The sequence below is a fragment of the Opisthocomus hoazin genome, chromosome 2, assembly GCF_030867145.1.
Source record: "Opisthocomus hoazin isolate bOpiHoa1 chromosome 2, bOpiHoa1.hap1, whole genome shotgun sequence".
NCBI classification, from domain to species: domain Eukaryota; kingdom Metazoa; phylum Chordata; class Aves; order Opisthocomiformes; family Opisthocomidae; genus Opisthocomus; species Opisthocomus hoazin.
In genome coordinates, this window is record NC_134415.1 from 91,463,504 (window position 1) to 91,535,055 (window position 71,552).

The 71,552-nt window shown below is 44.8% G+C and overlaps 1 protein-coding gene across 3 annotated transcripts; it reads left to right on the forward strand.

The window, feature by feature from the left end:
• Positions 1-9,790: 9,790 nt before the first annotated feature.
• Positions 9,791-42,137, forward strand: TBX18 (T-box transcription factor 18). 3 transcript variants are annotated; one of them, XM_075410551.1, is made up of 8 exons: positions 9,791-10,198; positions 10,483-10,666; positions 12,248-12,349; positions 15,275-15,446; positions 22,012-22,179; positions 23,367-23,431; positions 27,090-27,184; positions 42,057-42,137. In XM_075410551.1, exons 1-8 carry the CDS (start codon positions 9,919-9,921, stop codon positions 42,089-42,091), a joined length of 1,101 nt encoding a protein of 366 aa, XP_075266666.1. In that variant the 5' UTR covers positions 9,791-9,918; the 3' UTR covers positions 42,092-42,137. The 3 variants fall into 3 exon arrangements, with proteins under 3 accessions (XP_075266666.1, XP_075266658.1, XP_075266650.1); XM_075410543.1 differs by lacking the exon at positions 42,057-42,137 and adding an exon at positions 31,796-33,402; XM_075410535.1 differs by lacking the exon at positions 42,057-42,137 and adding an exon at positions 29,743-31,872.
• Positions 42,138-71,552: the final 29,415 nt, after the last annotated feature.

The window sequence follows — 71,552 nt, forward strand, 5'->3', positions numbered from 1 at the left end:
TCGCCGTTAGCTACGCCCAAGGCTACCACCTCCTCGCAGAAGGTCCTGGGGGCAGCTGGAGCTGGCAGAGCCTGGCAGCCGGGGCACAAGGTGCAGAGCTGGCACAGAGATATAGCACAGGACGGTCCCAACCCTGCCTGTGTCCTCTGGGGTAGGAGCCACACTGTGTGCACACTCGGGGAGGTTTACTGCATCCTGTGCCTCTGCTGCCAAGCTCTTGCTCGCTGTGCTCTCCTGCCTCTACAGCCCTGCCTCCTCAGACCAGCTTAGATTACACATTTTCCACGGACTAGAGGAGCACCCATATCCTACAGCTGAAGAGCAAAAACTGAAGAATTGCCTGGGTCCAAAGAAAATTGCATTCCCAAAAAAGACAAAATGTGATTGATTTCAGAGTCTGGAATCCCTTCGGTCGACGCCTTCCAAAAGCAACCCTAGCCTGGCATCCAAAATCTACTGAGGGAGAGAAAACAAGCAAAATCTTTCCTGCTTCTGAGGACACAGCATACTTGCTTCAGTGCCCATTAAATGAGATAGTAAGTTTTTCTCCTCTTTGCCAGGTTAAACTCCAGATATTCCCTCCCGTTCTCTTGTACTGTCTTCCAGAGCACAAATAAAGCACCATCTGGCCCTTCATTAACTCTATTTGATTTCCTTTGATCTCATGTAAACGATGAGAAAAAGATCTAAGACTCCCTTCTCCTCTTTAGACATGTGCATAACTCACATCAGTGTCAATGGGAGTTAAACATGCCTATGGAGAGGAAGAAATAGAAACCGCTGTGTGTTTCACTGCAGCATCTTTGCATTTGCAAAATGGAAACAAAACGGTCCAAAACCTAATTCCCAGATCACATTCCTCCAAGTCTGAAAGTGGACCTTAGAGAGGATGTAGAAATACCAGGATGCTGTGACAGGACACAGTAGGGTAGTTGATGTTCTTATTCATAAAGCAAACCATCTCGGTTGTCACGAATTCAAGTGTCTGCAGCTCAAAGGAAGAGAAAATGAATGAAAATTATAATGTGTTTGGAAGTTTTCCACAATTTACTGTATCTTCTCTCTACATACAAGACAAAAATTGCCACAAATTAATGCCTGAGGTCACAGAGCCTTCCAAAGCCCCCTGTTTATTTGCCCCCCCTCCCTTTCCCAGACAGCACCATCATTCCCCAGCTGAAGGGAGCCAGTTCAGCACGGTCTTCTCTCACTGCTGGTCAAGCATGTAAGAACAAAAGATGCTTTCTCTGGTTTGCATTGCCCAAAGAAGCAATGGGACCGGAGCTGACCAGTTAACACCCCACGCTGCCTAAGGCACGTGGGGAAGTTTGTGCCCATACAACATCGCTGGGGGCGAAGGCTGGGGATGCCTGCACCCCCCAGGAGAACCACAGCCACCCAGGCAGTCCTGGTCAGGCAGGGTGGCAGGGACGCTTCGTACCCACTCACGTCCCCTGGGGTGGGGTGCTTGGGGCAGCTGCTAAGGGAGGCCTTTCCTCTGCCCCGCACCGCACCCAGGGCTGAAGCTCCCACTTTGCCCTGCTGCCAGAGGGTCTCGCAGCCCCCGTCCCACTCCTCAACATCCCTGGCTACCCCTTCAGTGAGCTTTTTCACGGATCAAGCCGTGGGTTAGGGGTATGTGAGCGCGGTGAGAACTGACAAGCCCACCCGAGAGCTCATCGCTCTAAACACACGGCCCCTGCCACCCAGCTGAAGTCCCACAGATGTCCTAAATATGTATTTATTGGTATATACGCATTTACACGTGTCTCTAAACTCTGTTCCTGCAGCCCGTCCCGCCCGGGCGTTCCCAGCTCGGACACTGACCGCGCAGCCCAGGCACTGCCGGACCAGGGAGGCCGAAAAACCTGGGAGAGGGGCTGGGGAGCGGGGTCCTTCAGCTGGCTGGGAGAGGGGCTGGGGAGCGGGGTCCTTCAGCCGTCCGACGGCACCGCTGCGGGGAAGCCGCTCCAGCCGTCCGCCGGTGCCCGGCGGAGGCCAGGGGGGAGTCGGGGGCGGGGGCCGGGGGCCGGGCCCTCCCCGACGGTCCGTTTCGTTTAATGCAGGCTCTGATCTCCAAGCGATGATCAATAACCATCCTTCAGCCTTTGAACACCAGGGGGCTGAGAGGACTTTTCAAGACAAATTCCTCGGGCGATGATGTATACTTCGCACTTACCGTGCACTTTCCACTGAGAAAAGAGAGAGAAAAGGAAAAAAAAAAAAAAAGGAAGAAAAAAGAGAGGGGGGGGGGGGAGAGGGGGAAAAAAAGATAATTGCATTTATCTACAGAAACCAACGAGTGAAAAAATCCCGAGCGCAAGGTGTGCCTATATTCAACGGGAAGGCTTTAATCGACACACGCGTGTGCGTGCGTGTACGTTTATACATACATGCAGATCTATATTATTGTGTATGTGTGTATGTCAATGCACACGCGCGTTTGTTGGTGTTTAAGCAGGCGGCGAGGGGCTTCACACACGCAGACCTGAGAGAAGAGGGGCTTTGAAGCCCCTCTTTGAGACACGTAGCTGGAGTCTCCAGCAAGCGCCTCGCCCCGCTCCCCGGGTAATTACAAGCAGAGCGCTCGCACAGTTTTTAATAACTGTCTCCCTTTCAGCACATCGAAAAAGCAATATATTTAAAAGATATATTATGCAAGCAACACTTGATAGGGAGCTCGGGGGAAATGATCTCCTGGATGTTACTCCGAAAGCGTTCCGGTCTGGCTGATTGCAGAGGAATTTCATTTTGACGAGCCAAATCCCTGCTTTCAGGTGACGGGGGGCATCGGACCGCGCTCAGCGGCGTGGGGAGCCGGCAGGCGTGGGCTGCGCGGCAGAGCAGCCTGCGCGATGGCTCCCTCGATAAACCGCTGCCCGGACGGAGCTCGGCTTTCCCCTCGACAAACGCCTTTCTACCCCGAAAGCCCGTCGTCCCCCCGAAGGCTTCCCCGCAGACCCGCTCGCCCTCCGCCGGCGTGGGGTGGTGGTGGGGGGCTGTCTCGTCCGGGCATCGGGGCTCGACGGCCCCGTTCTCACGCGGATTCCCCCCAAAAGCGGGCAGGCGGAGCCGGGGTAGCGCGGCTGCGGGGACGGCGGGGAGCACCGGGGACTGGTCCGCAAACCCGGGCGTGAGGTTGCGGAGGGGAAGCCTCGGGGCTCCCAGCCCCGCAGCAGCTGCTGGGGTGAAAACCAGGCGGGAAAGGTGCGCGTCGGGCGGCGAGACACTCCGATTCCCCCCGCGTCTGAACACAGGAACGGCCTTGCAAGACGTTCAGACAACTTTGTAAAACGCCGTCGGCTCACACGTTCGCACCGAGCAGAGCAGTAAAAGGCTACGAGTGTAGGGTCTGGATTTTATGTTTTCCTGTCCCCTGGGGTCTGGTTTTAGACGGAGGGAATTGTTTTTTTTATTTTAGGGATTTTTGTTGTTGTTGCTGTTCTTTTTCTGCGTGGGGCAAGGTTAACCTTTCGAGCCGACAAATACAGGTGCTCCCAGGAATTTCTCCCCCTCCACCCCCGCACGCATCTGGGCGAGAACGGCAGAGCCGCCTTCTGCTGGGCAGCGAGACGGGGATCACGACGCCGAAAGCTAAAACAAAGGGCTCTGGCGTTTCCCACCGAGCAGCACCGGGCTGGTCACGGCGGGGAAAAAAAGCCGAGTCCTCAGCAAAGTGAGAGAAGAGGGAAGAAAGCCAGCTTCAGGCGGAGGGGCAGGGACTTTCGTTCGGAAATCGATCTGCGCTTCGGATAGCGCAGGGAAAGTTGACTCTTCCCTGCGCGTCTGTCCGATTATTTAGGGTTATTTATAGCTGACGGGGAAGTATCACCTTTTCCTTCCCCTCCCTGGAAACGGGAAAAGCGCTGGTAGTTCCCGCCTTAGGGGATGGGGGGGGGGGGGCGGGGGTCCCTCCCGCCCCTGCCCGGCCTGGCCGCGGGGTCCCGAGCCCCCCCGCAAAGCCTTGCACAGCCCGTCAGGTCGGGGCCGAGTTTCGGGGGGCCTCGGCGAGGCGCGGGAGGCCCGGTCCGGCCGTCAGACCGGCGCGAAGGTTCCCGGGAAGCCTTCGCTGCCGGCGGGGAGCGCAAGGGCAGCTGCCGAGGCATCCGGCGGGCTGGTTTGCGGCCGTAAAGTCCTCAAGTAACCTCGCGTTTCGGGAAAAAAAAAATAAATAAAATAAATAAATAAATGAAAAGACATGGTTCAGTACTAAAACTTCTTTGACATGGTTCAGTAATAAAACAATCGAAAAAGCTAAACCTCTCCCATCCGGGCGCTCCAAGCAGGGAGTTTGTAATTAGCTGCAAAATCCCCCCTGTGCATTAACGACCTAATTTGTGAGGTATAAATTCACTGTCTCTGCTTTCTTCTTTTCTTTTTTTCTTTCTTTTTCTTTTTTATTTCCCCCGGACCGCCGTGGAAACGTCCGTATTCATTTGTTTGTAATATACCAAAACGGTGACCGGGACACTTTGCTGCGCGGTATTCACCGAACGGAAAATACTCGCCTGGGTGCCCTTGGCTTTGTAAATAACTGCTTTGCCAATAGATGGCATAGTGTCCTTTCCAGTGTGAGGAAGCTCCGGTTCCCCGTTTATTTACCTTGCTTGTTTGTTTCGCTAGCAGCAATTTTTTTTTTTTTTTTTTTTTTTTGAACGCATAAACGTCTCTTCGCATTTCCTTCCCCGGAGTACAGAAAACATAGGTATCTTTAAAAAGGTATATTGCAAAAATTAAAATTACAGATGTAATACATACTGTGAAACCTATAAAAATGCGTTTACAATGGTTACTTAAAAAAGAAATTTATAACTTTCATATGTACCTTACTCGTGCAATATGCAACTGCCATATGTTTCCCAGTTCCATAATTCAGTTTTTCCTGGACAGCTGGAGCAGGTAGTACTTTTTAAAGTACATTTAATGTAATATGAGAACTAGCTCTGACTAAAGACCGAGGGTTACCATAAAAAGACACAAGCCTAGCTTAAAAAATGTTGTTTAGCTACACATCATCTCTTACAACGCTACGATATAAATTTTCCCGTAGCCCCCCGTTACGATAAAACGGGGGTATACCAATAGCGTACCTTTTTACTGCTGAAATCCCAGCCTCGCAAACATAAATATTTCCAATTAGTGACCCTACCTTAAACTATAGTGATTTAAGGCTACCTAAGTTAATTTAATTCCATACACGTTTTCATATTTTTTCCTGAGACGGTCGTGAAAATACGAGTTAAATTTATAGGAAAGCAATAAAAGAAAAGGAAAGCTGGAGGTTTCTTCAACCCTCATTTAGAGTTTGCAAACGTTTATTTTGTGACCGGAGTAATGAAAAGGCTGTTTCTGAAAACCGTTTGTCTGAAACGAACAATAAATGTAAGTGGGAGCGTCGGGTTAGACACCGGAGATTTCCTTAGAAACGGTTCGCGCCCGCGGCTGCCCAACTCCAAACCAAGGTAGTAACTTCAGCGCCGTAAAACGCCATCGCCAGAATATTTACAGTTTTAACACGGGGTGCCCTTTAAACCGTGTTTTCGATTCCTGGCTGCAGCCCCTCAGCGTTCTCACCCTCCTGGAAAGCCGGCCGGCCGGCTGCGCGCTAAGCTCCGTGCCCTGAGCTTACTTCTGCCCCGCAGCAGAGCAGAGAGATTATTTATTTTTTTCCCCGCAGTTTTCAAACGAGACCCGAGGCTGCAGGGGCGGGGGGGGGGGTTGGGGGGTGTAGAGGCGCCCGGGCCGAGGGGCTGGGTGCGGGGCGCGGGGGAAGGCCGGGAGCGCCGCGCCGGGACCGGGCCGGGCGGCTGCGGCCGGACCGGGCGGTCGGCGGGCACAGGGGACCGCTCCCGAACCGTTCGCCCCCTCCGGGCGCGGTGCTGAGACGGGAACGGAGCGCTCCATGCCTCGCCCGGAGAACCCCGCTCTCAGCCCGCTGACGGCGGCTGTTCGGCGGGTTGGGGCTCAGCTTCGGGGCGACGGGCTGCGGCCGCAGCTCCGGTCCGCTGGGGTCTCAGGTGTGGGGGAAGGCGGCTCCGCTCCCTCCCGGCCCGGCCGCGGAGCTGAGCCAGTCGGGGCGGGCGCACGGGGCGCGGTGTCCGGGACAGGCCCCAGGGACGAGCACCGGGGGGGCTGAGCCCAGGGTCGCCGGGGCTCCGAGGCCCGGTCCGCTCTGCTCGGACACCGGAGGAGACCCCCGCCGCCGCTCCTGACCGCCGCCCCTGCCCGATGCCAGCTCCTCCTCCGCCGGGCTGAAGCCCCCGGGAGCGGCAAGAGCAGCCCGGCCGGAGGGGCCCCGGCGGAGCGGGGCGGGTGGGCTGAGGGGGGGCTTTCCCGCCTCTTTTAATTTTAAGCCAAGCTTAACCTTCTGTCAAGCCTGCTTTGAAGGTGACCTGTGTCTCGGGCAGAGCCTCCCCATGTAGCCTGACAGGAGGAAAACTGGAAGGTGCGAACGGGCCCCCGACCGCCCCGGCCCGGCAGCCGACCCGCAGCCACGGAGAGCGAGGGGCGGGGGGGGGGAGGCGCGGTCGGGGTGCGCAGGGACAGGGGCTGCGTGCCGTTCTCTCACCGGCACCCGGAATGTTTCTCCGGTTGGTAGCGTCTGACTGACTAGACCCCGTCAGCTACCTGCTGTCGGTTTTATACTCCACGTCTCCTCAGGGTGAAGCGATTAGGCTCACTGGGGGTAAAAAGCCGATAATGACATAAATGTGTTTTCCTTAGTGACCGCTCCTATGGTCCCCCCGCCGGGAAGCTACAGAAAATCTTGCCTTTAAAGAGAAAAGGACCCTGTGGATATTTTGCTCTCTGATGGCACTCGGCTGTAATGTTCGTAAAGACTTAGGGAAATCACGCTGTGAATGGCAAATCGCGGCCATAACCATCGCCTAAATGTCACTCGAGATTTTCGAAGGGAGCGGAGGAAAATATCTTTCTGGCTGAAAACAGTTTAAGCATCTTTTTTATTATTATTTTTGTCTTTTTTCCCAGGAAGTCTAAATATGCGATTCTCCTACATCAAATAAGCAGCGTTTCACCCAGCCGCCTAAAAAGCCAGACTGCAATTCAAAGTCCGGAAATAAAAGTAACCCCAGAAAGGTGTTTTGAATATATGTATTATTCCATTAGCAGATCGCTATATACAGGGATTCTTCTCTCTTTCATCATCCCATAAAAAAATTAATCGGACAGACATATGGATCACAGGTTGGTCGATAAATTTAAATCTACCCGGTTATTTAAAAAAAAAAAAAAAGCCAAGAAATAGAAACAATATGCCAGATATCACCCTGCAGAAAGAAAGGGAAAAAAAAATAACGAAGAACAACAAACGCCCACCCTTGCCGGAAAAAAAAGAAAATAACCCGGGACCGGCAACTCCGTGCCCAGAGGCTTCCCCGGGACCCCCGTGGCACCCCCGCCGCCCCGGCGGCAGCTCCCTCCCCGCGGCGGAGAGACCGGCGGCGGGGGTGGGGGGTACCTGGCCCCCCGGTAGGTCCCGGCGGCAGCTCGGGGCCGACCCCGCTCCCCCCGCCATCGTCCCGCTCCGCCAGCAGCGCGGCCCCGGCCCGGAGCCCCCCGCGCCCCCCGCCGGGCCCCTCCTCCACCCGCCATCCTCCGCGCCCCCCCCCCCCCCCGTGGGGTCGGTACCTGCTCCCGCGGGCCCCGCCGGGGCCGTCGCTGCGGTGGGGCGGGCGGCGGCGGCGGGAGCGCGGAGCGGGGCCGCGGAAGCTGCCGTCGGAGGCGGGGGGGGGGGGGGCTGCCGCGGTGCCCCCGGGCAGACCGCGTCCGGCTCCTTCCCTGCTCTCCCTACCGGTCCCATCCCCAGCGCGACGGCGCCTGAGCTCCTGCGAGATCCTCCGGCTGAGCGCGCTTCGACCGCGCTCGCACATCTGATTCCCGTCAGACGCGATCGCGGCTGGGGCAGGCAGAGCGGGCAGACTTTCGACCACGGAGCAGTTAATACGTCCCAGATTGAACGTGAAGATAAACCAGCTCCGCGGCACTCTGCGTCGGTGACAGGCGCTCGGCATTTTCTGCTCGCCCATCGGTTCAGAGCGACAGCCACCGCGGGAGAATGTGTGTTTTTTCGTAGTGATTAATTTTTCTCAGGACAAATTGCCATCTCTTCCAGTGTGGAGAGACTTAGCGCTCCTGTGGCGGTTTCGTGTTTTTTTTCTCCCCCACCCCTCCAATCAATTACCTCTCTGTCACATACCTATATTTTCACGTCCGGAAAGCACTTGTACAATTTTAACGCTGACAACCTTATTTGAAGGGATAATTTATCTCTAGGGCATCTTAATTAACCAGCCCCTTCCTCAGACTCCTTGACGGAGCGTCTATTGAAATCAGGGACAAATTTGCGTTTTAGGGATGGGTAAAATGCGATAGTGGAAAGCGGTTACGTCCCCTAAATGGCAGCTATTTCCTTTTTAGATTAGGATCAGAAACCTCAGCTGTGCCGCTCGACGGCCCGAACAGGACCTCCGAGACCGTAACACGGCGGAACAACTCTACGAATTTCTCTCTCTCTCTTGTGCCCCAAACAGCGAGGTGAAGCCGAGCTCCTGTTCCCCGAAACGGCGGGATTTGCCCCATAATTTTTTTACAGAAGGGGGATTACTATTATCTTTCCTTCAAAGTAGCATGTCACCCCTTTTTAGTTCTGCGGAGAAAAAAAAAAAAAAGGAGGAAAAAATATCACTGGACAAGAGCGAAAAAAAAAAAGCCACAACAAAGATCTCAATAGCTTTTTGCTTTCCCTTGGCATGTAAAGAAAATAATATCTGGCCCCAAAGCTTTAACAGTTTTGCTCACTGAGAGGTAGAAAAGGATTTTCCCCATAACTATTCCATGCACCTGAACAGGATTGTTATTAAAGTCGCTGCGGCTGGATGCGTCGGTGCTCGTACGAGATTCGGTTTAACTCCCGGTTTACTGGAGCTCCGGCGCCCGGCGGGCTGGGTGGGACGGGGGCCAGGGGCGCTGCGCCCACCGCCCCTCAGCCGCCGGCGTTCGGGCACCAGCGCGGCGAAGCTCCGCGGCGCGCAGCCGGGTAACGCCGACAACCGCTAATCCCCGGCAGCGAGAAAGGGCACGGCGTCATTTTTTTTAAAAGCCCGAACGGTTTTCTCGAGCGAAACGCAGCGCCCCGGCAGGCCCCCCCCCCCTCCCCCCGCCCCCCGCCCTTTCCCTCTGCGTTTCGGCGGGGGAGTTGGCGGTCCCGGCCAGCCCGGTCCCCGCGGGGGGAGATGCGAAGAGCCGTGTGTGTGTGTGTCATTAACGTTTATTGCGGGGTGCATCCGCCGCGGGGCTGCTTGGGCCTGGGCGCGGCGGGGACGGGGCCGGTGTCCTCCCCCCCCTCTTCGAGCCGCCGCGGCGGGGGCCCCCGGGCAGGGCGGCGGGGCCGGGGGCGGGGATAGGGGCGTAGCCAGGGCGGTGCGGATTGGTCGGCGGGCCGCCTGTCGGGCGCAGGCCCCGCCCCGCGGCCCCGCCCTGCCCCCACCGCCGCAGTGACACTAATGAGCGGGTCCTTCCCACCGGTCTCCTGCCTGGAAGTGCTGACAGATCAAGGCAACAAATTTCAATTACAAGCCCTAATTTGTGTCCGCAGAGCGTTTGTTACCCATGTCAGTCCTGCCTGGCCCGTCAGACGGGGCAGAACGTGGAGGAGGAGGAGGAGGAGGAGGAGGGGGAGAGAAGGAGCGCGTCTGCAAAAAGGAATAGATTTTTTTTTTTCTATTTAAAAAAAAAAATCACCCCCCCCCAAAAAAAAAAAAAAAAACAACTTGGCTGATAACTCGGATTTAAAAAGAAAGGCGAGGAAAAGCCCCAGCCCCTTGCCTGCGCGGTCGGGAGGACGGGAGGGCGAGGGTGCCGGTGCCGCCTGGATGCGCGGTCTGTAGGGGGGCGGGCATGGCCGACAAGCGGCGGTCCTCGCCCGGCACCACCATGAGCCTGAAGGCTCACGCCTTCTCCGTGGAGGCACTCATCGGGGCCGAGAAGCAGCAGCAGCAGCAGCAGCAGCAGCCGCCGCCGCGGCAGCCGAAGCGGCGGAAGCTGGGCGGAGAGGACGAGGCGGCGGAGGACGAAGCGGGCAGCGGCCGCTGCTCCAAGGGCTCCCCCGCCGCCGCCACCGCCGCCGGCCGGACCTGCGGCGAGATGGAGCTGGGCTGCGCCGCCCGCGCCCCCGCCGGTGAGTGCCCGCGCCCGCCGCCGCCGCTCCCCCGCCTCGGCTCCCCTCCCTTCCCAGCCCCGGCGGCCCGCGTTCCGCGGCGGGGAGCCGAGCGCGGCGCCCCGCCGCCCGGACGTCCCAGCGCGGCCCAGCGGCGTTCGGGTCGCCCCAACCCCCCAACACCCCCGTCCCGTCCCGGCACGCAAGGCCGCGGCCCAGGCCCGGCTCAGCGGGGCCCGCCCGGGGCTGAGGGAGCCCCCCCCCCCCCTCCCCGGCCCCGCTCGCTTCCTCCGCTCTCCCCGCAGGCGGCTGTGAGGAGGGCTTCCTGGCGGCCTCCCCGCCCGCCTCCCCCGGCGGCTCCCCCAAGGGCTCTCGGCCGGGCTCGCCGCCTCCCACGCCGCAGTCGCCGCGGGTGGATCTGCAGGGAGCCGAGCTCTGGAAGCGCTTCCACGAGATCGGCACCGAGATGATCATCACCAAGGCAGGAAGGTAACGGGGGAACGAGGGGCTCGGGGGGACCGGGGAGGGCGCGGGGGCGGCGGGAACTTCCAGGCGGGCAAGAAAAGTGGGGGAAAAACCGCAAGCGCCCCAGATTTCCGAGGCAGGCTGGCAGACGGGGGGTGCCGGGTTTCCCCCTGGCTGGGGCGAGGGCCGGGAGCGTCCGTGCGCTGCCGAGGGGAAGCTTTTCCCCCTTCCCGGTTGGATACACATGGCGAAAACCTGGGCAGCGCGAAAGCATCCGAACTTATTAGAAATTACCAAAACGTCTTTTATTGAATCCATATGCTGCCTTTCCGCGTTTTCGGAGGGGCTTCGTTAACGGTTGAAAGGCAGCCTTGGAGCTGCAGCACAAAGCCACGTTTGTCCGGAGAGGGTCCGGCCGGGGATTTTCTGTTTTATCTTACAGGTGCACCGAAATAACGGCGAAAACTAGTTAACCGCAGTCAGGTTTACCCTCCCCAATAACGGGAGATAGGATTTTTCTTTCCAGTAACGACTTTTAGTTGATTTTATATATATATATAGAGAGAGAGAGATTCGTTGTTGTTGTTAGAACAGCAGCAAACACTGGATAAACTGGAATGGATTTCAGGTTTATAAAATACAGAAAAGTACCTTTCGTCAGCTTGCAGGCGGCTCGTCACTAGGACTTTTCTCTCTTTTCTTTTTTTTTAATTTTTCCCTTCAAGAATGAACTTTCTTGCCAAACGCGAGCCAAGAAACGCATTTTTACGTCAAAACCACCGCATCTGTTAATTACTTATTTAATTACATCTAATTTTATTAATTACTTCCCTTTTTTTCCTCCGCAGAAAGTTCTAAATCGTGATTTTTTTTTTTTTTTTTAAATAAATTACGTCCTGGATTCGTCTCTGCTTTCAATAAAGAAGTTTTACTACACCTTTCAAAGGCAGAGCGGCTCTTGCGCTTCACCTTCGGCGGGCCGCAGGCGGGAAGCCCCTTCCCTATTAATCAAGACCAGATTGTTGGGTCACCCCGTGGCACCTCGGCTTTCCCAGCCGGGCGTCCCGGCGGGGGGGGGGGTGGGGTGTCCGGGCCGCCCCGCCGCGGGTTCCGCTGCCCCGCTCGCTGCCGCCAGAGCCGGTAACGCCGCCCGCTGCCGTCGGGTTGGAAGCCGCGGCGGCGGGTCCGCACCCCCGCCGGCGTAAGGGTCCTCCGGGGTGGAGGTGGTTGGTCGCACAGCCCCGGGGACGCGCTTCCAGCCGGTGATCTCCAACGGGGCTTGAAACGCGTGTGCTGCCGAAGTCGAGCCTCGGGACCCCCGAGTGATTTACTGTCTAACAATAAAGCTGAAATGATGTGGTAATAGCTGTGCTCCCAGAGCGTATCCCCGAACATACGGAGCATTGTTCGAGTTCAGCGCGCTTTCGAAATCTGTTTTGACATGTCGAACGGGCCGTTTCATGGCTCTGTAACGGTAATCGTCCGAAAGGACTCCGCAGGCTAAAAGGAAGAACGAGAAAAATCCCACCAACCGGTTACTTTTCCTAAATGACCATCCCCGAGTCTGTTTCGTATTAAAAATGACCTCTCTCTTCCCATGTTCAGGCGGATGTTTCCCGCAATGAGAGTGAAGATCTCAGGTTTAGACCCACACCAGCAGTATTATATCGCCATGGATATTGTGCCAGTGGATAACAAAAGATACAGGTATGGTGACTTTAAGGCAAAAGATCATACGATGCGAGCCACAGGGAGCTTGGCTACGGGAAGAAAACATTAACACTATATAAATTAGCAGAAGGTCGTGTTTAACTCTCCTTCAGGTTCCTGCATTCATCCCGGTGCATTTTAAAAAAAAATCATAACTGTGCCAAATACGCAAAACCAACTGAAATTCTTGTTGAAGCTCTTTGTATGTTTGCCTCATGTTACGTCTGTGCTGTGGGCAGATGCTCAGGCTTTGGCTTTCAGAGAGTGCGGTTCTGGTGCGGTCAGGAAATGTTATCGTATTTTGTTCCTCATCACGTCGGTGGGAATTATTTCCTATTAACAAATAAATATGAGAATGCAAATTTTTCTAGTGCTAAATGGCGTTAACATTAATAGCATTAATAGTACTGATATCTGATTTAGTGGCATATAAGCTTTCTTGGTCATGCTTCAAATTGATTATATCATTTAATTTAAAAGCTGTTTATCACTCGGATATTTGGCTGCTTGGATTCACAACGGGTAATGTTTCTCATTACCGTTTTTTAAAGAATTGACGGCCTTATAGTCTGAAGAGTGACGTGAGGAACAAAGGTAGTCGTTCTTCGAACACTGAAGAGTAGGAGTTCGGCGCTGAAACTCTCACTGCGGCGAGGGCAGTCGTGTTTCGAGGGAGCTGGCTGGGCTCTGCTGGAGCCAGTGGTCCTTGTGGAAGCGTGTGCAGGATCGGGCCCGCAGCAGCTGCTGGTGCGAGGTGTAGGTGTTTTGTAGGTCTCGCTGGACAGATGCGATCCCCTGCTCCGCGGTGGCCGGGAGGACCCTGGCCAAGCAGTTCAGCGTGGGCAGCATCAGGTCCCCACCAACTGCTGGTTTGATTGTTTCAACCCTATACTTAGCGTAATGCAGGGAAAACCGCCGCAGATTCAGTTGTGGAACTGGGAACATTTCAGACCCAGACGAAAAAGTTTGGCTCTGCAGGAATGCTGCCTGGTTTCCTAAGCAAACACTGCCCTGTGTTTTTTTGCGTGCCCCTACCTCATCGACTGCGATTTTGTCCTGTTCTCGTGCGGTGGGCAAGGCATTCCTTGGGACGATTTGAGATTTTGTGTTTTTCAACAAGGTGCAGATGCTGGTGCTGAGGATGTCTGGTACATACAGCTAGGAGAGGCTTTTCTGGCTGTAACGTAGAGAAAAATTGCTTTTTTTCTCTGCACCAGTCCACTGCAGCTCAAAAGAAAGCCCTTTTCTTGCTTTGTGGTGCATATGTGCTGCATTTACTTAGCTTATAATTCCTAGAAGGTCTGATCAATTCCTTAATTCATAGAAAAAGCGAGGTAATTATTCCCAAATTAATAAAGATTTCTGTATTAAAAACTAAAAGAAATTATTTCGAATATGAGTTGTTTAAACCTCATTGTATTTAAAATAAATACAGTCCTACTGAGCTGCAGTGCCTGCCAGTGTGATACATGCTGCCCAGCTAACTGAAGTAACCTAACGAAAATTGTGTGAGGGGCAGTATTTTCTCAGTTGGCAAAGTTAAATTTCTGTAACTACGTATTACGAAAACATGCTGAATCTTCCCGCTAAATATTAACGTTTTAAGTGTTTGACTTGACGCTGCTTTTCATTCTTTGCTGTGCGGTCTGTGATTATATTGACTGCTATTTTAACTTTGACTGCTGATGTGGCTTTACAGACTGTCTCGCAGATCTTTACTTTTGGAAGAAACAGCAGCAGTCACGTGGAGCCTACGCTTCAGCTGTCAGAGCAGACAGCAAAACTAAATGGAAATGAAGAAACTAACATCTAGGTCTAGATTTCTAGCAAAATTGGACCTTGTAAATACGTGAAACCTTAAGCTGTTGCTCAGAATATTTCATCTGTATTTATGACTTTATTTACTTTTGTAGGGGAAGCGTGTGTTCAGTATAGAGCAACAAATACTCAATAGATGAAAACTGTTACAACTGTTGACTGTATGATCTGGGGTTGAGAATTTGTCTCCAGGAGAGAGTTTCACCACCCTTCTAGATCTTAATTTTCCAGTTTGATACATATTGTATGGAGCGATGCATGTATTGGATCAGTTTGTTTTAATTTCCATTTATGCTGTTTGTCCCTTTCTAATAAGGAATTGAACTGTACAAACAAATGTTTTGATAAAGGCTTTCTTGTCTTTATTAAATACAGCTGAATTACTGGAATTTTACTGTACTTGAACAAAATACCTTGAAGCTTTTAATTAGTGCTTTTTAAATTGCCCTTTGAAGCGTCAGCCTCTAAAACAAGTTCTCTACCAAAGCAGACATTATTTTTGTTAGAAAATGACTTTGTCAGCATTGGCCTATCAAATGAAATATGGGCTGTGTTTTTTTTCTTTTTTAAGCCTTTCTGCGATACTATTCAAGAAAATCAACAAGATCTTGCAGAAACAACAAGAACATAGTTTGACATAGTTTCATTATTTTTCCCAGTCATAAAGTTCTTTCCTTTCAATAGCTTTATTTATAGACTCTTGTATTAGGCTCAACCTGTTAAATCTTCCAAATATGGACTTAATACTGTATTTGATAAATGAAGGACTAGATTCTTCCTTGTTTGCTGATGCCTGTTCAGAGCGGAGCTGTAGCAATCAGTGGGCTGACAGAAGCTTAAAGCTCAGTGTGGAGCCTAGTGTTAGGGCTATTACTGATTTTAAGAAGACCAAGGTCAGATGAGAGCATGGCGTTTAACCTTACTTTTGCAGATACCAGAACTATGTTTTGAAACTAAAAAAAACCCCTTTTATTTAGTCTCCTTTCATGTTTTGTTGATTGGTGGGTTCTTGCTGTGTGTATGGGCCCTGATTTAGTCATACTGAGTGGGTCTGATAAATTATTTCGTGTTTTGTGGTTACAGGTATTTGCTTTCTTTTTATAGGTATGTTTATCATAGCTCGAAGTGGATGGTGGCTGGTAATGCTGACTCCCCAGTACCGCCTCGTGTTTATATTCACCCCGATTCACCCGCCTCCGGGGAGACGTGGATGAGACAAGTCATCAGCTTCGACAAACTGAAGCTTACCAATAATGAGCTGGACGATCAAGGGCACGTGAGTACTTGCTCTTCTGCAGAATTATATGTAGGCACGTTGCTCAGCCCTGAAAGGCTCTGACGTACAGCTTCAGGGTGCCAGAAATAGGTTTGACTTTTCAAAGCTGTTTTGGAACCTCACCGTCCAGATCTAAAATCTGCTTACCTTCTGCTACGATAATTAACTGCTTATTAGAGCCTGCTGTTTTACTCCCCCCTCAAAAACAGAACTCCTTCTGCAAAGCCAGGCTTTACAAGGCTAAATTGCCTAGTACGAAGGGGCAGAATTGCTCTCATGTTTTCCCACCGAGTGTGTTACTCGCAACTTCTGCTCTGATCAAAAAGGACGCTAAAGTTCACAAGTGGCTAGAAGAAACATTAATAGTGTGTAATAACTTCATGTGAATAAAAATACACTTAACTATTTTCTTAGCCTAAACGTTTGTGTGAAATCCCACGAGGTGTTAATAATTGCAGTCAAAAACGAACAACATGGGAGCTGGGTTCACTCCGATAATGATTTATTACATACCTTATGAAGTAAGACCCTTTCACAGCTGAGGCTCATTACTTCTGAAAAGACTGGCGAAGACGTATGCAGTACGAGTGTTCTGTTTGCAAGTTCTAAATTGTTTAGTTATGACATTATCTAATGTGACAAAATGTGTTATGTTAATATTTCCTTTTCTCTTCAAAACTGTTGAAACATGACAGATGTGAGCCAGTATCTTTCCAGCAATCCCTAAAATAGTTTTACTTGACACCTTAGGAAACAATTAAAAAATGAGGATTGTTTTTAGTCGGGGTGAAGTCTTTAATTTTACAAAATCCCGTCATAAATGGCAAATGTTGGCTTCCTTTCAGCAGGAACATCGAGTTCCAAATGGTAGAGTTTTAAGATGTTGGAGGCAAGGTTTGAGACAGGATGTGGATTCCATTGTCCTTGGTGCAGCCCAATTTATTAAGCAGGACACTTTCTCCTTCACGGAAGGGAGTGAAAGAAAACGTACCTGGCACAGAGGACAAAGGTACTACATGCATCTGGCAGTATCATTGTAACTCTGTGACATTAAGCCAGGTATTTTGTAAATACGTAGGCCAAGTTTGAGATTTCCCCCCCCCGTTTGTGTTTGCAAAGGAGAGTTATGTGAGACTTGGCTCAGACTGTGCAGGAGCTACAACTTCTGTGTTACAGAGGCAAGAATACAGGAGACTGGCTGGGCTGAGCTAGAGAATGTGATGACAAGGGTAAAAAGCCTCTTTTTTGTATAATACTGTTCCTAATTTTATTGCACTCTTCCTTAAAAAGGACGTGGGGTTATTCACATCTCTGAAGTTAGCAGTGCTTTCCTTGAGGCTTGTAAGAAAGATGTTTTATATCACTTCTTTCCAGAAGACTCCAGTTATGGAGTCTCGTTTGGCAGCATTGGAGTTAAGATTAGCACGCGTAGTTCCCTTAGTTCCCCCAGCGTTCGTGTATTCGTGACTTTTCTTGAGTGGGAGCTGTTCTCCCTGAGTCCCGAGTCTATGTTAAAGGCTTTCAAAAGTGAAGCAGATGCAAATGGGTAAAATGTCACTTTTCCAAGAGAGAGCAGGCTGGCTGGTTTTTGCACTCAGTTGTTTCAGCGGGGCGATACGTGGTGCCGTGGTCCACCCATGCCCTTGCAGTTGCGGACTGCCCTCTGATAAAATCTCGGCTATGTGGAGAATTGTATTACTGTATTTTTCCATCCCAGATCTGAGCTTTTTTTTTGTGCTGAACCGAAACCTGTGTAGTGTACACAGCACACCATTATTCATAATGTGGGGGGATATAAATTTTCTGGCCTTTAGTTAAGGGTTTCGATTTAGAAACTAGTGAGGCAAGGCCCTAGTACAGTGATTTGAGACACATTGAACTGATTCAGAGCTACGGCAACGCCCCTCCTCCCCAAAATGGAAATTTAAGTATTAAAATAAAAGGACAAAAGAAGGATGACTATAAAATAATTTCGTATTTCTCAAATCTGGGAAATTGCAAACATGTCATTCATAATTACCAGAAAAGGCAAAAGCAGAAAGCAGAAAAGTGTCTCTTCCAATGGGTACATTTTTTCTTTTAAAGCTATGGTAGTGTGGAATGCTGTATTGAAAAAGCTGTGTAGCCTCTGAATGCCTCCAGCAATAATGGAAAACGAATAATCATATTTTGCGATGAATATAAAAAACAATTGTTTCTCATAAGCAGGAAGGAACCATTTTTCGCAAGAGGGTGCCAGGGGAGGGATGAGGGATTAGACGAGCTAGTGGTCAAGGCTGTACTGTCCCTCAAATATTTATTTTTACATCAAGCGTTCTGACTCTCCCACCCCTGTGGGGGAGATGGGGTATATTTTAGATTATTAGAAAGTTTGTTATTTTTCTCCCCCCCGCCCCGCTCCTGCTTAGGCAGAATGGCTCAGACAAACCTCGATGGGGTCTCTGTCATCAGTCCTCCAGTAGCTGAAGCAGTGTCGGGATTTAACTGTTCTTCAGGTGTGCTTTCCATGCTGTCTGGTTCTGGGGCTTCAATCCTTGTCAAAACTGTTCCTTTATTCTTCCTGTGCTCCTCAGAGGTGTCAGATTTGCAGAGTTTGTGTTAAAACTGCAGGGATAGGTTTTGATCTTGCACATGTTGAGGTAGGGAGCTTGCGTGAGATCAGCCCAGAGCCCTTTTACCTATTCTAGAGTATTAACTCTCAGAATCAGTGAGAGCAGTGACCCACGTCCATGGGAGTGGGGACAATATCTGCAAATAGACACTGAGGTGGTATTCCTGTGCGATATTTCTGTTGTGGTATATCTTATGGCAGCCAGCTCCCCTCGCATTGCGTTGGCCTGGGATTAGCGTCTTGGGAAAGGAGATCAGCCGTCTCTAAGACGACTTGCTTCGCTGCTCGAACGCTTTCCGGGCTCCTTGCTGCCTGCTGCTATTTTCATCAGCATTCTGAGTGGGAGTTCGTGACGAGGTAATTTTATAGCGCTGTTCTGCGGAGAGATTTTGAAGTACATCTGCACGTAGGACGCTCTCTGATACACGGGTTCCACTTGCAGGCTGAGGAGATGAAGCAAGATTTGTAAGGATATGTTTTCCTTGGGTGTTTTTGATCTCAAAAGGGAGTCCCTGCTTTGGAAAGGTTGCATGCTTGTAGATGCATTAAGGCCCGATGGCATCGTGAAGGCACAAACTGTGGCATTTGTGTCTTTCTTCCGAGCTGTGACGGTGAGGAGAGGTAGAGCTGCATTTTGCAGCTGATGCTGAGCAGCGCATGGTCTGGGTGCTCTTTGTGAATGCCTTTCACCTCTCTCTCATCTGTGGGGTAAGTGCTGCACGGTAAAATCCGTCTCTCCCTCCGGCTGGTGAGAGATGGCTGATTTTTCTGATTTGATGCAGTTTTCAGTCTGAATTTCAGTAGAAGGGAAAAGTTGATATTTTTGGTGCTATTTTCCATGCTTTTCAACTGAGTATTTTTTGGTGCAGAGGAACATCTTTTAACTTTTAGTGAAAATGAGGCTGTTAGCATGTTAATTGTTCCTTGGTGGTTGGGGTTTTATTTTTTTTCTCCATTTGAAAGTGGGGTGAGGCTGGAAGCAGAGGAGGACTGTTATTCTGCCCAGACTTGGCTCCAAGTAACGAGCTCTGCTTACAGTCAACGGGTAGTTATACGTTCTGGTCACAATGAAAAGCTGGGAAACATCAGCATTTGCACTTGCAGTTTTTGTCTTTGTGAAGAGGGAATCCACGCTCCTTGGCCTCACACGCTTCCCTGACTGCAGAAAGCCTGAATGCATGGGCTTTGCATGGAGGATAAAGGAGGATTTCTGGCAAAAACAGTGGCAGGGGCAGGACCATGCTGGTGTTGGGGACATCCCTATGTAGTCTGTGCGCTGCCAAGCTGCCAGGGATTGGCATCTCCCTCGCGAGAGAACATGGGGATCTCGCTTGTTGTGGCTGTGACGGTTGTGCCGCGGTGGTGCCAGCGCTCGTGGTCAGCTCTGCGGCCTTGTCATGGCAGCATCCCTCAAAATCCACGTTATGAAGGGAATCCCAGCTGTGTGTGCCGGGATGCTGCCTTGCCCTGTCGCCTACCTGCGGGCTCCCTGCTGCGGCGTCTTCTGCCTGGTGATGATGCCTTGATGGCCGCTGTGGTCAAAGGGTAATTTTACCTTTGGCGGGAGAGATTTATTCCCCCGTGAAGTATTTTGGTTGTGCCGTGTGAGGGATTTGTGGAGCAGGGCAGGCTCTTCAACTGTGAGTTGAAAGTAGGGCCGGTTCGTGTCTGGGGTTTGGTGGGACTCATGCCAGTGGGCGTTTTTTGTTGTTGGCTCTTTAGGGTAAGAAGAGAAAGCTGCTGCTTCTGCAGATAAGCTGTTAGATCCCATTTATACTGTTAGATGTGCAAGCGATGCAAAGTGAAAAGCCAGAATCTCCTTTTCCTTAGCTTTTTCTTCACAGTACCTTTAGGTGATGCTTAGAACAACAGAGCTAAGCGGTTTTCGGAGCGGGTGTTGCATCCCCTTCTCCTCTTAAGTCTCATCTTCATAGTGTTGCTCTTTAATTCACCAGGGCACTGCAGCTATGTATTTTTTCCTAGGAATTCAGAGTCCTGATCATCAACAAAGATCCCATTGTACAAGGCATGGTACAGAATCAAGGAAAAAAAATATTCTTGCTGTGGATTTACTAATCGTCTAACAGCGGTGTCAGTGGAGGAAATTTCAGTATAGCACAGAGCCAAGACAGGTTGCTCTTAAGAGATGATGAGGATCAGTGTAGCTGTAATAGCCACCTAGATAAGGAGTGGGAGGTGGTCATCTCCATGCTGCTGTTACCTGATATATAAGCAGAGCTGCTAGTAGCTACCTGGGTTGTAACCGTGCACGGTCAAGTCTGCCACGTAGGCAAGCAGTAGTTTGCACCACAGAGCTGATGAGGCGAAGTAATCTGGGTGGGTAGGAGCAGAACATTGCATGCTTAGTGGCACCCAGGCAAAAGGCAAGGCACAGAGCAGCAATGGGTTTGAAGAGTGGAACAGAGCTTTGCTTGATAATTTTTTCTCCTGTTGTAGCAGTACCTCCCCTGGTATCACTGGGTGTTCACAAGGAAAACAGGGTCAGGAATATGCTGTCCTCTCTGCTTTTTCATTTTGTAGACCTTTGCCAGCGGAGAACTGAAAGGGGTGTTGTAAAAGAGAATACACATTTGCATGATAAAAATCTTGCTCTGTGAGAGATTTTAGAAACTGGGAAAAGGCTGCATATGAGAACATCCATAGGGCGCTCCCTGAGCAAATTAATAGGAGCCTGTGATGTCAGTGTCAAAACCCTACTGACAGGCTAATAAAACCGTTGATTATCCAGAAACTTGGCTTATCCAAAATGGGGTCATGTCATTTGGCCAGGACGAAGTGTATTAAACTAGCCAAACTCTAGTTTCTCCAAATGAATGTAATGTCCTCTATGTCATTTGGATGAATGAACTTCCACGGTGTCTGGCATGGGGGCTCTGTCGAGTGCCTCAGCACATGCACATTCTGAGGCTACTCGAGGAGCAGGAAATTAAAAAGCTTCCCTTGAATGCTGATTAGTGGTTCTACAGGCCAATAGCCATAGGACTATTTATTTATCGAGTTACTAATTTCTTAGGCTTTCCAACAATAATAGTTGAGCTTCCAATTATTTTTTTTCTTGAAATGTTCTCTTTTAGTAGTGGTTAGCTGAAGTTGAGCAAAACAGAGGGAAAATTCTGTATTTTAAACCTCTAAAATTTGGGAGCAACACTAACAAGTATTTTTGTGTATAATTTTATGCACTATAAGTTCATATACTTCTTGTTTACGCTTTATTCTTAACTGAGCCTTTGTATGCTTGTAGGGGTTTGTGTATCGATATTATTTATATGTATTGTAAATCTAGGGTTATTAACATGTTAGAGCTTTGGATTTTGGTGTTATTTTACTCCAAGTTTCTGCTTCTTCAGAGTGTGAGAGTCTTAGCTTGTTTGCAAAACAAGATGTATTTCCAGCCTTTGGAATATCGGGAAAAAAATTGCTCCAAGCATATCCCAGAGGTCCAAAAATAAAATAAAATAAAAAAAGCTGCTGCTGTTAATCCTCTTAGATCAAATCCAGGCTCCAGTGGAAAAAAGTGACAAAACTTTCCTAATTCCAGTGGGACCAGGACTTCACTCCTGGTTTTTGGTGTTTTGTTTTTGTTGGGTTTTTTTTGTGTTTTTTTTTTTGCAGGGGGGAGTTTTTTAGGTTTTTTTTTGCTTGGTTTTTTTTGTTTTGTTTTGTTTTTTTTTTTTAAGCCAGTTTCAATAGAGCTAGTTTCTGATTTTGGAGCTCCTGAGTGGTAATTTTTAAATGCTTAGGGTTGTCAGTAATGTAAATGTGCAGGGATTAGGCTACTGTAATAAGAACCTTCAGAGGTTAAAGAAAACATTTGTTTTCCAGTAAGTGGCATGGTAAACACATACCATAATCTGTTCCAAAAAGCTCTTAGTCCTGAAACAGCAGGGTGTCCTTTCTAATAAATGTTATCTTTTTCCTTTCATGACTGCATAGATTATCCTTCACTCTATGCATAAATATCAGCCTCGTGTCCACGTCATCCGAAAAGACTGTGGAGATGATCTGTCCCCTGTCAAGCCTATCCCTTCAGGAGAAGGGGTGAAAGCCTTCTCCTTTCCAGAGACAGTTTTCACTACTGTCACAGCATACCAAAATCAACAGGTAACTTGAGCTTTTTGCTTAGCACTTCACAGGCTTTTCAGAGTAGACCAGGGAAGTCAGATATAGGAGAAAAGCAGATATGTTTATTATACCACTCATTAAGAAGCATTGTCTAAACTCTTTTCATATTACAAGTAGCTTTCACTAGTAGTAGTGCAGCAGCACTGGTAGGCTGTAACTGAGACTTCAGGCTGTGTGGGCTAGATCCTGCATATAAAAAGTCAGTCTTATTATGGAGATCACACAGTCTAAGTAGCATAGTTAATCGTGTCTTAATTATAGATACAGCATTGAAGCACAAGGCAAAGAGCAGTCTGATTTTTAAAGGTGTTTTTGTATCCTTGAGTGTAGATACATGCCTGGATAGAATTTTAAAAACACCGGTGTTCCTGACTCCAGTGGTTTCAGTACTCTAGGACCTTAACAGAAAAGCTGAGGTCTGAAGAAGGTTGCAGTCATTTTCATTAGCTACGTTCAGCGTATGTTATAAACCGCAATTTATGTCCAAATCATTGTCTGCACAGATTCAAAGTCAAAAGTAAACTGCAGGCTGTGTGACTCCGGAATTTGGACTTTATTACCACTTGTTTAAGTATCAAAGCGCATAGTGACACCATAGTGTTGTGATATTTTATTAATTCCACGTAAGCTATTTCAGCTATGTTTTGGGAAATTGTATATGCCTTTCTATCTTTACAAAGAAAAGAGCAGGAGAGCCATGTAAATACTGAAATACAATTATTTGGTACCTATAACATTTATTTAAATGAATTACAAGCATTTGGGCAGGAGTTTGCTCATTTGTTTTATGGAGGATAATAGCCTAGAGATAATATGTCTTCTCACATTTCCTTCTCGACCCACACAGAAATAATATTAAAATTAAATTTTATTGCAGTTAGGCAGTGTACTCTCCTAGGTGAAGAATGACATTTGCCAGGAGATTTTTCTCAAGAATTCCAGCCTGCCATTTGATAGCATTAAGTACCTACCATCTTCTCTGGGGATTTGCAGAAATGGTGAGCGGAAGGCTGGCACCTACTTTGCTGTGATTCAGGACAACCATCTTAAACATGCAAATGTGAAGATGTTTCTACTCCACTGTTGGCTTGGTTCTGTCAGGAGAGGCATTTTGTGTGTTGCTTTGCTAAATTTGCAGGTAATAAATTCTCTAATCACATTCACAGATAACTCGTCTGAAGATTGATAGGAATCCGTTCGCCAAAGGATTTAGGGATTCGGGACGTAACAGGTAGGTGTTGGGGAAGGGGCTGGACTTGTTACTGCTGACAGAATCAGTTTGTGAAGGCTGGTCGAGGCGAATACCGGTGTTTATGGACAAATTAGTCTGAGAACTCCAACTCCTTGAGGGAGCACTTACATTTTGCAGTAGTGTTCCCTGTGGTGGGCTCCTGTTCCTGCTCCTCTGACCATCTAGGTGAAGAACAGGTTGGCACTTGGCTGGACTCAAGTGCTCAGGTTTCTTTTTGGTGGCTGCAAATGGAATGAATGTGTACTCGGGTCTGTGATTTTGGGCTGCTCCTGAAACCTCCTGTTTCTTCAGGCTGGAGACACAAATTGCAGATACCGGTGTCAAACGATAAGCCCAGGTTCTCTTGCATGTAAGTGGCATTTAGTATGGATGAATGGCTTGTTTTCTCTTAAAGGGGGAGAAACTAAGTCACCTCGTGCAGTAGCCTTATGTTAGTACGCTTGCCTAGGCGGTGGGAGACCTGTGTTCAAGTGTCTCTTCAGCCTCAGGGGCTTTAAATCCACTTCCTAGCTGAATGTCTTTCCTACTAGGCTATAGATGACCTCGAAACAAGCCTGGTTTCCACCTGCTCTGTTGCAGTTGGACTGATTAGTTGCTTGTTCTCTCTTGATCCTTGCATCTTTCAAAATAGCAATAGGGAATCTGAGTAGTGCAAAGTGGACACCTGGGTCCAGTCCCTGCTGCCAGTACTGATGAGGTATTTTATCCAAAGACTGTTTATTGTAAAATATATAAGCCTGTTACAAATTGTATGTTAAACCATTTCAGCTAAAAAAAGCAGCATTTAATTGTGGTGCACATTATACATCGGTTCCAGTGACTACATTGCTTTTGGTGTCCACAGCGGCTATATTTATGACCTAGCCTTGCAGAGAAAGGAGAAGACTGTGCTGGTAGGAATCCTCGGAGAGTATCTTTTGGTAGCTGCTTTGCTGAGTTTGTCTTTTAGCAGAGGCTATAGCCTTAAAGACTGTTTTGTGCTTTGACCTGAGTTACATAAATGCTGAGAGTGGACAGCAAAGAAGAGCAGTTTTTAGAAGATGAACAGTTCTAGGAGGGGTGGGGTAGTTGTAAAGATCCTCGGGAAACCACTGTAAATATCTGCTCATTTTGCACTCTGCATTTGTTGCTCTCTCAAGATTTTTGTCTTCCAGCTAGAAATAATTGGCCATGTTCTGTCCTGGGGCCTGGAAGGGATGCCCCAGGCACTGGCATAAGCAGAGTTTTGTCCTCCTTTGTAGCCTTCTAGTTTGAAATTAAATGACCAGTAACTTCCAGATAAATGCAGTGAGTGAAGAAGCACAATATGCTTCGTGTACTTGGGAAAGACAAGAATTGCCATACGAGCCCTGTTTGACAGCTCTCCGTAGGCAGTGTCTCTGCTATGCATGCTTTCCACAGAGCTTTAAATTAAGTACTGAGGAGCCTCCTAAGAAGTGTGGAACCCTGACTCCTCTGAAATTTCAGAGTTTAAGTGGAGTTAGAAGTTCCTCCATAATGTTCTAAGAAACAAGAGGAGATGCCCCTGAAAATAGAGAGGAAAGAATCATTCAGCAGCCAGTTTGGGACTGGATTTTACGTGGTGGGACAGACCCGGTATTACCCGAGGACAATGTAGGTGCAGTAAGAGTACTGCATCTGCAACCATGCAAACCCAGTTGTAGGACTGGGGATATCCAGAGAGGTGGTTTTTCATTTGGCTGCTAGCAGTACGTTTGGTTCGGGCATTAGAAAAAAAGCAGGTTATTTTAATTGAAAGACAGTTATAGTTTAAGGAAATGGATTAGGGGTCCAGTCCTGTAGGAAGGGCCAGCCTCTGTGTAAATGTTTTGGAACTGGCTTGCTTTTGCTGTAACAAACACAGTCGTTACAGATGTGACTCTGCAAACTCTTGTCCATTGCAAATTGACATTGGTTTGCTGAAGTCAATATTGCTGTTTTCTTTGATAGGCTCTATGATACTGAGTAAGTGTGTTCGGGAATGCAGCTCAGATTTTTAATTTTCAAGAAAAATTTCCCTTTTTAATTTAAATTACTGGTTTACTCAGTTGATTATTGTTTTACTCTGTTGCTGAATATTGAAATTAAATGTTAAGATGTGGTTATCTTCATTGTTCTAGCTGGTATAGTTATCATGTGGGCATTTAATCTCCAACAAATGTGTAAAGAAAATACTGTGATACCATTATATCCAGCTTCCCAATGTTGCTTCAATTATTGCAGCTGTCTTACTTTGCACTGCAGTATGCAATAATTCCTTTTAATTAAAAATATTCCCTCTCAGGTCATTCCCGTTTAGTCCCGCAGGCTATTTCACAGAAATCAGTAGCTTCACCTTTTAAAAGCATTCTCGATGCCTTTGCAAAGTGCAACAGAATTTATGTGCTGAGAATTGTTTCATTCTTCAGTTAGGCTTTAAGTTTGACCCTATAAAAACATTTACTCAGGAAAGGACCAAAATTTCTCCCTTTAAATACTTCAGGAAAAACATAACTGTTTTGTTAAATAAACTTGGCCATTTGATAGCGTAAATTAGGGTGGTGATAAAATGTGGAAATTGTTTGAAAGCATCTTGTATAAATTATCACCTTGGCTACACTCCTCCAGGAGGTGGCTTTTATCTCCGCTTTAACTAGAAACGAAAATTCACCATTGCTGCAGAAAATGAAGGCTATATTTTTAGTCCAGGTTCAGCTAATGAATACTTTATAACTGTTTCCTGAAATACATTTGTGATCCTGCTGGAAGTGCAGTGGGGAAGAAGCAGTATCAGAAAAAAATATTGGTAGCTTCAAATTGGGCTATTTGCATAATTTGAGTTTACAGAGTGCTGCTGCTGAAAGGCAAGCGCTTGTATTTGATGCGTGCCTGATGCTGAAACTTAACAGGCTTTTGGGGCTCAGCAGCCAAAAAGAACAGCAAGATTATACCTCTGAGGTGCATTCGTCATAAAATTGTGTCAGAAAACAAATGAGCCTTTACCTTCAGGAAATAAGATATTCTTCTAAATACTGTCTGCCATGATTGTCTACCCAGTTATTTCTGTTTTGTCACAACTCTGTTGAAGTAAAATTACAGAAGATTTTTCGTTTCTGAAGGCATTTTCTCAGCACATAATAACCAAGAGACAACATCGCTTTATACACTTTAGTAGCAAAAGAGCTGTACACCCATGCCTTGCTTGTGTTGTACGCGTGATTTTCCAGCTTATCGGTAATGACTGGGAATCCTGTTTTATTGGAAGTAGTCAGTGGATCACCTTTGCTCTAGGCAGACGTAGATCATCCCTCTGGCAGTTAGAGCAGTTGCAAGGAAACATCATACTAGGAGAAGATTTAACATCATTTTAGCCAAGTCTCCCCCCTCAAACAACCCTCCCAGAAAGACCAAAACTATTGAAATGGAGAGCCCGATTTGTGGAATTGGGAAAGTCTTTGTGTGCTGACAGCCCAGTGGCTGCAGATCACAATGATCTTGTGGATAAGGATGTAGGGCTCTTTTCTAAAAAGCAAAATCAAATTAAAAATCATCCTGAAATGTTATTAATTTTTGTATGTTTCTGAGGTGAAGTATCCAGAGATGTGTGACAAAATACAGCTTGCTTTCATGACACCATTAATGTTTTTGTTCTAAATAGAATGGGACTGGAAGCTCTGGTAGAGTCTTATGCCTTCTGGAGACCTTCACTGAGGACACTTACATTTGAAGATATACCTGGAATACCCAAACAAGGTAATATTCTTCTTTGTGTTCTTGCAAAACAAATGCTTATGAAGATAAAGCTTTGTGCATCATGCTTTACAGATGTCTAGCTAAGTGTCACCTGTAGAGAAAAAGCAACCAACCAACCCCAGTGCAGGCCATCACCTCTCATCAGAGTTGTTCTAAGTTAGAAAACTAATGCTGACTTGATCACTGTGGCAATAAAAATGTAGGTTGTAATGACAAATCGGATCACGTATGGAGGAGAATGCCAGTTATTTAAGGGTGGAATAACCTATTCTTTAGTGTTATGCTCCGGCTAGATAAACGAGGTGGAAATCATTTATAGATGACTTCCGGTGTACACATCCAAACTCCAATGTAGGAATTATTTGTATGTTTAAGAGGGGGGAAAAAAAAAGGAATGAGAGAATAAATGTCCTCCTAAATAATAAATAAATAGTATCAAGCTTAATTAGGTTTCTTCCTTGGAAAACCTTTTTAATTCTTGAAGACCTAAAAATTGTTCAGCTGAAGTCCCAACACACTTTATCTACATCCTAGACCTTGAAAAAATCGACCTCTTCTCCATCATGCGTTTTCCTGCTCCCCAGTCCATAACTTCTTGGTTTCCACTTTCCCTGTCATACAGGTACTGCGGTGGGGAGAGAGATATTTAAATGGCCTGTTTGGACGGAGAGGGTCTTCTCCGTACTCTTTTCTGAGTTCCTGTATTTCCAAAGTACCTCAATGTATGTAGAAAACCTCTCAGCCTTTTCCCAATTAAATCAGACATATTGCTTACAATTTTTCACATTTCCTGCTACCAAATTTACAAACATACTTCCTGCTTTCTTGAAGTATTACAAAGTCATTAAGCATCTTCAGAGCAAAAAAACAGAAAAAATGGAAATACACAGAAGTCACTTCTGTTAACTTCTCTTCAGCCCACTCCTTTGAGAAATCTTGAGCACCAGTGCTTGATGTGGGCAATTAAAAAGGAGGTTTTGTGCCAAGTCACAGATATATTGGATGAGGGTTGGCAGAATTTTGGGCAGAGGATGGGGGTGGGGGGGTCTGTCCTCTTAAAAAGGGCTGTGATAAGAAGCCAGCATCAGACCTGAAGTACCTTGTCCTACTGTGTAAGACTGAAAGGCAACTCACTATAAAGCTAAAACGCCCAGGATGCAGGCCAACTGTATTGCCCTGTTTGTATGTAGCAGCCCTGTTTGAGAGCAGGGGAGCTGCTGCTATGAGCTTCCCGCTTCCTTTTCTTCTGCTGCAGGTTGAGGATCTTGTCCAAGTTACTGATGGTGTTCACAGAATGGGAACAGGGATTCTTGGAAAATCTTTAGTCAACTGTACCTGGGCCGGTAGGGTGGTTTAGAGACTTGCTGAAAGACTCCCTTAAGCATTTTGTGTCGCTTGTTAATTCTGGAAGTGCCCACCTTTGGATAGCAGAGGTGTTGACAGAGATTGGAAGAAAAATAAGTATGCCTTACACTAGAATTTCTTGAATGTGGCAGTGCCTCATGGTGCTTTGTACCTGTTTTGGCCCCACAACAGACCAAGAAGCATCAGGCAGAGTTCAGTGATAATGTATTTTTCTTTTTACTAGCTCACCTGTCATGAAAATCTGTTAACTTACTGACAGCATGTACCTCTTAGCAGCATCAAGCTCTTTGATAGTTAACATGATTCACAAACAGGAGAGTCCTGCGTGTTAAGTGCCTTCCGCCTGGGAGACCGTGAAAGGCCCAAATCAATTTTGCTATGCTAGCTTTTCAGGGAGATAAATACAATCTCTAAGAAAAGGAAGTGTTTTACAGCTGGGAAACTTTCAGTCCTGAGAAAAGGCTTCACCTGTAGCAAGCAGCGTGTTTTCAGGAGCATTCAGCACTGGTGTTTGCCATGTAAAAAGTTCTGATATCAGTAAATGAAGTTTGCGAACAGCTTGCTGCAAGCCTAAACCTCCACCTACCCGTTCAAGAAATGAAGCAGCCGTGCAGAGTGCTCAGCCTATGCTTTTCCCGAAGTTGTTCTGAAGTTTTGTTCTCAAGTTTTTTGGTCTGGACTTGGAAAATCTTTGTTCTGAAGTTGTGGACTTTCCTGAAGCTGTCGAACTGTGCTAAGGAGTCGGTTCCTTAGCTGGAGCTCTGACAGTGACAGTGAGTCAGGCATGGAGCACTTGAAACACACTCTGGGGTGTAGTAACAGCATAGACAATACAAAATCCGTAACTTTAAAGAAGGCTTCCTGCGATGTGGTACTTGCCTGGCTACATCTTTGCTGCCGTGCAGCTTGCTTCCCGTGTCAAAGAAAGAGCAGGTAACCTTTTGGGCAGGAGCTCCAAGTGCTGAGTGATGGCTGCAAAAGCATAACTTCTGTTCTCTTTCTTGGACAGGTTGTTTCTTTAAAAATACGCATGTGCCACACACACACATCCCCCTGCACATGTATGCAAATGTCATCTTTTGAATGAATTTGTGTCGTGTCAAGGGTTATTATAAAAGACAAAGATCTTGATCTGTCACCTAGGGAGTGAACCTCTCCCAGCACTCTTCTTACAGTGTAATATTCTCTTGCAGGAAATGCAGGTTCCTCTACTTTACTCCAGGGGTCTGGCAGTGGAGTGCCATCTACCCACCCTCACCTTTTACCGGGTTCCCCTTGCTCCTCTCCAGCCTTCCACCTCAGTCCCAACACTAGCCAGCTCTGTAGCCTTGCTCCAGCTGACTACACGGCTTGTGCCCGCTCAGGCTTGACCCTGAACAGATACAGCACGTCTTTGGCCGAGACCTACAACAGGCTCACAAACCAAACCAGTGAGACGTTCGCACCCCCGAGGACTCCCTCCTATGTTGGTGTGTCGAGTAGCACGACTGTGAATATGTCGATGAGTGGCAATGACGGGGATGCATTCAGCTGCCCACAGACTGGCTTATCCATGCAGATTTCAGGGATGTCTCCGCAGCTCCAGTACATCATGCCATCCCCGTCCAGCAATGCCTTTACCACTAATCAAACCCACCAAGGCTCCTACAACACGTTCAGGCTGCACAGTCCCTGTGCACTCTATGGATATAACTTCTCCACATCCCCTAAACTGGCTGCCAGTCCTGAGAAAATTGTTTCTTCCCAAGGAAGTTTCTTGGGGTCCTCGCCAAGTGGAACCATGACGGATCGGCAGATGTTGCCCCCCGTGGAAGGAGTGCACTTACTTAGCAGTGGGGGGCAGCAGAATTTCTTTGACTCTAGGACCCTAGGAAGCTTAACACTCTCGTCTTCTCAAGTGTCTGCACATATGGTTTGATGAAGCCTTTAAGTAAAAGTACAGTATGTTTGGTGTCTACAATGTATTTCTTTTGGAATATGAAAGGACACTCGATGTATCTTGTAAAGTGTGTGTATATATAATATGAGAGGAAGTTTCACTGAATTTTTGACTTGCTTGTGGCCAGATTATTCTCCTATTTTGAGTTACACAGAGTTTGTTGCGGTGCAGGCTGCTTTAGTTTTCTGGTATAATATACTTAGTTGTATAACACGTTGGGACATATGCAACAAATTAAGACTTCCTCCCCTTTCCCCCTCCTCTGTTCTAACCCCTTTAAAGAATGAAACGACACGTGGAGTATTAAACAACACAAACAAACCTACTTACATTTCCTATAGTACTAGTGAGTTTCTTTAAAACATTCATACAATGATAAGCTGATGCACCAAAGGCATTTTACAAGTTTCTTCTCTGTTATAAGGGATATGAAGGGTATTTGGACTTTTAAGTGTTAAGCATCACGCATCCAGCCTAAAAAAGAGGTTTAGCCAATGGATTATTTACAAAGTAAACGGAAAGATTAGTTTGCCTTCTCACGATATGCTGTTTTTAGCTTATCAATGGCACAGCATTCTTACTAGGATTTATTTTCTTCAGCATTAGTCTAGATTTATGTTTAGGCATTTGAAGACAAATAATGCATATTCATATTGTGGTGATAAGAGTAATTTAAACCAACAGCAGAAGAAGTGGCATTCCTTGGTACAGAATGAACTTTGGGGTGCTTCATTTTTGTCAAAGGAAGGGCTCGATGCATTTTTTCCTCCATAAATATTGCCTATAAGACATGTACTGGACAGTAGGATATTCTAATGTATCTATGTTTTTGTATTTTTACTTTTTTAAAGGAAAATGCAGGTTTGATTTAGGGAAAAAAAAAGAGCAGGATGAGAAATTCCATTATTGATTTTACCCTTTTGTGTGTGTGTGTTGGGTTTTGGGTTTGGTTCTTTTTTTTTTTTTATATTAGGGGCAAAAAGTCCTCCATCCTCAGTATCTCATAAAGACATTGCCTGTAGCAACTAAGCCTTAGACGACACAGTTTGCCTGCAAGTGTTGCAGGAAGTGGAACTTTGTCGTAGGTGCCTCCCTGTAACACGGCCAAACTGGGACCAGGATTACAATAGGAAAAATTCCTTTAATAGTTTACTTCGAGTGCTCCAGCATGACACCTATAGCCCATGTCCCTCCCTCCAGGGAGCCATCTGTCTTCCTCTTACTCCGTTCTGTCATGAGGTTACTGCTGCTCTGTTTCTCAGTCAGTTTTTTTTCCCTGGATTTAGAGAGGTTCCCTTCCTTTGCAGCTCTGGTTTTAACCGGCGCTTTTGAGAACACAGATCACAGCCTGCTACTGATGAGGCTTCTCCAGAGTGACAAGGACACGGGGAGATGCTTGTGGTGAAATTTCTGCCGCTATCTGCACCTGCACAGCCCCGGTGCGCATCAGCCCTGCTGTGAAAACTGCCTCTCAGCTGCCCGCCTGTCGGAGCTGAGGCATGGATGTTGTAGAGCAGCTTTTAATGCTTGAGAGAGTGAGTCGTCTTCAACAGTACACTAAACCTCCTTTATGTTGTGCAGGTGATGTAAAGGCATTATAAAGTGGGTACAAACATAGCTGAAAATGCTTCCCTGGTCAGCATTGAGGAGAGTAAGGCCTTTCAGATTTTACATTTTTCTCTGTTAGATTTTTCAGTGAAGGTGGATTGATGTGTTTCTCAAGAGTTGCCACACCTTTTCTGGCAGACAGTGGGCTTAACGGCTCCCGCTTCAGGAAAGACTCATTGCAGCTAGTATTTCTTCAGTGGGTTGGAGATACTGCATGCAGAAACAGCCCTTGCACTGTCTCTTAGTATTTGGGAATAGAAGGGAAACCACAGCAGTCTTTAAGCCTGTGCCTGGAGAAGGCTTTATTTCTCCTAGTTATATATTTGTTTGTGTTAAAGGACACACGCAGAAGGTTCTCATTCAAAGCTGGCAAGACAAGAGGATGAGCCTGCAGTAGGTGAGATGTGGGTTTGCTTCTTTGCTGTTGCAAACTTCCCAAGTGACCTTTGGCAATTCACTCAGCCTTTCTATATATAGTTTTTTTTTCTTCTGTTAAATGTGGTAATAGCACTTCTCTGCCTCACAGTAAATGGTGACAGTACATTAAAGATGAGAATTATCTTTACATCTACTGTACTGTGGACAGTACTTTACAGATGAATAGCTAGGTAGTGTTGCTATATGAGGATAAAAAAGAGCTTTTGTGTACTTTGGGTCTGTCACGAGTTTTGGCATTGCAATGTCCTTTGAGGCAGACCTCCTAGCAAAGACCTGCAATGCTAAGAACAGTGTTCAAAAACCTCACACTAAGAATTTGTGAAATGGTTCTAAGACGTGTGGAAGACGGGCAGATTTTCTGTTCTGTAAGTTGTCATAGTTTTATTGGTTTAAATTAACAAGATACTTGTGTACAGTAATTCCTGCTGTAGCCAAAACTTTGAAATGTTGCAGTTGGAAAAATCTTTAAATGAGAAAAATGATACGGTTAATCTGTACTTGAAAAAGATTAAAGATAATTATCCATGTCATCTTAAAGGCCGTGACTAGGTAGAAATGTGGAAGAGCTAAATCATGCGTGTTCCTACAAGGGGGGAAAAAAAAATTGAGCATGGGTGTTCATGGAGGTGCTCCTGGCAAGAGTATGTACTTTATCATCTGGGAATTTTTTAGAACCGGTCTCTTATTTTTCCTCAAATCATACTTATCATATAACCACACAATATTGTTTGAAACATTTGTTCCTTAAAATCTGAATCATATTGTAAATACTTACTGGTGTGTCATTGTGAAAAGACTAGCTTTTTATCAATATAGTAAATGCTATATATGCATTATATCTCTAATTATATATCTGTATTTTACAAAAATGCCACAGAAAATATATTAAAGTGTGTATTCAAACACTTTTTACTACATTTGGAAAACTGAGGGGCTTGGGACTTTTTTCTTCCTCTACAACTCCAGCAAGACCAAAGGAAGTAACTCTAAGGTAAGGTCTGAAATTCAAAGACTTAATACAACAAGCTGCAACGTTCCAAATACTCCAAAATTCTTACATGGTTCAGCTTAATCATTTGCTGCTGAACCTCTTTGTTATTTGTATGCAAAAGTCTGACAGATGTTGGGTGCAAGAAGATGCTGAGGCTGACAGCAGAGTTGTGAGGGACTGAGCAGCTTGCTGGGCACATTAGCCAGTGATGGAGCCTTGCTGGTTCCTCATAGCCCAGATCATCCGAGCTGTCAAGACCAGTTCAGCTGCCCCATGTCATCCAGATCTGGGAAGTCAGCACTTCCATGTGACCTGGTGCTTGAGCAGGAGCTCGGTACCCTGCATGTTTTCTCTCTGTGCTTGCCCTTTGGTCATTCCCTCTCTGTTCTGCTTATTCTAAACGCAAAAATCTGCTGATTCTTCAGGCACAGTTTACAACCTATAATCATCTGGGTATACTGTTACTCAGCAATGAGCAACATTTCTCCCCCCAGAAGCACTGTTGTGCGTAGTGGCCTTATTTCCTATTGTGCTGCAATAAATGATTCCATGTGACGTAGGGCCCAGGGCCTGAAAATGTGATTACTTTAGAGACTTGGGTTTCATAGTCACTTAACACCAGCTTTGTTGCAAATGATCAGAATTAGGGCAAGAGAAGTAGGCATGAAATGCTTGATCATAAATATCAGGCCTCAAGAGAGAATGAAAGCTGCTGTTTTTAATAAGAGAAGAGCCTTTTTTGGAATAGCACAGTCAGACTCTGAGGCTCATTTCTGCTTCAACAGAGGACAGTAGGAGAAACTTAAAAATCACGGTTGGCTTTAATGCTTGCAAGCCTGTACTGCGAGCAGTTCAACAGAAGGAGCTAAAGTCGTCATCAGAGGTAGCTCACAGGTTCCATGGGCAAATTTTTCCTGTAAAGATAGTACATCCAGTTCTTCTGTATAGAAGTGTGTTTAAAAAGGCTGAGGGGTAGCTGCTTGTAGAGGTTTATGTACCAACTTCACATGTTGAGTTACTGTTTCGTTGCACCCTTCCGAATACACTGTCAAACTCTCATGGCATTAATGTTTAAGTTTACTTTGAAGTCTCAGTTTTAATTTCAATAACTGCAGTTTATCATGATGAGGTAATGGTTAGTATTTGCGAGCTCACTCTACACTTCAGCTGACAAAATACACTGACTTGTTAGTTGAGCTCTTCATTAGTGTGATCCTCAGATCAATATTTCACCTTGTCTTTAACACGTAGTTGATACATCAATTCAGTATATGCAGAACTGCAGGAAAATTAATGTTCTGCCTTATTTTCCACCGTGTTCCTCAGTTACCCAGTTAATCCAAAACACTGACATGGCAAGATGACACACACTTTTAAGAGGTGATGACTTGCTTCATTAGGAAATAGCAATTCTAGAGAATTGCTGGAGTGTGTCAACGAGGCAATGAGCAACGAGGCTGGTGAGGGGTCTAGAGAACAAGTCTTACAAAGAGCGACTGAGGGAGCTGGGGCTGTTTAGTCTGGAGACGAAGAGGTTGAGGGGAAACCTTATTGCTCTCTACAGCTACCTGAAAGGAGGTTGTAGTGAGGCAGGTGTTGGTCTCTTCTCTCAACTAACTAGTGATAGGACGAGAGGCAATGACGTCAAGTTGCATCAGGGGAGGTTTAGATTGGATATTGGGAAAAATTTCTTTACTGAAAGAGTGGTCAGGCACTGGAACAGGCTGCCCAGGGAGGTGGTGGAGACCCCATCCCTGGAGGTGTTCGAAAAATGTGTAGATGTGGCACTTCGGGATATGGTTTAGTAGGCATGGTGGTGTTGGGTGGATGGTTGGGTTTGATGATCTTAGAGGTCTTTTCCAACCTATGATTCTATGATTCTAAGTTGCTTTAAATGCTTCTTGTCAGTGTTGCTATGCTGATGCTGTGAAAAAGCGCTTGTTACCCAAACAAGAAAAAGTCCTGTGCAGTCACCATTTATTCTTCTAAAGCAATGTTGAAAAGGCCCTGAAACTGTCTCAGATACTTTGGTGCTTAGAGCCCAGACAGAGCAGTTCCAGCAAATGAGAAACTGAATCTTCAGAACACACTTGGAGAAAGTAAGCCTGAATTAGTGATAGTTTTATCTATTGTTTATGTTAAATCTGAATCTTCATCTGAAAAGGCTAAAACTAAAGCTTCCTACAGGGATTTTCTAGGTCTTTCCTTGCCAAGCATAACCTTCTGCAGCCTGGCTAAAAGCCTCTCCCTTTTTGAAATGTCGTCACTGTTCTGGTTGCTCACCACATTTAGGTTCTCTGCTTGCAAAAGCAACGGACAGGTTTGCAGGGAAAGAGGTCAATACTTGCTCTGCTGTTAGTTACTACCCTAAAGCATACTTCTACAGCAAAGATTCATTACCCATGGTGAAGAAAGTAATCCTCATAAATGTCTCCCATCACATTTGTCTCAGTTGTAGAACTTGAAGTTCATAAAGTTAGCACTTGACATTTTAGTGAAGCATCAGTGAGTCAGAAGATCAGGAAAACACAAATACTGTGGGCAAATAGAAATGCTCTCCTGATAATTATTTGCATGTCACTTTCTGTTAGTTAATATCTCACATCTTCCACTCTACCAGAATGAACACACACTAAACCTCCAGGAGCTGGATACATTTGCAATTTTTTTATTTTGTGGCCTTTCTAAATGTTGGGGGTAACACCCGGGTTTCCAGAGAAGCACTTAGGCTCCAATTCTGCAGCAGGGAAGAGCAGGAGAAGTGGAGATAGCACAAATGGACCCTGCAATCCCACCATACCCTTCTGAAATGCCGCAGATTCTATGATGGCACCCACAACACATAGCTCTGTACAGACATATCTCAGTGCACTTCTCGCAGGGGTCTGTAGCTTGAAAGGAGGACGGAGATTAAAGGCTAGTGAAGAAGGATAATGCATGATGTGAAAATGCTTGTGCTACCTTAAAGCTGGGCTATTGCAGTGAACACTAAGTGTAGCCACAGCGCAGACCTAGCCCATGTCAGCACTGCAGCCACTTGGACTCTGCCGTGCCCGTATGTTCATTTGCACACCACTAGGATTTATTTGGATGATATAATACAGAGCCAAGAGTAAATTTAGAGCATATTGGAGGAAACCTGGACTCCACTATGGCCAGTGGTAATGTTCCCATTGACTTCAGCTTTATGGATACCACATTTTCAGACCCTAAGCCGTCCCTCTTTATTGAGCGCTTTATCCTTGCAGCAGCTGTAGTCATACTGTTCTCAGGGATGTTCTTCTGAAGCTTTTCTCTGGTGCTTTTCAGGTGGATAACGGGTTTTTTGTTTTTCACGTGCTCATATTTTGTTTTTAGATTTTTGCTTCTGCAGTTTTTGAGCCACAGTCTGTCTCACACTGAAAGATAAGACAAGGCTGGAACTCAGTGCTTTTTCCCCCGAAAGCCTTGCTGACGGATGGTGTATTTCCTTCCACTGCAGATAATTGACTATATATTTCCCACAATTTTTTATTGTATTTTACAGAGAAAAGTAGTAAAAATAGAGGCTGTATCACAATCAAAGCAGTGTTTCCATTCCTCAGGCAATATTTTTCATTAACCCAAAGCAAAACACCTCCCCACCCTTTCCTGGTTACTATGCTTGGTTCTCAGTAAGAAGAAAACCAGATGCCATATTTAAATGTAAGATGGCAGAAACCAGAAAACCAGAAAAAGGGGGTCCAGTTCAGGGAAATGTTCCCACATAGTCTTCGTATTCTTTGAAGTGCATTATGGACCCTGATGTTTGCAGAGACATCCTCAAACACCCTTTGATATTTCCCCAGGTAGATAGCTGCTTGTGTACGATAAATGCCTTGTTGACACAGTGTGATTACCCGCCCCATACTCGGGCGGGGTGTCGTCAGTGCCACACAAAGACACGCGAGCAAATGCCATTTATGTGGCTCTAGTAATCCTACACAGAAGTGTAGCTTCACAAGTTTTAAACAGATCCCAAGGCTGTGTTAAGCGACCAGTTCTCAGGGAGAACTTGTTACACACCAAGCCCATGCAATCCAGTCATCCTCGTGGTGATAATCAAATAGCATCTTACAATGAATATAACAGTATTTAATCTAAACAGGCATTTATTTAATTTTGCTATAACTGAAAAGGGTATGTGAATTTCCTCAACATTTTGGAAGGGGAAAGGGACCAAATGTCTGGTGACTGTAGTATTGAACGTTTCAGCCCTGTGGAATTTTTTTTTTTGTGGGAAGAGGGGAGCCTTGGAAGACAAAATTGATGAATGAAGGTTAGTGTATGAGTAAGGATCCTTTAGACATCAAATCATCACATCACAAATGTCTAAAAAACGGCCCTTGCATTCAGCAGAGGACAGAACTGTTACATTAAGGAGTGAAGTGAGACGTGATACCTTTAGCTTACGAAGTGTTGGTTGGAATGAAGGCCTTTGTTTGGTAAGTTAAAGGTTGAACTACTTAAAGTAATCTAGGCTTGAATATCTGCCATTTTAAGTCTTTAACATTCTGTTCTATTAGCAAAGATGAGATGAAACTTAAAAGTTTCCAGCCAGATGTGTCTCCAGACTTTCCCAGAGATGAAGGATATTCAAATGTAGTTTGGATTCAACGCATTTTATAGATAAGTTTATTTTATAGCTGGCCACAGCTGTGAAGTTTGGATTCAGATCTGTAACTCCCCTAAACTTTGAAGACTGTAGTCAAATCTGTGGTTTTGGATTTGAATCTCCAGTTGCTTGTTGCATCAGACTTGTCATTCACATCTGTTACACTGACAGCTCAGTGCAAAACTCTGGTACCAGTTTCAGACTCCGCAAAGCTGAACCTCAGAAAGGCTGCTTCTCAAGCATGCTGTTACATATGAGGAGCGACAGCAGCATATTGCAGGTCTGCAGGTTAACAGATCTCTACGTGCCATCTAATGGCTGTCGGTGACCCACCACAGAGCACTGGCTGGTGGGTCACAGGTTGTTGGCTCCCACCCTGAAAACTATGCTTTACATACTTCCCTCATATTGTGTTTCTGTGTAAGCGAACACTGTAGCTTCCCACAGGGGTATTACATGATTGTGTGTGGAGGTAGAGGGGGGTTGGTGTAATTGCAAATGGGATGAAAGCTGGTCCTTGAGGCACTCTCTGAGGGCTTATCTATACAAAGTGGTTGCTGAGAAACAAACTAGGAGGTGAATTTACAACACCTCAGCTCCACAGGTGGGCACTCTTAACATGCAGTAAGCAAGGGGAAGGTACTCGATGTGGAAAATACAAGAGAAAATACTCCACACAAGCAACGTTGCTGTGAGGATGCAGTGCTGTGAGGCTGAGGTCCTGCAGTTTCCCTCTCTTGTTTGCTCTACAGGCAGACCTTAAGACTTCAGCCACACTGTAAAAAATAACAACCCACAAACGTCTGTCTGGGAGGGTGTCACTGGCTGTCACCATGGCATAGACGGCCTCACCAACTGCAGTGATGGAGCCACCCATGGTAAATGCTGGACAACTCTTCTGACCTGTTAATAGTTGGCAGAGTGTTTGATGACAGTTGCAAGAATCTGATGCACAGCAGTATCCTTTACAGCAGTTTAATCTTTGTCATCAGATCCCCCAGCAGCCATGATTAATAGCAGCACTTGAGCTTGTTTTGAAAGTTGTATATTTGGCAGCTATGAACTTTGATCTATGGTTTCGCTTTAAAGAATCATTATGACACAAACTTTTCCTGTAATCCTTCCATCTAATTAAACCACACACAAGTACTATGTGGGGAAATACGAGGCTATTGATATAAGCTCTGTGTTTATTACAATATTTTAGGCACTTTATTAAAGTGGATAGTTGTTCCCAGCAAGATAGTAGATAAGCTCCCCAAAAACAATAACATCACCCAGAAAGAATATATAAGAGAATTTCCCAAGGCCAAATTCGATTAGAAACTTTCTTTGTTGGTTAATACTGTGCCCTTGAACCCGTTAAGGGCTCAGATGTTTTAACCTGAGCTAAAATTACTAGCATTTAATGAATCCAGCCTACTAATGTGTACTTTTCCACAAAAAGTTTGCCTTTGTCCCAGATAGTCAAAGGACTTCGATGTCTAACAAGATAGTATCTGTCTTCCTGTGGTAGGTTGTTCAGTAATTGGGTACAATTTCATATGGAAGTATTCAAAGATCCAAGGAAATTTATTTTCATATAAATATTTTAAACCATGAAACACCCATCTTTTTGTAGCTGAATCAACCATAAACCAGACAATTCTTGGTGGTTGCTATCCTGCTGTATACTGTGTTGCAAAGTTCCCATCAGGTAGTTAAAGCTCATGTTTTCAAGCCTAAAATATGAACTGTGGATCAGAGTCTGAGCAGTGTTTTTTCTAAGGCTGAGGTGCAGGACTGCATAGTCTCATCTGAGTTGACTTGCTTGTGTGTTGCATCTTCATGACCCCAGCATTCATGCAGAAGGGGGTTCCTGTCTCTAGAACACGCTACCCAGGTTGTGAGCAGCAGTTTTATGGAGCTGCCTGGAAGCTCTGGAGATTCTTCTAGTTGGCCTGAAGTGTGATCTGGGTGCCACAAAACAGAGAGGCAACAGAGGTGTAAATCACCAACTTGAAGTTCCTGCTGCTGCCAGGTTCACTGGAGTTTATGTCTGCCAACCACCAGCTTTTCCATATTTTCTGGGTAGGCTTTCAGCCAGCTGGTTCTTGCCTAAAACATAACTGCTGTCAGTACTGGTTAAGCCCAGTGACCATGGTTTCTGAGTCAGTCGGAAAGCGGACAAAGTACCGAGTGTAATAATTTTCCCAAATTGTCACACAAATTTCCAGAGACTTGATATAAATGTGGAACAGCTGAAGCAACATGAGCGATCCCTTAGTGAGTTCACAGCTGAGCGCCCTCAAGCAGAGGGAATAGCTGCCCATCACCACTCTCTGGACTTGATCAGAAAAAAAGTGAAATAGAACTGTTCTAATGCAATTCCATCTCCCCATGCCAGGTTCTCCAGTCTTGGTATTAATCCCCTGTGACAAGCCATGTCCAAGGCTACCGCAAGACTGAGCAGAATTAGCAGGGACATTTGTCATGTGTCCGTTGTCATGGGTGAGGCTGGATCAGTGGCCAGGAATGGCCTTGACCTAACCCGCTCCTGAATAGCTGGACGCTAGTTACTTGAGCTGTCATCCTCTCTTTAGTGGCTCTTCTCTGAAAAGCAAAACTTGCTCTGGTATCCTGGAATCCCTCCTGCCTCTGCACAACCAGGGCTTTGAGTGATAGCCACTGTCTGGACAGTCTAGAGGTTACACGTTATTCTCAACCAGCCACAAAGTCTTGTGGGTGGATTTAGGGTCAAAATGTATTTCATACACAACTAGAATAAAGTTTTGTATAAAGAGCTTATAAAATCTCATAAGGACTTTTTACTAGATCAAGGGCTGCCTCTTGTTCTTATTGAACTCAATGGGAATTCTGCTACTGACTTCAAAGGAAGTTGAAAGGAGCCATGAGGAGTTGATTTCCACCAGTACATGTGTGCTTCTGCACACCAAATTTGCATCTGGAAGGACTGTGTTTTAGTCAGTTTTTGTTGCTGTAGTTGTTGAATGTTTTGCTACTTCAGAGTTTGTGTAAGCACGAGATGTGCTACATGCATGAGCAAATAGCTTATTTCTGTTGTGCAAAACTATCTGTACACTACACATTGCACATATGCCTTTGGAAAAAAGGAAACACTCAACTACCTCAACCCAGTGGCATCATTCTCCTGGGAGATCAAAATCTCTCCTAAGCACATAGTGACTGGTGAAGCAGGTTCTGCACTTATCACTGTCAGCTGCATAAAACCAAACCAAACACAAATGAATCCTTTGCAGGTCTTTTCTGAGGCTGCAAAAAGGAAAGCTGCTGCTTCTATTCCATAAGCAGGCACAGAGCAGCCATAAGACCAGATTTAAAAAATCCACACAGCTGTCAAAATGTTTTGGAATGTACTTCAACTTAAGCCACTTCTGAGTGCATACTTTTCCATTCCTTCTCTGCAGCAATTTGCAGAGGAGATTTATCAACTACACCCAAATACACTACGTTAGGCAAGAGGGTTTCTTCACAGGAGTGTGAGTTAAAGCTTTGATGGTTCAGAAACAGGTGTGAATTTATTAGAACGGGGACACTATTTAAAAAGTAGCTGTTCAGTGTAGAGTAGGGGAGAGACCGTGTAAATGCCTGGCACTTCTGTACAAACCTTGTGTGCACTAGAGGCTCCTGGGGGCCTAAGCAAAAGCAGACAACTCATTTCTATGTCCGTAACAACATGCTCTCTCTGCTTTACAGTTGATTGCGAACTTGCAGCTGACAACTTTCTGTTAGGGATGATTTCATAAGCTGTAGATCTTCACGTTAGGAAACACTCCTGCATTGCGTGCTTCAGTAATTACCATCCCATTCTTCATAGTTGCATATTCTCTATAAGTCTCAATAATTCCCCTGTTTCACAGATTTTCTTGTATTTCAGATATTGGAAAGCATTGTCATAGCCTTTCTCAGTGACCCTGTAGCCAAGCCATATGTATTTAATTCCTTCAACCTTCCCTCGTGAGAAGATGCCAGGGAGACCAGAAGAGAAGTTGAGACAGCATCTGCATCTCTAAGGATATAAGAAAGCAGAGTGGTTGGGTCCACTCGGTCTCTCATAAGAAGGGCTGTGGAGTAAACTGCTCTGCTTTCTCCTCGCTTCCTGCATGTATCTTTTTCTGGATTACTCAAACTATGAGCATGGTGTAGAAGACTGCTGAATCTTCGTAGAAGAGGACTCATGCTAAATTGGAGAGAGTTCAAGGACCAACGTGATGTGTGTAGGAGACTGACTGTGTGGAGACGGAGAGTGACAAGTAGGGAGACTTGGTGAAAGCCTACACAGCCTTGGGCTAAAGAGTTTGGATAGTCCCGTAAAGCATCAGCACCTGGTTGCTGATGAGAACAAATCCAGTTTTCTGGGCTGACTGATGTTTCTTTCCTCTTCATGAAAAGTATATATTAAAGATTTCACACCCTGAAGCTAACCCAGTCAACTTTTCAGAATAGGTTTAATAGATTTTGTTGTATTTGAGGTCAAAGGGCTTTGCTGCAGCTGCAGCTCAGCCAAATAATCTGGACCTGTTGCAGGAGTTACTAGTCAGAGCTCTGATTTGTGTCAGGTGTAGGTTCAAACCAGATGTGACAGGGATACTTTCTGGTGCTGAAAGCTAGGGAAGGTGTCCCACACTTCCTGGGAGCTTAGCCTTCGGCTGTATATACTGAAGAAAATAAATTTAAAAGGCAGACAATAAAAAAGTGACACTGGAAACTGAGTTATAATTCATCTAATAAACAGAAACATCCTGTACCATGGTTGCGGTTGTGCCTAGTGTTGATTTCTTTATGCTTTCTGTAAGGCTTTCTTTATGTTCAGGATTAGCTTTTCAGCATCTAGCAGTGATAAGAGCTTTTGAAGGGATGTAGGTAGCCAGCCATAAGATAAAGGTACAGAGCAGCTACTAGATTTCGTTAAAGCAAACATCGCTACCAAACCTGAGAAAGACAGTGTCCTGGAGACAGGACACAGCAGCCTGATTTGGAGATCCGCTTCTTTTCAAGGGTAGAGTTTGAACTAAGAAGCCTGCATGGTTGAGAGGGAATGAGTAGACTGAAGAGATCTCTGCACACACAAATCATGGAAACGTGCAAATTGGAGCTCATGGTATCACAACTGGGATAGGCTTGCCTGTCAACTCTGGCAGCCATCAGCATGGGGTGAACAGGTAAGGGCATAGCACAGACCCTCGTCACCCAGTTTGACCTGAGAGGCAGATGTTTCAACCAGAGCGTGTTCACACCACTTTATCACAGGGATTTATGCCCGCAGGTCCTGGTGGGACCTCACAGATCCTCACTTTGCATTGACATTGATGTTTCAGTGTAAAATAATCAGTGACTGAGAATTCTCCAACGGACAGTTTCATTGCGACAATTAACAGGAATTTTCTCACATTGATATGTTAGACTTTTTTTTAAAGCTGTTCAGGCCACTTGCTGTTCACTAAGGGTCCGGTACAGCACCCTGTTTCCCTAAACATCAACAAAAAGGAGGAAGTGTGTGAAATACCTATGTGTTACCGCCTGCTCCTTAGAAACCCGGAATATACTCTGCATATGTAAAAGCACAGCACAGCTCTCTTCAAGAAGAAAAACGACAACACATGTATTTAAATATCAGAGCCTGAATGGAGTCTGCTTCTTTTCCCACACCTCTGTAAAATCAAAGTTTGAAACCCTGTAGGAGCTCTTTTAAAATATCCTGGCTTCCTTGCTGCAGACCATATGTGGTTTCAAAAACCAGGACTGCAAACTCAAATAATTGCATGACTTGCATTCTATCACTGTAGACTGTGCTCCACTGGCTTCAGCTGGCATGGTTTGGTAGCTGTTACAGATGCCACAATTCATGGCTTTGAAGTCTGCACATTAAAAAAAAAAAGGGGGGGGGGAGGGAAAAAAAAAAAAGCAGCTTTCAAAAGATTTGCCTGACTTTCTGTTATGAATAAGTAGACATTTCGCAACAGCTGTCATAGTCCCTGCCACTTCAGCTTCCTTCCTCCACCCAGGCTTGTGTGTTTAATGTAATACTGAAGCAGCTGTGGATTCACACTCAGAGTGAAGCGCAGCAGACTAGTAAGGGCAGGTAACCCCTTCCTCTGAGGATCAGACTGCGAGGTGTTGCCTTGCTCCTGCTGACACGGGATAGGGAGCAGACAGAGCATGGATATTGCCGTAAGACCTCTCTGGGAGCGATTTGTCGTTACAAAGATCTGCAATAGCCTGCGCTTTTGGAAGAGGCTCAGATCATCGCTGAGGAGCCTACATGTACACCAGACCTCCTCCCATCACTGCTCAGGCACTTAAGCTTTCCGCTGCGCTGCTCTGAACAAGGTGTTATGGACAGTTGTGTCTTGGGTCACTGGGGTGCAGCTAAGCTTCTCCCTTTCTTGCTGTTTGGAGGCTCAGAGCAGTGAATCCCTGCTCTGCTCAGCTGTACACCGCGACTAGTTCAAGTGTTGCCATCAGAGGAAATAAGCCTTCCCTGTGCAGTTTCTTTGGTTATTGATTTTCATATTCCTAGATGCAATCTGTATAACCTCATTCAGCTGTTAAATGATAGGACTCAGAGAGAAAAGCGTGTCGCAGATGGACTTGCTACCAACTTGTTTTAACTACTTTTTGAATTTTTGAATATTTGATATTGCCAAAAGGAGAAAGAAGTGTTATCAGTGACAAGATTAAGCTTTGACTATTAAAGTACTCGAACACTAAAAAAAAGCACCTTCACTATGGCAGCTTCAGCTGACTCCCTGGAGAATTTGCAATGTAATATCATTTTGCGTGCAGTACAATTTCCCCATTAAAAAAATGACACCAGCCCCTCCTTGGCATGTAACTAGCAGGGTTCCTCGCATAGTGCTCATGCCCGGGGAGGTGCCCTGGCCAACTGCAGGGCCCTGGCTACTCCGAACGCAGGCTCTTTCATTCAGGCTCCACGTGGAATAATTCCACCCGGGTTGTTTTCAGGTTTGAATTTGGGGGCTGGAATTCATCACCTCAGAGGCTGCTTCCCCCGATTCAGTGGTGTGTTCGATCACAAGCATCTGTAATCCCTTGTAATCCATTTCACCCCGCTTGCCTTCTGCGTGGAGGATGGGAAGAGAAACGGTCTGACTCCATAAAAGCACGTAATACTGCCTGTGACCCTGCTGAAAAGCCAGAGGAAGGTGTCCTTGAAGCTATTAAGAGGAACTATGTGTCAGCTCTTTACACTATTATTTTAAGTATCGGCTTCAGCTTCGTTATTCATTTCCAGTATATTTTTGTTTTGTTTTGTTTTTATTTGGCAATAATATCCTGAGCACGGCAGTCATCTGGTTTAGCTGAGGTGGTGCTACTGAGGTGGGGGTTTTTTCTCCCCCCTCCATACTGTTGGTCTGTTTTATAGAACATGGGAAAAGGGTCAGGGCAAACATAATTAAAATGCCAGCACATGAGCAGATTTTGTCCACATGTTCTTAAGATCTTGTTGTTCTTGGGTTTGCTGTTTCTATGCACCAGGTGTTAAGACCAAGTTATGTCAAAGGGGATTCATATTAAAAAAGTATATTTGATATGGTATATTATTAGCTGGCAGCAGTGCTGTCTTATTCTAGTGAGGTAAAATGGAAAATTTTTGCATAGCACTGCATTTTGCAATCTTTTGCAATGTGAAGCATCTAGGTCTTGGAAAAGTGAATGTATTTCGGCAGATGCTGCTTTGTCTCTGCCCTGTGAGCCATGATTTGGGAGGGTTTCTAAATCTTTGCCACTTGAAATGCCATTGAGCTGAAACTTGCCCAAAAAGCTGTCAGCCTTGTTGCTTTTTTTCTTTTACATGCTGTTTATTACTTCCATATACCTTCTCTGACAAATAAAAAGTGGTAAAAAAAAATGAAACAAAGGACTTTTTTTAAAAACTGCTAAAATTTGTATTTCTAACTGGTGGTGATTTACAGTCCTTGCAAACAATTAGGCTGCAGTGAACACGGTGATTTTTTTTTATTTTGATGATTAACAGGGTTAAAGAAAAATATTTTGAAGCCTTGAGATGTTGAAGTTTGAAAAAATTAATCAGAACCGTGCTGTGTTTTTCATAAGGATGTGATTGTCTACCACGATGTTCGCAAAATTTCAGATTTAAAATTCAAAAACATGTATCCGGGATCCCATGTTTAACTAGGAAACAATATGAGGCAAGCATGAATGGAAAAGTAGTTAGAGGTGAAAGGGGATATTTTTCTTATGTAAAATTCTTGAGCAGAAACCACCATTGCTCCTGCTCCTGCCCTTTTTAGTCAGCAAGATGCCTAAACTGGAGGTCAAAGTGATACACAAGAGTGATTCTCTGAACAACCAAGGTTAAGCTTGGTTAAGCTCAGCTGCACCACTGTCATTATCTTTCCTGTACCTTCTAGGATACCTCCAAGCGCAGGACTTAGTGGAGGGAAGGCAGGCAAGAGGATGGAACAATGTAAAAATCGAGTGAAATGTGAATATATCATGCATGCATGAATACACCCTGCCTGGATCATGTCATTTTGTACGATGGAAGCTCTACCAAGAAGGCAGCCTGGGAACCATGACCTGAGCAGCCACCATTTGTCAAAGACTGGAGTCTGTGCACATACACAGGATTTAAGTATATTCTTCATAGAGATCTATAATGCATGAACCAGTTGTCTAGTTACTACTTTGTAGCCCATGGCAGAAAGTTGGAACTTCTAGGTTTCCATTCCTCTGTTTTCCCCAAAGAAGGCATGTAAATCAGGTCAGATAAACTACTTGCTACAAGCACCACTAACTCTCAAAGAATGACACAGGGTTCTCAGGGAGCCCAGCTCAGATGTAGCAAGATGTCTGTAACTAGGTGGGATGAACCTAAAATAACTGTGCTGATGATTCTGACTTCCCTGGGATCTCCTTGCATACACGCAGCCATCGTGTTAGACACATGGCAGACCTCGCGCACTGCAACGGCCGTCATTTGTCCAAGATTTGCTTCTTCCAGCCCTGTGGTTTCTTTGGAAAAGGCAGTACTTTTCTACCACTGCTTTGCAAGGTGCTGTTAGCCATAGCGACATTTATACCTGTGCCAGGAGCAACACCCTCCACACTTGGCTGGACTGAACATGAGCACATTCTGTTTCTCTGCCTGAAGTCACGCTCGGGAACGTTTTGCTTTCAGTGCTGGCGGTGCACAACTGGCTGTTCATAAATCTAAAACCTTAGCGTTTTGAACATCATAGGATTGTTAAGGTTGGAAAAGACCTCTAAGATCATCAAGTCCAACCATCAACCCATCACCCGCACACCTGCTAAACCATGTCCTGAAGGGCCACATCTACATATTTTTTGAATACCTCTTCTGGTACTGTAAAATAATACTGGCAACACAACTTAACTGTCTCTGTCCTTAGAATGGACCTTGACTCTTGCTGGTACTCCATGCCCTTTTTCAGACGTGAAAGCAGAGGAAGTCCATAATTTCAGCAAAGTTAAAATCCCTTTCCTTCATCAAAGACCTCAAAGAGTCTTACCACAACTAAGAATTACGTGTGGGCCAGTCTCTCCCTCTCTTTCTTGCTTCTTTGAGAAATAAAATATCGAAATCTGCCCCCCTCTGCAGTGACATAAAGTTTTGTTGTTATCAATATCATGGTAGTTAACATTAAGTGGAAAGTTGTTATTTTACTTGGTGTAACTCCTCAGCAGTAAAACAGGCCTGTATGTGTACTTATCTATGCTGAAATAAACACTTTACCGCAGTAGTGACAGTTACAGTTACAACTGAAGTGAAACTTCCCTTTACAACTCCCACTTTTATATCTAATTATAATGTTCTTAATCTTGTACAAACTTTGCTTGGCTTAAACATTGTATTTGCACTCATTTGAGAAAAGCCTTCATGGTTTTATCAGTAATGAGTAATGTAGTAATTTCTATTTCATACTTTATATATAATGTTTACATATATAACTTCTTATTTTACACGAGTACATACACATATTTACACATACATACACAAACACATAAACTGATAAGGAAAAATATTTCAGTATGAGGCTTTCAAAGAATTATGAAGTTAGAACTGAGTGAAAGGTTCACAATGAAACTTAAAACTCTACTGGCTATAAGATTTCATTGCTAACACAAAACTCGGTCCAATACTTTGCCCAGGCCAGGGTCAACTTATTTTTAGCAGAGGGGATGGTCTTGTAGTTAAAATACAAGTAAGAGTAAGGTTTGATTTTCTACACAAACACTTCACAATGCTGAGTAGTTCCTCAAAAAAACCCCAGAAGTTCTGTTTATTGGCAAGAACATAACCTTGCTAAATTCAGTGCAACAACTCTGCATTTGCCTTGATCAGCTGTGTATATGGCAAGGATCTACACGTTTGATTCTTCACGTTGTTTCTTCCACTGCACAATATCACTACTTTATTCTGACCCTTTATCCCCTGCAAGGGAGCGGTGGGTGTGAAATAGCTCATTCATGCACCAGCCAGGAGTATTTCTTTTGACACAGATGTCGAAGTTGTTCGATGCTGCGTCCTCCCTCCTTTCCTGTGTGAGTGTGTTCACACCAACGAGAAGGTTTTCAGAGAAGGGATGTTAATACACACACGGTTGCACCAAGTTCCTGCATAATCATCTTGGAAACAACTCTGCAGTTTCAGGGGTCATCTGCTCAGGCGGGAGGCAGGAACGCTGCCTCTTTTGGTCAGCTGCAGAGCCCGAGGTGAGAATGAAGAGAAAAAAGTTCCTGCAACAGTAGTCACAGCAGTTAACATGAACAAATCTCACGACCAACGTACATTTGCTGAAGAGATCAACTCCAAATAACAAATCAATTTCTGAAGTTTATTTGTAAGTGGAATGTACTTTCTACATATCTAGGAACATAAAGTAGGTATAAACAAAGTAGGTCTTAGAAAGACAAAAAAAAGGAAGACGAAAAGCAAATGGGTTTTCCCCTGCTAACTGCTTAATACTCTTCACAAAATAATATATTGGTATAAAAGGAAAGATATCTTAAGCTAATAAAATTACATAAAATTTGATGACTTTGCTAATAGATCTTGTATGAGAGGAAAGCTGAGAAGGGAGAATGAGTCAGTATCTCTGTCATGCAATAAGGTTTCAAAACACTCATCATCAGGAGTTAGGTTCCTGCATCTCTGAATCTATTACACAAGTCTGTGACATTTTCCTCACAAGGATTTCAGAAAAATATATACATACATTGAAATTTTACACCTGCCATCGGTTCCCTTCCCTGCACGCTGGGGAAAACAATACTTCGTGAGCAGAGACATTTTAAGGCCCTTTTATGGAAAGACCATCGTGCCCAGTGTTGTGCTAGTATTTTCTTAATCTAAGCAGATGTTTAAACAAAGTTGTAAGACTGCAGCATCCGCGGCTGCTGGGAATTGCTCTGTTACAAGGCAGAATCATGGAAAGTTGCCATAAGGAATTACTCCTCTGCGAAAATGAAGCATAGGTTTGGAGGTGACAGACTACCCCTGAGGAGAAACAAGGAACCCCTGGAGAAGTTCTTTTCTTTGGCACTTGGCTTTATATGAGTTAGAAGCCCCCCTGGGTCTTCTGCAATTTTTCCAATGGGTGGGAAACGCAGTTAACATTTAGGAAAAGCAATTTTTGACTGCCAAAACTGCAGTGTCTGACAGTTTTGCATCCAAGCAGAACTGATGAAAATCCAAATATTTGTGGATTTTGCTTCAGATGCAAATATTTTGTAAAGCTTCAATCTCAAATTGAAGTCCCAATGGAATTTTGATTAAAACTCCTGATATTCATACTTCAGTGTTTCCCTCATTTCAAGTAATATCAAGCTGAATATTTCTTAACAACTTTCTGAGTGGATGTACATGTCAAAAATATTTTGGTCTCTTACATGTTTATAACATGGTATGTGTATTTTCAAAGCTGACTTCAGTGAGGATTTTTGTGCAGGGTGTGTTTTATGGCCAAAATAACCAGCAGAAAAGATGATTATTTGCTAGGAGGTATCATTCAAACAACCAAACCACTCACTTCTTGGGCTTGGGTCAAGCGTGCTATCAATTGCTTACACAAGGTTAAAGTCCGGAGCAAAAAAAGTCACAGCTTAGAACAGCAGTCAAGCTTGTGATACCATTGGATTAGCAGGAAGGATATTGCCGAAGCTGAGTAAGTATCAGTGTCTTCTGTCAGCTAAGTAGACACAGCAGACATGGCAGAGCTGATCGCTCAAAGGAGAATTACGTGTGAAATGATTTCAATTTTTAAAAAATATCTCTGTATTTTATTTAATATATTCAGTGATTACAGATACAAGCCTTCATATATGTCCTTTGAAGCACACAGATCAGGAAGGTTCAGCTGTTCTGTCCTGCTTGAAAATCCAGAAAGCTTTCAGCAAGGTTTCCTCACCAAAGCGTGCTAGAGAAACTAAGCTGCCACAGGATGAGAACCAAAACTCCTACATGACTAAATAACTGATTAAAAGCTAGGAAAGGAAAGGTTAGGAATGAAAGGTGGAGGGAAGTCATGAGTGAAATCCTGCAGGATCTGTGTTCTGGTCTGTGCTGTTCAACATGTTCATAAGTGATATGGAAAAAGGAGTGAATAATGAGGTGAGAAGGTACACTGATGATAGCAAGTTATTTAGGGTGGTAAGGACAAGGGCCTCTTCATGTTCAAAGAAGGACCTGACAAGATTAAGTAACTGAGTAAACGAAAGATATTTCATGTAGGTAAATGCAAAATCATGCATAAAAGAAAAAAATGGTTCTAGTTTTACCTGTTCCATGGTGGGCCCCCGAGGTCTGTTGCCACTGTCTTTCATGAATGAGATCTTGGTGTTACAATGCACGCTTCCATGGAGACACTACCTCAATGTACAGAAGCAGCGAAGAAAAGAAATCAGATGTTAGGCACTGGTAGGAAACAGAGGACAAAAAGTACTTATGATTATGCCACCACGCAGCCCATACTGGTGGTGTTTGGAACAGAGCACGTAGTTCTGGCCTCTCTGCCTCCACAAGGACGTAACAAAGCTGGAAAAAGGTCTGGCGAAGAAGAGCTGTCAAAGTAGGGTACAGCTTCTGTGGGGAGTGGCTGAGGAGAGCAGGAGAGACCAAACAACAGATATGGTACTGCTCTCTAAAATCATGCTTCTCCTACAGAAGGCAGATAGGAAATAGACAACTGCTGTCTCTTCTAACACAAAGCCAGTCGAAACAGAACAATATGACCTTATATGAAACTAAAGGGTGGCAAGTGTGAAAGAAAGAAAGGAGATATTTCCTCCATAAATCAGTGTTCAACTGTGGAACACCTTGCTCCTGGATAATTTGGATGCTAACAGTTACTTAGTATGAAAAAACTAGCAGAAAAAGAAATGAACACCCTATTGAAAGTACGTAAACACACACAAAAAAGCAGTTGCAGACTAGAATACTCCCTAAACTACAAATAACTGAGAACTGAGGTTGTATTTTGGGGAAATATTACTGCAGACTTGCCCTGTTCTTGCTGTCTTCCCTAGACATCTGCTACGGACACTCTTGGAGACAGGACACTCAGCTAGAACGAACGCCAGTGTGGCCCAGTTGAACTACACTTCAATTCTTGCATTTGGGACTCATGATCTATGTTAGCTAGGTTACACCTCAGTGGACAAGTGAACCTTTATCTAAGAAAAGTGAAAATGCTCTCCCTCTCCCCAAACTAACACAAGCCTGACAAGCGTTTCTGGTATAACTCTTGTATACTTAAATCACGATTTTAAATTGGGAAATACTTTGATGGTGACAAATGTATCCTTGAGCATTTGAATTTCAGCTGGAAAAAAGAGAGACAATTAGTCTGAATCCTTCTGTCCATGCTCAATAAATTCACATTTGTATTTCTCTTCTGCATCGGATCACTCCAATGTTTTTATTCCTGCTCTTGGAAAAGCCACCAAAACACTTCCATGGGTCACTGTAAAAACTTCTGTTTCTATCCATTTGCTGTTTTTTTACTAAAATAAAATCATCTTACATGTTAAAATGGTTTGAGACACGCTGCTTAGTCACTTCACAGAAAGCTATATTAAGGAATTAGTTGAGCAATATTCCTTATCCAATCTTTCTACAAGCCTCTCCCCTGTACGACAAGAACTTGACCTGGCAATTACAGAGCACACGGGAATGACTCTGTCCTGGAGAGTGTACAACAAACAGGAATAGCAGCACTGCCATCAATCCTGACAAAAATAAGAAATTCAGAGTCTTTGAAATGATAGGCATGAACACTGTGCTTGCAGAAGAGATAACAACGCTACCAACCAGAAAGAAGAGCAGCAAGAGCAACTGTTGCAGAACACTGGGGGATTTTTGACAGGCTGTGGTGATAAGGAGTTCTCAGCTGGCAGGCAGACGGAACACATCTCTGCAGAACATCTTTAAGTTGGGGGATGCCTGTTAGCCAAAGTGCATGCAGAGGGATAGTGTGATGCGAAACAGGAGTGAAAGACAGAACTCATGTGGCAGGGACCATCAGCAGGGATGGAAATTTTCAAAAGTAACACGGCCTTGTCCCACTGTGAAGTCTGTACTTGAACTTTTCCTAGCCAAATTTGTCTGCTGCAGCAGAACCTGTTCCCAGCATTTCTGATGTTCCGTGTTTATACTAACTGTGCCATCAGTCACAGAAAAACTCCAAAATTGTTAGGAAATCCTGGGTTATGGAGCTCTACTCCACCAGTTCTAATTTCGCTGTCTTCAATGGGAGATATTTGCACTTGCTATTTTTTCAGCTGTAAATGCTTTTTATTGAAGATAAATATAATCCAATACCATTTTCTTCAGGTTGTTGCTTGGAGAAAAAATACAGTATTCTGCTTTTTTCTTCTGTCTTCAAATGAGAAAGTAATCTGAAGATATCAATATCTTTCAAAATAAGAAAGAAAGAGTGAGCAAGAAGGATAAGCAAGGCTCTACCGCCTGTAACTACTTCCTTCTCAGTTCTAACAATAATTATTTAAGATCTAGAACATGTGTTAACCGTGAGATTCCCCTAAAGCTATGTCTCATCAGAAAGAAATTACAGGGTCACTTGATTACAATCTATGGGGAACATAGCTCTGGTAAGAGAAAGATACAAATATACAGCATCCTTCAATGTCTGGAAGCTCAAGAAAAAAACAATCTGAAAGACAGAAATCTAATTGACCATTGAAATAACTGATGTGATAAAGGTTTTCTTTGAGGAAATTTTAAGCGAAGGCTGGGTATTTAGCTAGATTGGATTGAATGCAAGCTCTTGAGTTTCAAATAAGAATTCAGTCAGGAAAGTCCCGTATCATTAAGGGCCTGACAAGCAAAGTATTCCTTTTATAGGTGGAGAAAGGTATGACCCCTAAAGTAAGTCACAGTTGAGATTGAGAGTTGGCACCCAGCCTGGCAGAATTGGCTGTCAAATGGGATTTTAGGAAGGGACCATCCCTGACCAGTGCTCCGGGGTCTCAGGCAATGCAGACAGCAATCTGAAGCCTGCTCTTTCAAAAGCGCTTGGTAGGGGCTTGAGTACTCCTCAGATCAGTTCCAGATAAGGACCTCCAGCTTGGTGCTAACCCTTTTCTGTTTCAAGAACAGCTCACCCTGGCAATGCCTGTTCTCCTTTTTTTCAGACACCATAAGGGCAACCTTCTGTGCACATCCAGACATTATCTTCACCAAACTGCAATGAAGAACTTCCTGAAATCATAGGAAATTTGGGCTCTGATCCTCCTTCTTGCAGAAGACAGGGTCTCCATAAGTCAGCCAGGGAGATGAGATGGCATTTGTAACACATCTGAGTCTGTCCTCCTTGAGGGTTTCACCTTATTCTACCAACAGTATGCCTTGAAGTGCATTCTTACATCCCAAGTGTTGATGCTCTTAGTTCCTCACCTAATAGAGAAATGACGATGTCCTCTCTGAAAGGATGGATTTGGCCAGTTACCTGTGTCGGGTTTTTTTTTCTTTCTTCCCTGACAGCCTGTGATTTTCTACGGCCAAGGAGCTACTTTGGCTTCTGGAAGAGCTGTTTTGACACATAGCAACCTCAGGGCATAATATGTCATAGGTTTGCAATGATATTAATTCCAAATTTTGCACTGCAAGACTAAATCTGGGCCAATGGTGACTTATATATGGTCCTAAATGGTGTCTGTTTGGTTTGGTGACTTATGTAAGGTGAATTTACTGAGCTATGATCTGTTCTGTACAAGAAGAATACTTGATTAAAATAAACTACTACAGCTGGTTTTAGATATCTCTTCTCCTTGCTTCCCTTTAAAGAAGTCTTGAAGATGGGGAAATTGAGGCTATGTTGCAGAATTTTTGCCTTGAAAAACAAAACTTTTAAAGCAAATTCATCTGAAGAGGGCACTGGGAAATGTCACAGAATTCTTCTGATGTGAGCTCCTTCAATTCCCTGCCATAACTGTTTTTACTTCAGCATTTACTGTAGTTGAATCCTCCATAACTCTGAGGATTACACTCTTCCATTTCCCTTTCAAAAAATACTTAAAAAAAAAATTCTGTTCAGAAGAAGATTATGATGCAGGCCTCCTACCATCGCAGCTATGTGCTAGCTTCAGCAGGGCTGCTGCCTGTCGTGCTTAAAGCACGCTGACATTTGCTGATACCTCTGTGAACAACTGGCATGATTTGTGAGCTGCTCTTTGGGCAGGTGAATGGCAGGTGAATGCAGGCAGTGCACTTAGCTGGTGGATGCCTGTCCTCGCAGCCCAAATCCCTGGCTGATATAAGAGAGCCAGAGTATCACCATTTCTGCTCTCTTCACTGCTGATACCAACACCTTCTTAGTTATTTATTTTTAGCTGGGACTGAGGGTAAAGTGGCAAAGCAAGTCACCCAGCAGATTCACATATAGTTTGCCACCAGACTGTTACTTGGAGTTTGTCATGCTCGGTATCACCTGTAGGTTATTATCTTGCAATGTAAGAAAGGAAGGGAGGAATGAAGATGGAGGATATTTGAAGCAACACCACCACGTATGACTTTTCAGATCCAAGTTCTGATTCTCTGCACTGTTACGCTCATGTACAAGCAAAGTGCATTTACATTTTATGCACATTCTGTATACATGACTAGAGAGTGTAGTAATTCATTTTCAGCAAGGTTATTTTTGCATGTAATTGACATCCTCAGCCAGAACTGTTCTTGCATGGAAACCAAAAATCAAAACCACAGAAAGGCAGGAGAAAAAGAAAAAGATATGAACATGTGCCCTGACCAGCTTCATTGCTCATGTTTTCTTTAGCACTCATGAAGATGAAGAGGAGACTTTGAGTCACATTCTTGGAAATCTGCAGAACACTGTTGAATTCACTGAATTTGGGTCTAATTTTGGGATTTTAAGCGCCTTGAGATGACTGAAGCTCACAAATGTTGGCTCAGTTGCAGAGTCTCAGAACATGAAGTACAAAAGTATGCCTAGTCGTATCAGGAACAAGCTTCTAAGGACAAACTGAAAGTACGCAACAAACCGAACTCTTGCTGGGAAGAGAGTCACTATTTCCTCTTTACTGTTCTGGTGTGAGCCCTGAAATGGCTGAAGTCTCTGGGAGTAGGAAGGTTGCTGTTGACATCTATTGATGAAGAGGGAGAAAAGCAGCTCAGACTGGCCTGAGAGCACCACATATCAGAGGATGGATAGGGCTGGGAGCCCTATGTGAGCATCTGCTGGCGAACAAAAGGAAACAAATAAAACAGCCAAAACTTATTTTCGTCTTTTTTGTGGCCTCATTTGCTAAAAGTGCTTCTGGGTAGGGATCTATTCTGAGAATCAGTCTTGCTTGGTAAGAATTAAATTCAAAGGTCATACCATAAAAATCTGCTATTTACAGCTAGCTATGTGTATATAGTCTTTTGTCCTGTACGCCATTAAGTTTTTATCCTCTTTAGGTCATCAGCTCTTATCCTAAAATGTTTTACAATACAGTAGCATTACTCTGCCTTTTTCTACCAGAAATCCAAATCGTTTAATAACCAGCATTGTGATTCCACAGCACATACAGTGTTGTCATACAATGCCTATGTATATACATAAATCCTAGCTTTCATTGTGTGTACACACTGCAGGACCGGGGATCATTTTCACATGTAGTTATTTGCTGTAGTTCCCTCATTACTGTCTAAGCGTGGTTTTAGTTCATTTGCCAATTTTTCAGCTTTTCAAGAGAAATACAGGCCGGAATTGCCATCGGGTTCCCATTTCTGGTGATTCAGTTTGCCCTGTGTCATAAAACCCTTTGATACACATAAATATGCTTTCACACACATGCGAAGAATTGTTTTCAAAGTACAGCATGGCCCCGCAGACAAGGAAAATGCCTGAACATGCTTCCAAACATGGACCCAACACAGTCCTGCTGGGTTTGACTGCAGCTCTTCACAAGTAAATAAAGTTGTATCCATTACACCAGGTCTGAATTTAGCCTTCTGCTTTCTTGAAAAGAACAAATCCCAACAACAACAGCAAAACCAAGCCTGAATGTATTAAACAGCTATTTAAACCATTAAACAGTATGGGCTTTCTTGTGCATCAGCAGGGAGCTAAGCTTTCCCCAACAACACTCTGTGATGGATGGCAATGCACTCGTGTCAGCTCAGCTGGCAGGTCCGGCACGTTTCAGGAAGGTCATGCATCTTTCCCAGTGTGCACTGGTTTGTACTAGGCTTGGAAAAGCTGGGAGGGAGGAAGCAGACTTCTTCGATCATATGAAGGAAAGCTTCAGTTATTGCCCTTTAATTGGGCTATCCTGAGGTAGCAGGGCAGTGCGCTGTCATCTAAACCCAGAAAGAGCACCAATAAAAGACAAGATAAGACATTCAGGGACTTATGTGCAATTAATAGGTCCACAGAACAGCCAAAATCCCAGGTTGTTTTCCGACTTCTGCTCCTAGTTTTTTTTTCTTTTCTGCATGTAATGAACTTTCACCTGCTTTCCAAAGCTAAAATAAAAAGGAATAAGTACCAACAGCACAACATAAGTCCTTTCTTGAAACTCTTACAGCAGATTTCAATCTACACAAATTCCAACATGACGATAATGGTAAGTCCCACACACATTTTTCATCCCAGGTTTTGTCCACATGTCAGTCTTCCACCTCACACAGGGCCCTGTGATTGCTTTAGTGGGCAAAGCAAACCGCGTGGACTAATTGGGAAGCTAAAAGCACAAAATTATTGAATCACATCACCTCTTCTGTGAATCACAGTTGGTAAAGCAGGGATATTCAAGTATGAAATTATTTGGTTTTGTATGAATTGAAATACATATTTGATAAACAGGAGCTTCAAGTTTTGTTTTGCCTGACTGTGAAACCTTCAGATATCCTTGAAGTCATGAGGAACTACCCTTTCTGAGCGGCAGACATATTTCTCTAGAGGTACTCTGAAGAGGTGTCGCACTGCAATGCAGACAGGAGTTGACAAACTCCTGACATCCTCCTGGTCCCCCTTGTGAACACCAGCTGTTTTACTTACACATGTTTTTGTCTATGTGATGTTATAACTAGACATTGAAATAGGACAAAAGTACTTGGGCCACCTATGCTCTTGGATGCAGCACTGAAATTCAAATGTCCTGTGTTTAATCCATTAGCAGAAGATAACTGCCCTTTTATTAAAACTTGGCAATCTGTTCCATGTTAATATAAACACTGAGAAGAAGAGTATAAATTCTTAGTGAGCAGTGCTCCAAATGTACATTTGATTAAAACGATTCCTCTTCAGAGAAGTAGACTGTATTTATATGTTTTGGATGGAACATTTATATTTTTTGGCTGGCCCACGCATAGAATTTGCATGTTAATATGCTAGTATGGATACGCTTTTCTTAAGTAGCAAACATCGGAACTCATATTGTTTTCCTTTGAGTCACTACCACAACAGCGCTGACTGTAGGAGGTAGATGAGGCTTTTAAGAGGACCTAAGAATATAACACTGCTGAGCTTCACAACTTCTAGAACTCATTAACCACCAGCCTGTGTAAAATTTCATAACATCTGAAACATTTAACACCCATGCCCATGAGAATGGACACCTCAGAAGGGGTAAGAAAAAATGACTCAGACATGTCTGTCAACTAAATCTAAAAATAAATTCACAATACATTTCTTCCTCCTTCATGCTATTGGCCAAGCAAAAGAAAAAACATACTCAGAGACTCACAGAATTAATCTAATCACATGTTTACGAGGCATCACTTTTTAGTTTATTAATCCTTCTCCTTAAAACTCTGAAGTCTTATACTTGGAGTTCATTTTCTATTTATGAAGGAAAGAGGATTCCAGAAATTTGAAAACCCAAGATATATATGTATATTATAGCTTTCTCCAGAACCCACTGCAAGATACAAAGCACAGCCCTGTTTTAATTTATTTTTTTATTTTCTCAGGTTTTCAGTAATAATAATAACAATAAAAACAGTCCTAGCTACCCTCAGACCATTTCAATGTAGTCTTGGCCAAAACAAGATTTTTTGATTGTGCTCCTTAAAAAAAGCCACTTAAAAACCTCAAAATGTTCCCCATACCCTTCAGACTGAAAAGCTGGAAATGGCTAGTCTTAAAAATAGTAGAACAAGTTTTACTGTGTAGAGTAAGATTTTCCCATCAAGACAGATATGAAGACAAGTTAGATAGATACATTCAGAACTAAGGTATGGTATTAACCCACCCGGACGCAGTCCTGCTCTAGGTGAACCTGCTTCGGCAGGGGGGTTGGACTAGCTGGTCTCCAGAGGTCTCTTCCAAACCCTACCATTCTGTGATTCTGTGATTCTGTATGAAATCGGCTACTTCCTGCAGGTGCCTCAGAACTTATTTGTTTTTGAGCAACGTCACCCATCCCTGTGAAGCTTGTGATCATACGGTTGATATTTTGGTGCCCTAGCAGGAGTGTGTGCTGCATTTTGCAGTTCCAGGTACCCAACCTGAGTGAGTGTTACACAGCAAGAGTCAGCATTGGCTGCTTCTTACAGGCACACAAGCACACAATGTTCCGCTCCAAGATGTTGTTAGGAACAACATCTGAGAGACGTAGTCTTGAAGATTAGTTTGTGAAAGGAAAACAGTAAAACTTTCTGAAAGTAGGACAGCAGAAGGAGAGGAAGTCTTCAACAAATTCCAGGGATAAAGAGAATGAAAATTTTTTTTACAACACGTGTGTGCAATTTCCAATTACTTTGGTCAGACCTCAAAAGCTTTTGTTTAAGAGCTAGATATGATACAATAATTAGGTGCTTATAAAGTAAGTGTCAGTCTTTAGAGAGGCATCCAGTCTCAGTAGTCAGGTACAGAAATTTCCAGCACTGTCCAGTGGGAGAGAGGTGCGCAATGCTCAGTGGTTACAATTCCCTCCCTCAAGAAAGTAGGAGCCTGGCTGGGGGCTGCAATGAGTCACCTATGCCCACCTGCGTACCTCGCGTCCTCTCACACAGACAGTTCCCCAAAACCACTACCTGAAAAAACAGGCAGCATCTGCCAGCCCTGCCTGTCTTTTGGTGGTTTTCAAGTATTGCAGACCTTGTCCAAGTAGAAAATTGAATGGGAGTTCCAGTGCCCTGCTCAGTCTTCATGAGCTCAAATTTCCATCTCCCAGGAAAGCATCGTAATCACAAACAGGAAGGTGCCATATAACTGTGAACAGCTTCTGAGTGAGAGGAATGGAGATTTTGGACCTTAATCTGCTTGACTCTGGCTGCAATTCACATATCACTGAAGGAGAGGGGGAGAAATTAACCCCCAAAATCCCTATCCAGCAAGGGCCTATGCGCATCGCTGGCCACATGTGGGTGATCTGCTTGAGTATCTGGAGTCAGAGTGGAGCAGGCAGGAAAGACGATGTGGATTTTTGGGGTCCTCCCACAAAATTACTTCTGTCCCTGTGAGATGTCAGGATGAATTGCCGCTCGCAGTAGATTGTGCAGCTGTTCAAGCTGTGATTGTGCTGCCCTCTGGGTGCCTGGAGCTTGGCTCGCTCTCATGCTGAACATGCCTCTGAGCAAGAAATTCCCAGATAATAGTGGTTAGATAACACACCGAAGTAGCTGGTACTATTTTTTAAAAGGTTTTATCCCTCTTCCCCTCCCTTAATCTAGTGGTTGACATCTTAGATATTGAGCTGCTTGGGGCACGGCCCATGCGGTCCTATTTTTAGAACGTACCCAGCACATTATAGGCCTGATGCAAGCCAAATATGTTATTGTAAGTCAGTATTGGAAAAAGGTTGTTGTTAAGCGCAATGCACTTCTAGGGTTGCCAAGCAGGCTGTGGGGACTGCTGGACGATACACAGCGGATTTACCTCCTCCTGCCCAAATGCCTGCTTCCACATTTCGGAAGCTAGGAGAGTGGCCATTCCACTGAAGATACTTGCTGCACAACTTCATGCCTGTGAAACCATCAGAGCGTTTACCTACTCCCATCTCCTTAAAGTTGGAACAAAAGGGATCACTAGCTTCTTCTCAGTATTTCTTCCTCCTTCTCAGCATCCTGGAAACTACAGATTAATTTTCTGTGTGCCCTTCAGGCAGCCCTGGCCTCTGGTTGATGGCACATGTTGAGGGAAGTTGCTTCAGAAATCACTTCACAAATTCAGTTCTTTCTGAATCTCCTTAGTAATTACCTAAAAGCTTTCCTTTCTTCAACAAACTCATTTTAGACTAATGCAAACCCTCTCTCAACTAGGTAAATCTGTTTGTTTAAACAAGCCCTTTTCACTAGAAGTCTATCAATTGTATCTATCAATATATGTATTGATAGATATATTGATTTTCTGGATATTCTAGATTTTCTAGATATTGAAAAGCTTCTGAAACACAGCTCCGAGTGTTCACGATACAGAACACTGTCAACGATCTTTTCCAGGTCTCCCTTGTGATCTTATCACACTAACAATGTTTTATATTCTGTGCTTAGATAAATTGCAGAAAGCATACCAGTGACTGACATTCTGGAAAAAAAGCAAGAACTTTTAACAAGAACACTTTCAATTTCTGATCTACATGTTTGTTCCAGAAGAGACTTACAGAGCTGGAGGCTTTCCAGTCAGCAGGGGCTATCTGTCTAGAGAGGAGAGAGAAACAGAATTGCCTTTTACACCTTTCAAGGACTTCACCCTCTGAAGTCTAAGACACAATAATGTACCTCAAATTTTCCTTCCTATTCCAAGTCCCATTTAGAAATCAAAGGAAAAAGAATGGAAAAAAAAAATTATTAATTTCTATCTATAAACCTCTGACACAGACATTTCCTTTCTGAAGTTTCATTTGTTATATCTACCCCTGTTTCTGTATTTGCTGTGTTTCTCTTGACACTTTGTAGGAAGATATACAAAGTTTATTTGGATGAGTAACTAGTGTTAGTGATTTAAATGCACTGGTCTCAGGACTACTTTAATTTTTATTTCCATCTCATTTAATATCCCTTACACTAGTATTCTAAAATACATAAGCCTGTATGTATATATCGTGTTCTACTCTGCTTGATTTTGTTCTATTAAGTTTTTTCTGTAGCAATTGCAGGTGACTCTTTAGGAAAGACAGGCCAACAAGGAGAGGTGGGGGAGTTGCTCTATATGTGAGGGAGCAAGTAGAATGCATTGAGCTTGGCCTGGGGGCAGATGAGGAACGAGTTGAGAGCTTGTGAATTAGAATTAAGGGACAGGCTCATAAGGGTGACATTACGGTGGGTGTGTACTACAGGCCACCTGACCAGGAGGAGGAAATTGATGAGGCCTTCTACAGGCAGCTACAAGCAGCCTCACAATCACAGGCCCTGGTTCTCATGGGGGAATTCAACCACCCTGACATCAGCTGGGAAGACCGTACAGCTAGGCAGGCGCAATCCAGGAGGTTCCTACAGAGCATCGATGATAACTTTCTGATGCAAGTGGTGGAGGAACCAACAAGGAAAGGTGTGCTGCTGGACCTTGTATTAACAAACGAGGAGGGACTGGTGGAGGATGTGAAGGCTGGAGGTAGACTTGGTTGCAGTGACCACGAAATGGTTGAGTTCAGGATCCTGTGTGGAGGAAGCAGGGCAATAAGCAGGATCAAAACCCTGGACCTCAGGAGGGCTGACTTTGCCCTCTTCAAGGAGCTACTGTGAGGAATCCCATGGGACAGGGCTCTCGAAGGCAGGGGAGTCCAAGAGTGCTGGTCACTCTTTAAACGTCACTTCCTCCATGCTCAGGAGCGGTGCCTCCCCCTGAGAAAGAAATCAGGCAAAGGAGGCAGGAGACCTGCATGGTTGAACAAGGAGATTCTAGAGGAGATCAGGTGGAAGAGAAAGGTCCATGGAATGTGGAAAGAGGGGCAGGCCACTTGGGAAGAGTACAGGAATGTGGTCAGAGCATGCAGGGATGCAACGAGGAAGGCCAAAGCCCACCTGGAATTGAAGCTGGCAAGGGATGTCAAAAACTACAAGAAAGGCTTCTTCAACTACATCAGCAGCAAAAGAAAAGCTAGGGACAATGTGGGGCCACTGCTGAATGAGGCAGGTGTCCTGGTGACGGAGGATGCAGAGAAGGCAGAGCTACTGAATGCCTTCTTTGCTTCAGTCTTCAGTGCCAAGTCAGGCCCTCAAGAATCCCAGGCCCCGGAGGTAAAAGAGGAAGCCTACAGAGAGGATGACTTTCCCTTGGTCGAGGAGGACTGTGTGAGGGATCACTTAAGCGATCTGGACATCCACAAATCCATGGGCCCCGATGGAATGCACCCACGAGTGCTGAGGGAGCTGGTGGATGTCATTGCTGAGCCACTCTCCATCATCTTTGAAAGGTCCTGGAGGACAGGAGAGGTGCCCGAGGACTGGAGAAAGGCCAATGTCACTCCAGTCTTCAAAAAGGGCAAGAAAGAGGACCCATGGAACTACAGGCCGGTCAGCCTCACCTCCATCCTGGGAAAGGTGATGGAGCAGCTTATCCTGGAGGCCATCGTCAAACAAGTGGAGGAAAAGAAGGTTATCAGGAGTAGTCAGCATGGATTCACCAAGGGGAAATTATGCCTGACCAATCTGATAGCTTTCTACGATGACATGACTGGCTGGGTAGATGAGGGGAGAGCCGTGGATGTTGTCTACCTTGACTTCAGCAAGGCTTTCGACACAGTCTCCCATGATATCCTCCTAGGGAAGCTCAGGAAGTGTGGGCTGGATGAGTGGTCGGTGAGGTCGATTGAGAACTGTCTGAATGGCAGAACTCAGAGGGTTGTCATCAGCGGCGCTGAGTCTAGTTGGAGTCCGGTAACTAGCGGTGTCCCCCAGGGGTCAGTATGGGGCCCAGCCTTGTTCAACTTCTTCATCAACGACCTGGATGAAGAGTTAGAATGTACCCTCAGCAAGTTTGCTGATGACACCAAACTGGGAGGAGCGGTAGATACACCAGAAGGCTGTGCTGCCATTCAGCGAGACCTGGACAGGCAGGAAAGTTGGGCAGAGAGGAACTTGATGAAATTCAACAAAGGCAAATGCAGAGTCCTGCACCTGGGAAGGACCAACCCCATGTATCAGTACAGGCTTGGGGCGGACCTGCTGGAGAGCAGCTCTGCGGAGAGGGACCTGGGTGTCCTGGTGGACGACAGGTTAACCATGAGCCAGCAGTGCCTGGCTGCCAAGAAGGCCAATGGCATCCTGGGATGCATCAAGAGGAGTGTGGCCAGCAGGTCGAGGGAGGTTCTCCTTCCCCTCTACTCTGCCCTAGTGAGGCCCCATCTGGAGTACTGTGTCCAGTTCTGGGCTCCCCACTTCAAGAAAGATGAGGAGCTACTGGAGAGAGTCCAGCGGAGGGCTACAAGGATGATGAGGGGACTGGAACATCTCTCCTACGAGGAGAGGCTGAGGGAGCTGGGCTTGTTCAGCCTGAAGAAGAGAAGGCTGAGAGGGGTCCTAATATACACTTGCAAATATCTGAAGGGTGGGTGTCAGGAGGATGAAGCCAAGCTCTTTTCAGTGGTCCCCAGTGACGGGACAAGGGGCAATGGGCACAAACTGAAGCACAGGAAGTTCCATCTGAACATGAGGAAGAACTTCTTCCCTCTGAGGGTGACGGAGCACTGGAACAGGCTGCCCAGGGAGGTTGTGGAGTCTCCTTCTCTGGAGATATTCAAGACCTGCCTGGACAAGGTCCTCTACAGCCTACTGTAGGTGACCCTGCTTCGGCAGGAGGGTTGGATTAGATGACCCACAGAGGTCCCTTCCAATCCCTACCATTCTGTGATTCTGTGATTCTGTGAATCTGTGATTCTGTGTCTGATCTACTTTTACCATGCAGATCTGGGATACATTCCATCTTAAAGATTATTGTGTGAAGAGGAAAGCCAGTGAAGAGCACTCAGATTAGTTCTGTAGTTGATTGTTTTTTGTGTAGTTCATCAAGAATTAGCCACTTCTCAAGTAAGGGGCTAGAAACTGATTATAGAGCTGTATAGGGTTATTTCTATAAAGTGTTGAAATAGTAACTTAAAATCACTCTAGAAAAAAAAGGAAAAGAAAATTTTTAAAACATTTACTTCCAATACATACATAGTAGCCCATAGAATTATCTATGTATTTACTATGTCTGCTCCACACTTCTGTTGGATGTGATGGCCACAGCCACTGGAACCTATAAGAGCTCCTCAAGGAATGGTGTATGAGCCTAGTGTCTTTCTGTGGTAAGAGCTTTCTAACTTTCTTTCTTTGAAACCTTTTGAATTTGAAAATATGCAGATGATATCCCAAGGCAAAGTCAGTGCTCCACTGTGTATACTGGAATAGATCACTGAGTAAATAGACGAAAAATGAAAATAAAATTCCAGCTGAAATACTTGTCCAGGAATAGTCTACCCAGATTTAAAGGTTACAAAAAGCCAAAGCCAAAGAAGTCTTTTCAACACTAATCTTATTTTCAAATTATTAAAGTCTTTCCAATAATAACAATCGTTTAAAAATAATAAAAATATTTACCATCCTCTAAGTGCCAGGAATCAGACTCTTTGGGATATTCATTTTTAGTTCTTAAGTGACACGGCAAGATAATATTACCTTCTAAGATTTTCTGGGCCTGGGCTGGGGGCTCAAAGAGTTCTGAATTCCCCAGACCTTTGAGACTCGTCTCTGGGATGTGCCAAAACCTTGTTACTCTCTGTTGTTTCTATTAGATACTGCTACTTATTGCCACTGTTTAAACAGGTGATTAACACATAATAGAAGTAAAGTAGGAGGAAAAGGCAGGCTAGATGTGAGGTTAGGAGTAAATACACACCTTGGAGAACATCCATCATGTCTTTTTTTCCTTGTAAATAGAAATTGCATAATTTCCTTGTAAAACGGGTCTGGGCTTTGCTGCCCAGACTGACTGTGAAACAATGGGAGACCCTGAGAGTTGGTATTTTTGGCAATGATGTGGATGGCCTTGCCAGGAACCAAGAGTGAATATGGGGATGTGGATTGTTGCAAAGCCACGCATGATCTCCATGTATATGGGCATGACCTTACAAGAACTCCTTGAAACCCACCTTGCTTGTGCATACTTTTCTGGGCAGCAAAAGCAGGAAATAAATGCATTACCCTTGTCAAAGATGAGAAATCTGAACACAGAAATCCTCTCGGAGTGAAGATTTGGAAAAATCCTTCCTGTGGATTTTGCAGTATAACTTTTAGCTACTCAGTGACTGACTCCGAAGCTACCGAAGAAGCTTCTCCCACCTGCAATCAAAGCAAGACAAATTTCTCCAGGAATTAATTTGGCTTATGGTATTTTTGAGAATGGCGGTTATGCAGAGAGGAAATTCACATACAGTCTTGTGAAAGAATACCCAGGGTGGAAATCATAAAAAAATAAAGGTAGAGAGAATCTACTGAAAATGCTGATTCTTTCTACAGTAATCACTATTACTTGTGGGATTTTTGTTTTTAAATATCACAGTCATATTTGTGATTTCAGAGTGAATGGTGACTCCAATTGTCAAGATCAGAAAACAAATGACTGGTCAGACATCTTCAGAGAAAGTATGATTAATTTTAGCAACATGAGCCTGATTTTTGAGGGACTGTTGATTTTCTGTTCTTTAGCTCTGTACGTTCAACTATACAGCTTGTCTTCTCCAAGTGCTGCTGAAGAGACTCCAGTTTGGTGTATTTTATTGTGTTTTATCTTTACATAAAAATCTTAAATGACTGCTTTCTCTGGGTGTTGGTACTTCCAGAAGGTACAGAAACACACTCTGCTCTGTCACCCAGGCAGAGAGTTGCTGTGCTGGCCTGCCAGTCAAATTGAATGGGCTGCCCTGGAAGCTGAGGAAATTCATTACAGTTTGGACACTTGCACAGTGTCAAGTGACCTCAGTTTCTGAGGCTGGAGATGATGTGAGGAGTGATTAGCACGGCACTTGTCCAAGACACAGCAAGGGTTATGGCCGTCCTTATGGCCAGCAACTGCACAAATATGAAATGGGCTGAGTTTGTGGAAGTAGGTTTCCACAAATTATTTGAAGTGTGGGGCTACCTCCTATCTCTATTTATTATTCCTGTTCTTGGTGTAGCACTGATGAAATACTCTGTTTACTTTAAGCTGTTCCCATTATTGGGACACCATTATAGGCATTTTTCCCCAGTGCTGCTTCCACAGTAAAACACTGGCAAATGTGACATTATGACAACCGTGTTTAAAAATATTCAGCTTAAGATGAGGGGCTGTATTTGTTCTATAAGCCTCTCAGTGTTTTAAAAAACAAACTTGCACGTCTGTCACCTCCTGGGCTTAAACACTCCCGCCATTGGATCTAAGGCAAATAAATATTTGTCCATTTTGTGTTAGGGGCTGGGTGAGGTAGGGAGCAGAGAGGAGCGGTGGAGGGTGAGGCTGATGGCCCCAGTCTTCTGTGACCTCTCTCAACATGGCTGTGTGATTCGGGAGAGCAGTTCCCTAGAGCCTCAGATGAGAGCTCCTGTCTGGGATCACCTTTGTGAAAAGCCACAGATGGGCTTGGTGTGCTCAAGCCCCTGCTTTCATTTTGAACAACAGTGTCGGCAGATGAAGACAAACAAAGAAACCTATTTAGACAGGCTTTATTACTATGGTCGTCTGGTGTACCCTCCTCCCCCTGATCGCGATAGGCTTGGCAGCCAGAAAAAAAGGAGATTCAGAGAGATTTTAGTGGTTTGTTGTCACCGTCAATAAGTAATAGCTCTGTTTTTAATAGCCAGCCTCTGGGTAGCGCAGCCATAGCCTGCCGCCCGGCAGACATCTGAGTAAGCGCTTTTTGCGGAGGCGGCAGATGGATGACTGTATATTACACAACCCGCCGCTGCCAAGCCCTACTCAGTTCCATGTGTGACGCTCTAAGCGAGGTTTCAAATAAGCCCATGAAATGTTCTTGCTTGCAGGTTCGGGTCTGGCTATAAATTTTGCCAGACGGTTGCTTTGCCCTACTCCGAGCAGTGCTGCTGTGCACTGCGCTGAGCTGCGCCCGGCATGGCTGCAGGGGCACCTCGGGCCTCGTTGGGGACAGGGCCACATGTGGGCCTCCTTGTGGAGCTTGCCGAGTGAGGGCCTCGCTGGGGACATGGCCACGCGTGGGCCTCCCTGTGGAGCTTGCCATGTGAGGGCCTCGCTGGGGAGGGTGGCCATACTTGCTGGCACTACAGCCACGACTGGGCCTCTCTAGGGATATGGGAGCCTCTCTGAGGAGATGGCCATGTTTAGACCTCTTCCTGGAACTGGCTGGTTCGTGGAGAAGTTGAGGAGAAGCCATGCATGGCTGAGAGACCACTTTGTGAGGGAATGGCCGCCCCAGGGCAACCGGGGTGAAGGGGTAGAAGGTGGCAGGACAGGAATGGGGATTTTCTCAAGGGGCACTCCTTGTCTGCTCAGAAAGGGTTGTGCAGCTCTCTGGGGAAGGACAGAAAATAAGCATGGCTCCAGGTGTTGCCTGAACCCTTGTCCACCTGGAAGGCCTGTCGCAGCAGCCTGCGTAACGAGAGCTGTCTATCTGCTGGGGACTGCCAGCTCCCTACCTAGCAGGAATAGTGTGAGGGCTTCAGCAAAGATGGGAGACTAGGTGTAAGCGCTGCAGGTGCAGCAGGGTTGAATATCTCGTGATTAAAATAATTAACAAATCAGATCTCAGAAAGAAAATCATTAATTTAGTGCATTGTGTGGGTGTATGTTTGTGCTGCAGACATGCGTGAGGATAATACCTAAGTCTTACGGAGTCTTTAGATATCAAAATACTTCCTGAAGGAGGGCAGAGGGAAGCTGTCAGCAGGGGACTTAGCAGAGAAGCCCTGGCAGCCCTGTTGCTGCAGTTATTAGACTACTCCTCTAATGACAAGCAGTAGCAACTATGGGCTCAGAAGCGACTACAGACCCTTTTGATTTGGTGGCAGCCCTAACTACAGAATGGGAAACTCTGAGACGGAAGGCAGTCTTGTGTTCTGCTCCGAGTTCCAGGCAGGTGGGTGTCTTGGGTGTACACAGAGTACTTGGATACCATGCTGAGGATGGTTATAGAGGAACATGAACAAACGGACAAATTCAGCTAAAGTACAGGACAGAGTCTTGACTAACAAGTCATGTTGAATAATGACTACAGTGTTGTACTACAGAGAGTTCTGCATGCATATGTTTTAATGGTGATACAAATGAGTGACTTGCCCAGTGCTCTGTGTTGTAAGTCACTAGATCATGAGCATGGCATAGCTCAGTTTCCAGCTAAGAAACACTTCATTCAGCAGTTAAGTGAGTTGTTATCTGGCAGTCATTATATCTGTGATTTACAAGCAACATACAGATCTGCATTACCAGTGTCAAAGACCACCAATATAAAATACAGCAAATGGGATTTTTATCTTTCAGCACACAGCAAGAGTGGATGCATGAGCCACGCTTTTCAGGCTGTATGTAATCAATCTAACATAAGACATTATCTCCAAAACACAAGACTAAACTTAGGACTGCTTTACAAGACTTCTTACCTTTAAACATATTGGACAATCTGCTCCCTTGGTATCTTACAAGCTCTCTGTGGCCACTACAAGATGTTCGTCACCAGCATGAAATGGTTACTGATGCAAAGTGAAGCTATTATGTCAGAGTAGTCTGCTGACAGGCTAAGGAGCAAACACTTAACAAAAATCAAAGTCCGTTTCTATTTCGTGTTTTAAATCAGCTTCAACAATCACTCAAGATGAGAAAAATGTGCACAGACTAGAAAAGCAGGCAAGGAGTGAATGAATATCTCTCAACAGAGACAAGGAAACTGTGATAAAAAGAAAGTTAAAAATCAAATTGAGGCTTTAGCAGTGACCATATATCTTTCTTATTTTGAGGAAACGTTTTGTAACAAGGAAAAATCTGAGAGCGGGAAAAGAAAACAGCGTGTCTTAAAGTTTGCATCTGGAGCAGATATGGGTATCCTTAAAGCAAATAATTTCTAGGGCTGGTTTTCAGAGAGTACAAAGCTTCTTAATTGTGTTCAGGAAGCCGTCATTAGTGTAAAATTTGGACTAACACTACTCTCCCTTAGTCTCAGAGCATATGAACAATCAAGAGACTCTCAGACCTGCTGGGCGCCCTCAGTGGGAAGTGAGAACTCAAGACCTAATGACACTTGGATCATTTCACTCACTTAGGTGGGCTCCAATCTGGCAAGCACTTAGGACATAATGATTAGGGCTGTGTAAACAAATGGAAAGTTATAGCTTTGCTATTATTTAATAATTTTTCATCAAAAGGAAGCTGAAAAAAACCCACACTGAATAAAACATTTAGGTTAAACCAAACAAAATCTCAGGTACATGCAAGTAAGCTATAGGAAACAAGTAAACTATAGGATACAAATTGGGTAAAAGTCATTGCATATCTTTCTTTTCTACAAAAATCAAACCAGGAAAAATATTTCCACAGACAAAGCTATTCAATGTTCCCCACCCAAACTTGTAAATAGATTTGGGATGACCAAAACCACATGTTCTGGGGTTCCCTGAAGGTTTTCTACCCAGTTCTTGTGCCTAACTTTGCACATACGGACAGTTTACTTGAATGCAGTGGTGTTGTTCTTACCTAAAAAATGCGAAATATTCGTGGTGTGCAGCCTTTACATGTGTATTCCAACTTATACTGAGAATTTAGAATCCATTTTGTTGTGAGTAATCATATGGATAGTAAGAGGAGACTTTTACATGAACATTGCCTTCTGGTTTTGCTGTGTTAATTGATAATAAATGTTACATGTTTGCCAATATGGTAGGACAAACTCAGAAGAAAATGGATTTAAAATGAGGATGAATTTTTCGTTTATATGTTTATGTCTCACCCAGATTTTTAAAAATGTGTAGTGTCAAGAGCAGGAAATTAATGTGTCCTGTGATCTCATTTTTGTGTATTTATAACTTGGGTTAAAGGTGACATCATAAACCTTCAGAAAGTCCTTGTATACAGAAAAAACAATGAGGGGGAGAAGACTGCTGACCTCTCATTCACATCAAGAACACTCAACCATAAAATCAGAGGTTGATACCAGTAATTTTTGTAAGTCAAAAGTTTCCCCATGTGGTGAATCTATGATGAGAAATGCATTGGTCCTGTCTTCGAGATAAGGGGTTTGACTGTTGAAATCACTTTCAAATGTGGTAATTTGGGATTTGATGCTATTATAAATAGTCCTTTCCACAAAAACTAGGGAAGGAGAAGGGAAGAAGAAAATAGAGTTTCTTCCCAAATTGTGCCACATAGGTGAGAAAACGGGCCTTCTGCCTTTCAAGGGAACAGGTTGTAGGACTTGCTGTAGCCCAGGAACAGTGAGAAGTCAAGGTCCTTCATTCCTTACACATTTACTCCATGGTTTCACTAGCAGTAGCAGAAAAGTATGTTATCTTTTTCTGGGAAATTCAGCAAGGTTATGTGTATGTGTGGGCCCCTTCTACTACTCCCCAGGAATGACCTGCCCCACTCCTTCCCTAAACACTCTTCTCTTTCTCCGATTTTTCCCAAAGTTAACAAGTCTGGAAATAATTAAGAAATCCAGTTAGCTCTCCAGCACTATATAATTCAATTTACTGCTCAGTGTGTGAAAATTTGAGCTCAAGGCAGTGTTTATCTGTTATAAAAATGCTTTCTTGTAGGGGAAGAAACATTCTTCCTGGTTGCTTGTGGCTCATGGCTAGTTACTTAAATCATTAAAACCACAGGTCTAATGATTACGAGTAACATATTTTTTGCTGTTGCTGGTTTAGAATACACGGTGCTTTACTTCTTGGAGCACAGAACACAAAAGTAGAAAGTAGAAGAGGACTTTTGCAGTGTCTTCACCATCATCCAGTCCTGAATTTAAGAACAACAATATG

Excerpts from the sequence above, each read along its gene's own strand:
- TBX18 (XM_075410535.1), top strand. The coding sequence starts at position 9,919 with ATGGCCGACAAGCGGCGGTCCTCGCCCGGCACCACCATGAGCCTGAAG. Across the intron at positions 22,180-23,366 it reads CAGCATACCAAAATCAACAG|ATAACTCGTCTGAAGATTGA; the intron begins GTAACTTGAGCT and ends TCACATTCACAG. Across the intron at positions 23,432-27,089 it reads AGGGATTCGGGACGTAACAG|AATGGGACTGGAAGCTCTGG; the intron begins GTAGGTGTTGGG and ends TGTTCTAAATAG.